This window comes from Saimiri boliviensis, chromosome 6, assembly GCF_048565385.1.
Source record: "Saimiri boliviensis isolate mSaiBol1 chromosome 6, mSaiBol1.pri, whole genome shotgun sequence".
Taxonomy (NCBI): Eukaryota; Metazoa; Chordata; class Mammalia; order Primates; family Cebidae; genus Saimiri; species Saimiri boliviensis.
This window is the reverse complement of record NC_133454.1, coordinates 126,916,441-126,977,388: the sequence shown is the minus strand read 5'-3', so window position 1 is coordinate 126,977,388 and position 60,948 is coordinate 126,916,441. Positions and strand designations below refer to the sequence as shown.

Below are 60,948 nucleotides of genomic sequence, written 5' to 3'. Positions count from 1 at the left end.
CATGGTGACATACACAGCTACACGGGAGGTTGAGGTTGAAGAATTGCTTGAACTCAAGAGGTGGAGGTTGCAACGAGTCGGGATCATGCCACTGCACTTCAGCTTGAGCAACAAAGCCAGACTCTGTCTCAAAAAACAAAAACAGGAGTCGCCAGGCGCGGTGGCTCAAGCCTGTAATCCCAGCACTTTGGGAGGCCGAGGCGGGTGGATCACGAGGTCAAGAGATCAAGACCATCCCGGTCAACATGGTGAAACCCCGTCTCTACTGAAAAAATACAAAAAATTAGCTGGGCATGGTGGTGCGTGCCTGTAATCCCAGCCACTCAGGAGGCTGAGGCAGGAGAATTGCCTGAACCCAGGAGGCGGAGGTTGTGGTGAGCCGAGATCGCGCCATTGCACTCCGGCCTGGGTAACAAGAGCGAAACTCCGTCTCAAAAAAAAAAAAAAAAAAAAATAGGAGTCAGCAAAGTATAGTCCACAGAATGCACAGAATGGTTTTTATATTTTGTAATGGTTGGGGAAAAGTCAAAGAATAATCAGATTTTATGATATAAAATTACATAAAATTCAAATTTTCATGTCAATAAATGAAGTCTTACTATTATTTATTAAATTTCGGACATAGCTACACTCATTTGTTGATAACTCGACTTTGCTTTGCGCCACAAACTTCAACAACAGAGTTGCGCGAGCAGCTGCAACAGACAGAAGCGTCAAAGCCTAAAATAATTACTGTCCAGCCCTTTACAGAAAGTGTCCCGATTCTAATCTACATGAACACTTTGACAGAACACCATGAGTCTGACTTTTCTCTCTAGTTATTTATCAGATTTCCTTTTTGTATTCTGCAGTTTCAGCAGGATGTATCCAGATACACATTTATTTTTATTTGCCCTACTCTGACTTCGGTTTGTTCCCCTCAATCTGGGGACTTGAAGTCTGTGGAAGTCTTTATGGAAAATCTTCAGCCACTGTCTCTTTGATTATTGCTTCTTGCCTATTCTCTAAATATTTCCTCCTCTGAGACTCCCAAGGACTTCCCTTTCTTTTTCTTTGAAACAGGTCTCGCTCTGTCACCAAGGCTGGAGTGCAGTGGCACAATCACAGCTCACTGCAGCCTCCAACTCCTGGGCTCAGGTGATCCTCCCACCTCAGCCTCCTGAATAGCTAGGACTACAAGCATGAGCCACCACACCCAGCTTTTAAAATTATTTATTTATTTATTTATTTATTTATTTTTTATTTATTTTTTTTTTTTTTGAGGCAGAGTTTCACTCGTTACCCAGGCTGGAGTGCAATGGCGCGATCTCGGCTCACCGCAACCTCCGCCTCCTGGGTTCAGGCAATTCTCCTGCCTCAGCCTCCTGAGTGGCTGGGATTACAGGCACACGCCACCATGCCCAGCTAATTTTTTGTATTTTTTTAGTAGAGACGGGGTTTCACCATGTTGACCAGGCTGGTCTCGATCTCTTGACCTCGTGATCCACCCGCCTCGGCCTCCCAAAGTGCTGGGATTACAGGCTTGAGCCACCGCGCCTGGCCCTATTTATTTATTTTTTAAGACAGGGTTTCACCATGTTGGCCAGGGTGGTCTCGAACTCCAGACCTCAGGTGATCCGCCCACCTTGGCCTCCCAAAGTGATGGAATTACAGGCGCGAGCCACCTTGCCCAGCCTATTTATTTATTTAAATTTTTTTTTTTTGTAGAGGCAAGGTCTTGCTGTGTTAGCCCGGCTGGTCTCCTGGCCTCAAGTGATCTTCCTGCCTCAACCTCCCAAAATGCTGGGATTACAGGCATGAGCCACCACACACAGTCTTCCGATGACTTTTAGTTACCTTTTATTGTTTCCATCTTTTTGTTTTTCAGTGTTACATTATAAGTGATTTCTCAGATATAGCTTCCAGTTCATTAATCTTCTTTAAATTGTGTTTAATCTGCTCTTTAGCTTATCCATGAATTTTTTCATTCCAGTGGCTATATATTTTTTTTTAACAGAAGCCATGGCACTCTTTTTTTTTTTTTTTTTTTTAATTTTTTTTTTTTTTTTTTTGAGATGGAGTTTCGCTCTTGTTACCCAGGCTGGAGTGCAATGGCGCGATCTCGGCTCACCGCAACCTCCGCCTCCTGGGTTCAGGCAATTCTCCTGCCTCAGCCTCCTGAGTAGCTGGGATTACAGGCACGCGCCACCATGCCCAGCTAATTTTTTGTGTTTTTAGTAGAGACGGGGTTTCACCATGTTGACCAGGCTGGTCTCGATCTCTTGACCTCGTGATCCACCCGCCTCGGCCTCCCAAAGTGCTGGGATTACAGGCTTGAGCCACCGCGCCCGGCCTTTTTTTTTTTTTTTTGAGACGGATTCTCGCTCTGTTACCCAGGCTGGAGTACAGTGGTGCCATCTCTGCTCACTGCAACCTCTGCCTCCTGGGCGCAAGCGATCCTCCCACCTCAACCTGCAGAGAAGCTGGGACTACAGATGCAGGCACCATCATGCCTGGCCAATTTTTGAATTTTTAGTAGAAACAGGGTTTCACCATGTCACCCAGGCCAGTCTCGAACTCCTGAACTCAAGTAATCCACCCACCTGGGCCTCCCAAAGTGCTGGGATTACAGGCATGAGCCACACGCCTGGCCCGTTGGGTTGCTTTTTAAATCTTCTGGTTCTCTCTTCATACCATCCTGTTGGCCTCTCTTCCGCTCTTACCCCTCTTTTCTCTGCATGTGTCCTGTGGTCTCTCAGGCAGCTGTATGATGTACACTGAGACGCCAGGTCTCTTGTTTTCGTCTCTGCCTCACCACCCTCATGGTGGTTCTTTACTTTTATAATCTGTAGGTTTGTTTTGTTTTGTTTTTGAGACAGTCTCTCTCTGTCACTCAGGCTGGGGTGCAATGACACGATCTCAGCTCTCTGCAGCCTCCGCCTCCCAGGTTCAAGCGATTCTCCTGACTCAGCCTCCGGAATAGCTGGGATTATAGGTGCACGCCACCACGCCCAGCTAATTTTTGTATTTTTAGTAGAGACGGCGTTTCACCCCATCTCACCTGGGTTGGCCAGGCTGGTCTCCAGGAGGGTCACCCGCCTTGGCCTCCCAAAGTACTGGGATTACAGGCGTGAGCCACCACTTCTGGCCCAGTAATCTGTAGTTTTTATCACGAGTTCACCTTTGGGAACAGCAGGGTTTTTTGGGTTTGCTTTTGTTTTTAGAAGTTCCACGTGCCCAAGTGGGTTGAAAGCGTACCTCTGCTCAGCAGGGGTTTTTTCTAGTTGTTTTCAGCTTTTCACACCCTAGAGATAGACGACACCCCTGCTTGAAGGGCAGACCCTGGAGTTCCGGGCTCTCTAGAGCAGCTGTTTCCACTCCCGACCCTGAACGTTTGTATCCTCACCACTTTCTCCGACTGGTGGGAGATAGCGCAGATAGATTCATATCTTAGCCTTTCGAGACCGTGGAATGTTTGTTTCTTGCTCCTCAGACTATACAGTTCTTCTGTCACTTACAGGTGTAGGAGCCCAGGTGCCGAAGCCCCTCTCTGCATCTGAAACCCCCGCGGGATCAGCCCGCTCCCACAATCCCAGCTTCGTTTCTCTCTTTGTCTTTGATACATTGGGCCATCCCTTTCTTTCAAGTTCACTTGTTTTCACTTTTTTTTTCTTTTTTTGTTGAGAATGGGGTCTCGCTATATTGTCCAGGTAGGTCTCAAACTTCTGGGCTCAAGGTATCCTCTCACCTCTGCCCCTTAGTAACAGCTGGGATTACAAGTGTCAGCCACCACACCTGGCTCAAGTTCACATAAAAAAAAAAATTTTTATAGGCTGGGCATGGTGGCTCACACCTGTAATCCCAGCACTTTGGGAGGCTGAGGCGGGAAGATCACGAGGTCAGGAGTTCAAGACCAGACTGGCCAACATGGTGAAACCCCGTCTCTACTAAAAAATACCAAAATTAGCTGGGCATGGTGGCTCGTGCCTGTAATCCCAGCTACCTGGGAGAAGGAGGTAGGAGAATTGCTTGAACCGGGCCCAGGAGGCATAGGTTTCAGTGAGCTGAGATTGTGCCACTGCACTCCAGCCATGGCTACAGATCAAGACTCCATCTCAAAAAAAAAAAAAAAAAAAAAGTTTATAAACATAAGTAGCAGGAGAGGTCCAGCCACCCTCTCAATTCATCATGCCACTCGAGGTGCGGTGGGGGGGGCACTGAATGCTGCCAGTGCCAGGGAACTCCCTACCTTCCAGGGCTCTGGAGAGACCCAAATCTTGCTCATGCTGAGGAACGGTGGGCAGCTGAGAGCAGGTCTTCTCCAGGCAGCTTGAGTGGGGGGAGGTGAGGATGAGGGTGGGCGGGTGACGTAACAAGCAGACCTTGAGGCCAGGTGTTTTCAGGGATAGAAGTCTGGGGGCTGCTGGGACCCCTCCATCTCCATCCTGGCGCCTCCTGGGGAAGGGGCGCAGCCTGGGTCCTGCTGGCATCTGGGGCCCGGGGGCAACAGATACTCCCTCCTGGAGCCTCAGTGGCGGGAGAGCATCATCACAAACTCTGCGGGAGAGCAGGGCAGGGCTTGGGCCGGTCCACGTCAGGGATCCCAGGGGGTGCTGGGCTCAGCCTGGGCCCTGGGAGGATGGGAGGGTTTTCCAGGAAGGATACTCACCATCAAAGTCTACGGTGCCATCCCCATTGAGGTCCACTTCTCGGAGCATCTCGTCCAGCTCAGGACCCGCCAGTGGCTCCCCGAGAAGAGCCGGCACTGCCTCCCGCAGCTCTGGTACGGTAATTCGTCCATCCCTGTCCCTGTCAAACTAGGGTCCCGGCAAGGCTCAGCCCCTCCCACCCAAAGCTGCCTCAGCCTGCAGCCAGCTCCACTCTTACCCCTGCCTGTACCTAGATGCCCCCCTGCCCACCATCTCCACCCACGCACACCTTCCCCAACCTCCCACGACAAGGTGGTTTGCCTCCTGGTCCAGGAAGTCCCCCTGGATGGATCCCCTAGCTGGGAGTGAGCTGGACCCTCTCTGACCCATTGCTGGGCCTCACTCCCACCACCTGCAGGGCTCTGGGCCTTCCTGAGGCTGAGACCTGAGTGAGAGGCCAGCAAGGATGCCACCCAGCCCTGCCCCCCTCTGCCCACCGCACCGCGCTCCCACCTCTCGGAAGGCGATGCGCAGCTCCCGAACCCCCAGCATGTGCGCCGTCTCCTCCCTCAGCTTTGGGCCTATCAGTTCCACAAACTCCTCAAAGTCCACGCGGCCACCCACTGCGGACCCAGGCAGAGTATCACAATGGTGAGGGCATGAGGGCTGAAGCCCAAGGAGGGACACCCCACAGGCCAGGCACCCCCACCCCCAGGCTCTGCACCTAGGAAAAAACAAGCATGTTGATGCAGCAGAGAGGAGGCTGGAACCCCCATCCTCGGCTGCTGGGGTGCCGGGGCTGCTTCTGCTCTTAGCGAAGAACCTGAGTGTGCGAGGAAGAGACCAGGCTTTGGACCAGATAGTCCCGGGTTCAAATCTTGACCCCGCTGCTGTGTCTGGCACTGGCTGACTTACCCTCCCTTCCTCATCCTAGGGACAGGGTGAGAAGCCTACTTCATGGTGGTGCTGCTGGGGTTCAGGTTCACAGCCATGAGGTGCTGGAGCCCCGTGGGCAGCAATCAGTGCCACTTCCCGACACACCCATGTAGTCTATGCCTCCGTTCTAAGATGCCGTCAGTCACACAAACACCCATAGTCATGCAACAGCTTTGCCACGACACCAGATGTCCACATCAGCTATAAATCACATCCCCATTTTGGAAATTGTATGGAGAAAATGCAGGAGTCCTGGAATGAAGTGAATCTGAGCTTTGCCTGAGGACAAACCAGCGAAAGGTAACCGCACCGTGCCTGCCATCAGACACCTAGTCGCCAGGCGCGGCTGGGGTCCTCTCCCGCCAGGGTGACCCCGATTCAGTTATCTGCCGCCGGGGCACAGGAATGGGGCAGAGTCACAGAAAGAGAGCGAAAGAGAGAGGGTGCCACGTGACTAGTGTCAGCAGAGAGCACTTTATCACTGAGTCGGGGCCCCTGGACCAGCGAGGCAGGAAGGGCTCAGGTGGAAGGAGTGAATGTGTGCACCGGCCACGGCAACAGGTATCCCCAGTGGGATCCTCAACCTGAGCCCCAAGGGGCCCTCCTGCATCTCTAGGGCCGCCTTCCTGGCCGGCCTTCCCACACACAGAGGCAGGAGCTTGGACCCTAGTGCTCCCACCTGGAAACCATCACCCTCCCTCACTCCCACCGCCACCCTGATGGCCTCTCAAGGGCCACCTCCTGCCAGCCCCTCGTGATCCCTCTGAACCATGCAGCCCAGAGAAGCCCAGGCTGCCGGGTGGGCGGGGCCCAGCACTGACTTCGCATCTTGATGTGCTGGGAGACCGCCAGGAGCTCCATCTCAGTGGGCATGTAGCCCAGGGTCCGCATGCAGTCGCCCAGCTCCCGGTGGCTGATGTAGCCGTCACGGTCGGTGTCAAACTCCTCGAAGGCGGCCTGAAGCTCTGTGGGGGAGGGAGGTCAGGCCCAGGTGGCCAGGCTCAGGGACAGCCCCTGCCCCCGCCAGTAGCAAGAGCCACTCACCATCTAGCTCCTCCGGGCCCAGCTCTCGATCCTGCACGGGGAGAGTCTGCCATGTCCCCAGGGCCAGCCATGGCTCTGTCACCCTTCCTCCTCCATCCCCTGCTCATGCGGGCCTGGGCAGGGCCAGCCACAGCGGGGCAGGGAAAGGACGCTGCAGCCTCGTGTGTCCCAGGAGGAGCAAGCTTGCTTTCATGCTTCTGGGGCCTGGAGCCCCCACAGAGCCCTGGTGCGAGCTCTGGCTCTGCCCACGCCCACACCGGCCAGAGACCCACCCTTTCCCAAACCACAGCAACACAATCCCACAGCCCAGGTTCAGTCTGGGGCAGAAGAGACAGAGGGCCTCTCAGGGGCAGGGTGGGCTGAACCCCAGGGGTGTGTCTCCAGCCCCACCCCCAGGCCCCCGAGGCCCACCCAGGTCCCACCTAACCTTCCCGAAGACTCGATTGAGCAGGGGCCCGTATGTCCTCTGAGCAGCATCGTGCCGGGAGTCAGGACGATGTCGGTGGGACTGGCGCGAAGAGGCCGGCCCAGGGGATGCAGGGGGTACCCCTGCCGGCCCCTCTCCAGTCCTGGGAAGGTTCTTGCTGCTCCCCAGGGCCTCGGGGCCTGCCTGGTCCCCAGAGCTGCCAGCGCGCTTCCGGGACCCTCGGAGCCCCCTCTCCTTCTTGCTCCTCTTCCTGGTCATTGGGGGCTCCTCTGCATCACTCTTGGGAGTCACAGGGGTCTTCTGAGGGCCAGTGGCTGGGTCTGGGCCATGCTGCCCGCTCACCTGCTCTGTGGCCATGGGGGAGGGAGGGCAGGGCTCAGACACAGCACTCCTGGGCACCCTTGGCTCTCAGGACTCATGAAGCTGCTTATGCACCCCCACTCTTAGAGCTGGGAGCCTAGGATCGGGCTCTGAGGGGGATTAGGGTAAGTGAGGTAGGCAGCCCCGGCCCTAATCCCAGTGCTTTGCTCCAGAGCTGGCCAGGGCAGAGCCAGATGGGTCCAGAGAACTGTCCTCAGTCAGAAGCAAAGGGCACCAGGACATGGTGGCTGCCATGAGCCTCAGATGTCAGACCTGCTACTTATTAGTCGGGAGATCCAGCAGAGTCCCCTCCCAATCTCGGTTTCCCCATCTATAAAATGTGGGGAATAGAGCCAGGGTGCAGAGGACTCAGCCCAGCTGTGTGACATGGGTGGAGGCCTTTGTTAGAGGACCAGGGTAGGCATCTTAGGCAGGAGGAGGCATTTGGACGACAGCTGGGAGGTGGGAAAGGACGAGCAAGTGGCCCACTGGGGCCCCCCATGGGTGACATCCTGCGCGGCGCAGAGGGCATGTGAAACGGAGGAAGAGGCCAGATCACAGACACCTCGAATGCTGGGTGGAGGGGCACAGGGGGTGATGTGGGAGGAGGTGGGTCGCAGAGGTCTGGGGGAGGAGGGTCTGACTGTCCAGGCCCGTTAAGGGCTGGGGGAGGGGGCCTGGCTGGTCACTTGGCCCTACTGGGCCAGGGTTAGGGTTTCCCAGCAAGCAGCCCTATGAATGATTGATGTCCTCTCAGCTTGGGTTTCCTGCCCAGCCGCCTTAGCGCCGCCAGGCGCCACACAGCAGGCCCCGGTGAGGGCCGGGGAGACAGCTGGAGCTGTCTCACTCCCAGGTAAGCCAGGCCTCACTGGTCAGGGCCGGGGGCTGGGGGTGCCTGGGGCTCTGATCCAATAGGGAATAGAGACAGCAGAGGGGGGCAAGAAGGAGGAGGAACCCTGCGGGTACAGAGGCCACCAGACTAAAGACCAAGTGGCTGGAGCCATGGGCCTGGGGGCAGCCGTTCCCTCCCCGGACTGTACCACCACGTGGGCTCTCAGGGCCCTCTGCCAGCAGGGAGGGCGAGGTGGGGCTGCAGGCCTCTTGCATCCCAGGTCTGGGTGCCCCCCAACCGCCCTTGCCCTCACTGCCATCCCACTGCAGAGCCCTCCCCTTCTCTGTTTAGCAGCTCCAGGAGACAAACGGGGCTCACCTCCTGCCTGAGCTGTGGGGAGCAGGAGAGAGCCATGGGGGGCAGGAGACACTGGAGAGGTACCGGGGCTCCCAGGATGGCCCTCCTGGCCCCAGGCTGTCGGGGTCCTGAGATCCGGACTTCATCCTGAGACCCATGAGTGACACTCACTGGAGGGGAGGGGGTTCCCACTGCCGCAGACTCCCTACCTTTGGGTCCCCTGGGACTGTGGGAGTGAGAGCCCGCCCTTCTTGGAACCCTAAACACTCAAACCCCAGGAGAGCAGGCATAAAGGGGCCTTGTGATGAGCAGACCAAGTGGTCTTCAAACTGTGCTTCCTGGAACCCTAGGGGGGTACTCTTTTCCCCCCTTAATTTGAGCACCCCCTTTTAGTTCATATAGGAGTTCTACTAAAATACTTTTTAAAGACAAAATTTCGTACCTTTAACAATCTTTGGAAGCCTCTGGGTTAGTCTACCCAGACACAGTGGGATTCCACATGGCAGGAGATTAAGTCTAGCTGGGCACGATGGCTCAAGCCTGTAATCTCAACACTTTAGGAGGCCGAGGTAGAAGGATTGCTTGCGCTCATGAGTTTAAAACCAGCCTGGGCAACACAGCAAGAACTTGTCTCTGCTGAAAATTTTAAAAGCTGGCTGGCCGGGCGCGGTGGCTCATGCCTGTAATCCAAGCACTTTGGAGGCCAAGGCGGGTGGATCACCTGAGGTCGGGAGTTCAAGACCAGCCTTACCAACATGGTGAAACCCTGTCTTTATGGGAAAAAAAAAAAAAAAAAAAAAAAAATTTGGCTGGGTGCAATGGTTCACACCTGTAATCCCAGAACTTTGGGAGGCCAAAGCAAGCAGATCATGAGGTCAAGAGATCGAGACCATCATAGCCAATATGATGTAAGTCCATCTCTACTAAAAATACAAAAATTTGCTGGGTGTGGTGGCACGTGCCTATAGTCCCAACTACTTGGGAGGCTGAGGCATAGGAATCACTTGAACCCAGCACATGGCGGTTATAGTGAGCCAAGATCACTGTACTCTAGCCTGGGCAACAGAATAAGACTCCATCTAAAAGAAAAAAAAAAATAGTAATGGGTGCTATTTTTTTTTTTTTTTTGAGACGGAGTTTCGCTCTTGTTACCCAGGCTGGAGTGCAATGGCACGATCTCGGCTCACCGCAACCTCCGCCTCCTGGGTTCAAGCAATTCTCCTGCCTCAACCTCCTGAGTAGCAGGGATTACAGGCACGTGCCACCATGCCCAGCTAATTTTTTGTATTTTTAGTAGAGATGGAGTTTCACCATGTTGACCAGGCTGGTCTTGATCTTTTGACTTCATGATCCACCCGCCTGGGCCTCCCAAAGTGCTGGGATTACAGGCTTGAGCCACCGCGCCCGGCTGCTGTTTTTTTTGAGACAAGAGTCTTGCTTTGTTACCCAGGCTGGAGTGCAGTGGCATGATCCCGGCTCACCACAACCTCTGCCTCCTGGGCTCAAGTGATTCTCCTTCTGCTGCCTCCCGCGTAGCTGGGATTACAGGCATCTGCCACCACACCTGGCTTATTTTTGTACATTTAGTAGAGATGGGGTTTCACCATGTTGGCCAGGCTGGTCTTGAACTCCTGACCTCGTGATCCACCCACCTCGGCCTCCCAAAGTGCTGAGATTACAGGCGTGAGCCACCACGCCCAGCCGTGGGTGCTGTTTTTTTTTTTTTTTTTTTTTTTTTTGAGACGGAGTTTCGCTCTTGTTACCCAGGCTGGAGTGCAATGGCGCGATCTCGGCTCACCGCAACCTCCGCCTCCTGGGTTCAGGCAATTCTCCTGCCTCAGCCTCCTGAGTAGCTGGGATTACAGGCACGCACCACCATGCCCAGCTATTTTTTTTTGTATTTTTGGTAGAGACGGGGTTTCACCATGTTGACCAGGATGGTCTCGATCTCTTGACCTTGTGATCCACCCTCCTCGGCCTCCCAAAGTGCTGGGATTACAGGCTTGAGCCACCGCGCCCGGCCTGGGTGCTGTTTTTAAAAGTAGTGGCTGCACGTCTGTAGTCCCAGCTACTAGAGAGGCTGAGGTGGGAGGGTCACTGGAGCCCAGGAGGTGGAGGCTGCAGGGATAGTGCCACTGCACTCTATCCCGGGCAATAGAGTAAGGCCCTGTCTCAAAAAAAAAAAAAAGTCTGGGTTGAGCCCTGCCTTCTCTTTTCCTACCTTCACTGATTCTCTGAACCTCCCTCTCCTTGCCTGTAACGTAGATGGTATAAGGACTCCCTGAGATCATCCATTTCAAGCCCTTGGCACAGGCTGACTACCCAAAAGGCAATGACAACGGCACAGGGAGGGCTGTGACTTGCCTGGAGATGCCCCGCACCATCTCTCTCGTTCTCGGTCATTCACGCTGTTATTGATTCACCAGGCACCCACTCCGTGTCCAGCAGGGCTCTGGGGACCCCAGATGGACACTGCTATGGAAACCGACCTGGGTGCCACCACCGGCCACAGGCCCCGCACGGAGCTGGACGACGAGGACTCCTACCCCCAGGGTGGCTGGGACACAGTCTTCCTGGTGGCTCTGCTGCTCCTTGGGCTGCCAGCCAATGGGCTGATGGCGTGGCTGGCCGGCTCCCAGGCCCGGCATGGAGCAGGCACGCGTCTGGCGCTGCTCCTGCTCAGCCTGGCCCTCTCTGACTTCTTGTTCCTGGCGGCAGCGGCCTTCCAGATCCTGGAGATCCAGCATGGAGGGCACTGGCCGCTGGGGACAGCTGCCTGCCGCTTCTACTACTTCCTGTGGGGTGTATCGTACACCTCTGGCCTCTTCCTGCTGGCTGCCCTCAGCCTGGACCGCTGCCTGCTGGCGCTGTGCCCACATTGGTACCCTAGGCACCGCCCTGCCCGCTTGCCCCTCTGGGTCTGCGCTGGGGTCTGGGTGCTGGCCACGCTCTTCAGCGTGCCCTGGCTGGTCTTCCCCGAGGCCACGGTCTGGTGGTACGACCTGGTCATTTGTCTGGACTTCTGGGACAGCGAGGAGCTGCCGCTGCGGATGCTGGAGGTCCTGGGGGGCTTCCTGCCTTTCCTCCTGCTGCTGGTCTGTCACGTGCTCACCCAGGCCTCGGCTTGTCACACCTGCCGCCGCCAACCGCAGCCCACAGCCTGCCGGGGCTTTGCCCGTGTGGCCAGGACCATTCTGTCGGCCTACGTGGTCCTGCGGCTGCCATACCAGCTGGCCCAGCTGCTCTATCTGGCTTTCCTATGGGACATCTACCCCGGCTACCTGCTCTGGGAGGCCCTGGTTTACTCCGATTACCTGATCCTGCTCAACAGCTGCCTCAGCCCCTTCCTCTGCCTCATGGCCAGCGCCGACCTCCGGGCCCTGCTGCGCTCCGTGCTCTCGTCCTTCGCGGCAGCTCTCTGCGAGGAACGGCCGGGCAGCTTCACACCTGCTGAGCCACAGACCCAGCTGGACTCTGAGGGCCCAGCTCTGCCAGGGCCGACAGTGGAGGCCCAGCCACAGATGGATCCTGTGGCCCAGCCTCAGGTGAACCCCACAGCCCAGCCACCATCAGCTCCCACAGCCCAGCCACAGCTGAACCCCACGGCCCAGCCACAGTCAGCTTCTGTGGCCCAGGCACAGTCAGGCACTGAGGCCCAGACGCCTGGACCCGCTGCCAGTTCTGTGCCCAGTCCCTGTGACGAAGCCTCCCGGGCCCCATCCTCCCATCCCACACCAGGGGCCCCGGAGAACCCAGCCCCTCCTCCTGCCTCTGAAGGAGCAATCCCCAGCGGCACTCCTCCCGAGGAGGCCCCAGGCACAGGCCCCACGTGAGGGTCCAGGAATGCCCAGGCCTGCCAGAGCAGCGAAAGAGTCCGGGGGAGACAGAAGAACCAGCCAGGCAGACAGGCGGGAAGCCACGGACAGCGCTGTCCTTGAAAACCCTGCCGAATCCCTCGGGCCTGGAGGGAGGACTTGAGGGAGGGGAAACGAACCAGCCAAAAGTCTCTGGCAGTTCCATGTCGCGTCCCTGTTCCCAGCCACCAGCCTCTTCCGTGGTTGCCCCCAACACACACACAGTTGCCCGACAGCCCCCGAACCACAGCTAATGGCATCTTGCGGGGTTCACTGCTGACAGTTCACCGGGCCTCAGTCGTGCTGGAGGAAGACAGCAGGGGGCACTTTCCTGGGCTTGACTTGACTTCCCTTTCATCCTTCCCTCCCTCTCCTCCTCCGGTCCCATCCTCCAGCCTGGACACAAGGACACAAAACAAAAAAGTCCCTGCAGAGAAGGGGGTCTCCTGGGAGCCGCCAGCCCCAAGCAGGAGCCCGAGGCCCTGGTGACCCACACGCTGCCCGGCATGGCCAAGCCTGATCCAGCAGTCCCCTGCCCCCAACAGTCACTGAGGCTGGGGCAGGGTCTCCCTCAGCAAGGCGCCAGGAGAAGAGGCCGGAGCTGCCTAGCCTGGATTCACATCCAGCTCTGCCATGTTCCAGCTGCGCGACTCTGGAGGAGCCACTTCACCTTCCAAGCTCCCGTGTCATTGGCCATCGTGAGGATGAAATGAGGAAGTGTGTAAGGCACCCGAGGGCCTGGCACACGGAGGGGCTGGGTGAACTGGTGGTGTTTTCCTTCAGCCACATACAGGGATGTCCCTTTAGCGGCTGGGGATGGATGGAGGTGGCAGCAGGGAGAGACGTCACCTGGCCCAAGCATGTGAGATCTTGTGATCCACTGGGGCCGCAGACACCAGGATGGCCTGTGATCAGGGGGCCACCTCTGGACCTTACGGGGCCGCAGAGGACTTCAAAGTCTGACTCGATTTAAAAGTTCAATTAGCATCCACCTGCTCCCACCCATGGGGAGGGCGGTATGGGATTCTCCATGGGGCTGCGGGTGCGGAGGCCCCGAACCTGCCTGAACAGCATCCTCCTTCTGTCAGCCCAAGTACACAAATGAGAAGTTGTAAAGCACACAGAGCTCAGGCACCAGTGGTTCTACAAAGGGCAAAGGCTGGCCGGGCACAGTGGCTCACACCTGTAATCCCAGCACTTTGGGAGGCCGAGGCAGGTGGATCACAAGTTCAGGAGTTCAAGACCAGCCTGACCAACATGATGAAACCCTAAAAATACAAAAGTTAGCTGGGCATCGTGGCGCAAGCCTATAATCCCAGCTGCTTGGGAGGCTGAGGCAGGAGAATTGCTTGAACTGGGACCTGAGAGGCGGAGGTTACAGTGAGCTGAGATTGTGCCACTGCACTCCCGCGTGGGCTATAGAGTGAGACTCTGCCTCGAAAAAAGAAAGAAAGAAAGAAAGAGAGAGAGAGGGAGGGAGGGAGGAAGGAAGGAAGAAAGGAAGGAAAGAAAGAAAGAAAAAGAAAAGGTAGGCCGGGCGCGGTGGCTCACGCCTGTAATCCCAGCACTTTGGGAGGCCGAGGCGGGTGGATCACGGGGTCAAGAGATCGAGACCATCCTGGTCAACATGGTGAAACCCCGTCTCTACTGAAAATACAAAAAAGGTAGCTTGGCATGGTGGCGCGTGGCTGTAATCCCAGCTACTCAGGAGGCTGAGGCAGGAGAATTGCCTGAACCCAGGAGGCGGAGGTTGCGGTGAGCCGAGATCGCGCCATTGCACTCCAGCCTGGGTAACAAGAGCAAAACTCCGTCTCAAAAAAAAAAAAAAAAAAAAAATTAGCTGGGCATGGTGGCGCACACCTGTAGTCCCAGCTACTCGGGAGGCTGAGGCAGGAGAATTGCTTGAACCCAGGAGGCGGAGGTTGCAGTGAGCTGAGATTGTGCCATTGCACTCCAGCCTGGGTAACAAGAGCGAAACTCCATCTCAAAAAAAAAAAAAAAGAAGAAGAAGAAATGAAAAAGCCAAGGCTCCCAGAGGTCACACAGCCTCTCTAGGGCAGAACCAGCTCTTCCCTCTCAAGCTGCAGATGCTGCAGAAAAAAACTAGAAGTGCTGACAGTCTATCTTCCAACCCCCACCCCACTTCCCTTTTCCCATGCATCGTTCCCTCCTGGCACCCACCCCACCCAGCATTCTCCTGATCCCCAGTGTTCCAATCATGTCCCCTTATCCCATTAGCTCAGTATTGTGACCTTCAGCAACTGAGGTGCCCTTCCCAGCAGGTGTAAATGAAATGATGTCTGATGTGCGCCCTTCCCAGACTTGCCTGCATTTTCCAAACGTGCGGCAGCCTAGTGATAGTCAGGTCTGGGTTCTAGTTATCGACTTCCTCTCAGCCTGTTTTCTCCTCTGTAAAATGGGGTGATCACGTTCCCCTTGCAGGCTTGGCAGTTCTGATCACTGACTGAGTCCAGAGCTGGGAAGTGCTGTGGGCAGGGGGTGGCACCAGGAGCATAGTTGTGGCGATGGAATTGTGGGCACTGAGGCCTGTGGGAGAGAGATTTCTGGCCAGGCGTGAATTTATTGAATTCATTCATCCAGCATTCCTTGGGCACTAGCTAGATGCCTTTCTGGCCAGCCTTCCATTCTGGAGACGCCTGGGTGGGGCTAAGGGTGCACTCTCCGGTGACCCTCAAGCTGTTGAATTCCGGCTCCACCACTCATAGGCTATGTGACCTTCCGCAAAGCTCTTGGCCTCTGTGGGACTCAGTTTCCTTATCTGTAAAATGAGGATGATAATAATGATACCCATCTCCCAGGAGTATGAATCCCTATGAAGCGATGTGACTGTTAGCCATCAATTTGATTACAGCAGTGGGCAACCCCCAGTCTCACTCAGCCCCGGGACCAATATGGAGTCACAGGCCAGAGCCTGAGTGGCAGGTCGTCTGTCCCCCAAGCCTCCCCACCACGGCACTGCTCCTGTTCCACAGGTAAGCTCTCCTACTCCGCGTCCGATTGAAGGGCACACTCTGAGAGCAGGGCCTGGCTTCAGTCCCCCCGGGGCACTCCACGGTGCCCATCTCCCTTTTTCTGGGCAGGGCTCCCAGAGCCTTTTCAGCATGGCAGGCAGATCGGGGAATAAAACCTTAGCACCAGCTGCTTGCCTGCAGCTCTGGTCCACACTCCAAACCCCACCTCTTGGGGAGTGGGCCAGCCCCACTTCCAAGGATCCAAATGGGAATCCCACCCATAATGGGTGATTTCTTTCCAGGAGAAAGACCATCACCCCTTGGCCAGCCAGGACAGCGGATACTCAAGAAGGGAACAAGAAAGGTAGCTGGCGTTGTGCCTGAGCGAGCACAGAAAGTCAACATCAAGACAAAAGTATGCCAAATTGCAGGGTCTGCATTGCCGGCAGCCACGGAGGACTCACGTCTCTCCAACCCGTGGCCCCAAAAGGAGGGTGTCAAGACCTTTTATACCCATAAACCACCTCGGGGGTGAGGGTGAGGGGCGGGGGAGGGTGGGCATTCCGTAAATCACCTCCTGGGCAGAGATGAGGGTGAGGGGCTTCAGACATTCTGAGTGTTACTTAAGTGGTTCACAGAGGTCAAGATAAGCGTTAATTTACTCGTTGCCTGGGTAGGGTGGAAATTACAGACCTTAGTTACTTATTACAAGTTGGAGGGGCCAAGATGGCGTGGGTTTGGACTGCTCGCCTGTCACATCAGGGTTCCAGAGAGCAGTTTCAACAGAAAGCCGAGGGATGGTTGAGGCATGCAGTTTTATGGGGTTTTTACCATGTCACAGCTGGTGCCCCAGAGCCTCCAGCCTGAGGGACAGACAGTCTGCCTGAGGGCAGACTCCACCTTTGGGACAGGATGGGGTGGAATGCCTGAAGGGTTTTGCAGGATAAAGAGGAGTTCTCAGGCCAGGCATGGTGGCTCACGCCTATGATCCCAGCACTTTCGGAGGCCAAGGCAAGCAGATCAACTGAGGTCAGGAGTTTGAGATCAGCCTGGCCAACATGGTGAAACCTCATCTCTACCAATACAAAAATTAGCCAGGCATGGTGGCACATGCCTGTAATCCCAGCTAGTTGGGAGGCTGAGGCAGGAGAATTGCTTGAACCCAGGAGGTGCAGATTGTGTAAGCCCCAGGAGGTTCACCCTGCCTGCTGCCTAGAAGAGCTGATTCACTGAGACAGGGAAATTGCAATAGAGAAAGAGTAATTCACGCAGACTCGGCTGTGCAGGAGACTGGAGTTTATTATTACTCAAATCAGTCTCCCTGAGCATTCTCAGGGAGCAGAGTTTTTAAGGATAACTTGGTGGGTCGGGGAAAGCCAGTGAGCCAGGAGTGCTGATTGGTCAAGGATGAAATCGTAGGGAGTCAAAGCCGGCTTCATGCAAGCTGTCAGTTCCTGGGTGGGGGCCCAAGAGCAGAAGAGCCAGTTTATTGATGTGGGTGGGGCCAGCTGATCCATCAAGTGCAGGGTCTGCAAAACATCTCAAGGGCTGATCTTAGGAGCAGTTTAGGGAGGGGAAGAATCTTGTCACCTCCAGCTACGTGACTCCTGAACCATCATTTCTAATCTTGTGGCTAATGTGAGTCCTCAGAGGTAGTCAGGTCCCCAGTCAACAAGGAAGTCTGCTTTGGGAAAGGGCTGTCACCGTCTTTGTTTGAATCGTAAACTAAGTTTCTTCCAAAGTGAGTTCAGTCTACGCCCAGAAGTGAACAAGGACAGCTTAGAGGTTAGAAGCAAGATGGAGTCATTAAGTCAGATCTCTTTCACTCTCAGTCATAGTTTCGCAAAGGCGGTTTCAGTTGCAGTGAGCCGAAATCGTGCCACTGCACTCCCGCCTGGGCAACAGAGCGAGATGCCATCTCCAAAAAAAAAAAAAAAGAGGAGTTCTCCTAGTGGCCCACAGAGGAGGGTTTTTGTGTTGGAGAAAATGGGCATGAAGGTGGGCTTACCTCCAAGACATTGCCCAGCCATGACCTCCTGCCTGCCACATCCCATGGGGGCCAGGCTCCTGCTGCCATCTGGGAGACTCACTCCTTCTCCAGGTGAGAGATGCCCTTCTTTCCTTCTCCTTCATGGGCACCAGACATTGATTCTGAGAGTTGTGATTACGAATATTGTTCAATTCTATATTCAGGGTTGCTGCTCATTCATTTCATTCCTCATACATTACTTGATCCCATACTGCGTGTTGGGTCTTTTTTTTTTTTTTTTTTTTTGAGATGGAGTTTTGCTCTTGTTACCCAGGCTGGAGTGCAATGGCGCGATCGCGGCTCACCGAAACCTCTGCCTCCAGGGTTCAGGCAATTCTCCTGCCTCAGCCTCCGGAGTAGCTGGGATTACAGGCACGCGCCACCATGCCCAGCTAATTTTTTGTATTTTTAGTAGAGACGGGGTTTCACCATGTAGACCAGGACGGTCTCGATCTCTTGACCTCGTGATCCACCCGCCTCAGCCTCCCAAAGTGCTGGGATTACAGGCTTGAGCCACCGCGCCCGGCGTGTTGGGTCTTGTTCTGGGTGCTGGGAATACTGCAGGAAAATAGGCAAAGTCCTTACCTTCAATTTGCTGACATCCTGGTGGAAGCTGACACACAACAAATACACCAATAAGCACTTGATAGGACATCAGGGATGCTGAAGAACACAGGCAGATGCTGACTCACACCTGTAATCCCAGAGTGCTGGGAGGCTGAGGCAGGACTGCTTGAGGCCAGGAGTGTGGGACCAGCCTGAGCAACATAGGAGACCCCCGTATCTACAAAAATAAAAAGTAGCTAGGCATGGTAATGCATGCCTGTAGTCCCAGCTACTTGGGAGCCTGAGGTGGGAGGACTGAGCCCCAGAGAGTGAGGCTATAGTGAGCTAGGACCGCACCACTGCGCTCCAGCCTGAGCAACAGAGCGAGACCCTGTCTCCAAAAAAAAGAACAACGCAGTCAGGACAAGTAAGGGCCAGAGAGTGGCTGTGTAAGGAGTGGGCAGGGAAAGCCCTAGGAGGGAGTGATGTGTGACCAGAGGCCTGGAGCGAGTGGGGAAGGGAGCCTCTTTGGGATCGGAGGGAAGTGCTTCCAGACGGAGAGAACAGGATGTGGCCAGGCCTTGGGGTGGGATCATCTATATGATCCTTCCAGCCCCAGGGTTTATAGAGCAGTAGGCAAAGCAAGGACTTTGGACCCAAGCCGAAGGGGATTGCATCAGGCTGGGTGACCTCAGGCAAGCACCGCACCTCTCTGTGCCTGTTTCCTCAACCGGGTGTGGCAATGGGAGTGAGATGGGGTACAAGCCCCAGGTCACCCTCAGACACACAGCGGGGGCTTGTTGTAGCCACAGACAAGGCTCCTGTGGTCTCTGCTCTCCCCGCCTTCCTCTCCCACCCCTCTCTTTCTGGGAAAGGGACAGTGCCATTGGTCAGCCAGGGCAGTCGATGCTCAAGGAAGGAATAAGGAAAGTGGCCGCTGGCCTAAGGGAGGGGGCGCACTCCACCTGTGGAACAGGATGGGGTGGATCTGGAGAGGCCAGTCTGGGCTCCTTGTCACAGGACCTGGCTAGAGGAAGAGAGAGGCCTCTGGACGGATCTCCAGGGGAGATGGTGGAGGAAGGAAGGCAAGGTGCAAGGGACTCGCCAGCCGTGGCCCCCTTTGGAATTGTAATAAGAAGGTTCGGCAGAATGCACAAGTGCTCACCCAGAAGAATGAGACTCCTGGGTCTTCCACTCCATAAAGCTCTGCTGTTTGCTGGATGGGTGCAATGGCTCACACCAGGAATCCCAGCACTTTGGGAGGCTGAGGTGGGTGGATCACCCGAGGTCAGGAGTTTGAGACCAGCCTGGCCAACATGGTGAAACCCTGTGTCGACTAAAAATACAAAAAATTAGCAGGACATAGCAGTGGGAGCCTATAATCCCAGCTACTCCAGAGGCTAAGGCAGAATTGCTTGAATGTGGGAGGCGGAGATTGCAATAAGCAGAGATCCCACCACTGTACGCCAGCCTGGGTGACAGAGCAATACACGGTCTCTGGGGAAAAAAAAGAAAAAAGTTAGCTGGGCGTGGTGGCGGGTGCCTGTAATCCCAGCTACTCAGGAGGCTGGGGCAGGAGACTCACTTGAACCTGGGAGGCAGAGGTTGCAGTGAGCCAAAATCGTGCTATTGCACTCCAGCTTGGGTGACAAGAGTAAACCTCCGTCACACACACACACACACACACACGAAAAAAAGCCTGGGTGACAGAGACCCCGTCTCTACAAAAAGTAAAGAAAAATTAGCCAGGCGTGGTGGTGAGGGTCTGTAGGCCCAGCTACTTGGAAGGCTGAGGCAGGAGGAGCCCTTGAGCCTACGAAGTCGAGGCTGCAGTGAGCTATGATCGTTCCACTAAATTCTAGCCCGTCTAGACCTTGTCTCAAAAAAAAAAAAAATCCCAACACCTGCTGTTTTGTTTACATTGTTAGCCAAGACCATGAACTTTTATAACTTAAAAGGAGGCACGTGAACACATCCACTGTCCGTGTAGATTCTACATTTGTTGGGGGCCGCAATGGGTCGCCTTGGAGGTGTGCGTTCCGGGGGGTGGGGCCAGGAAGGCGGGACCTCACCCAATCCTGGAGACTCCTGCGGATGCCACTGTGAGGAGCAGGACGGCGAAGGAGCCCGGGTCTGCGGCCAGGCTGCATCCGCACCTGCGACGCCTCCGCGGTGGACGCCGTCGGCTCCGCCCCGTCCCTTCTTCCCAAGGGGCTGCAGAGGGAGGCTCCCCATCGGGTCCTGGGGGCGGGGCTCTCCCTGGCTCCGCCCCCTGCGGCCCCGCTCCCAGCGCCCCCGCGCGTCTCAGCCTCACGCCCCGCCCCTCCGCGCGTGACCTCGGCGCCCCCCCCATCGCGAGCCCCTGCCCCGCCCCCGCCCCCGCCCCCGCCCCGGGGCCCTCTGTCACTTCCTGAATCCCGCTTCCTGCTTCCCAGAGGCCGGGATCCGGAGCCGCCCGAAGTCAGTGCCGCAGCCCCTGGCGCCCCCGGTGAGCGCGGCAGGGCCGGGGCTGGGGGCGAGGGCAGGGCTGCAGGGGCGGGGCTGAGGGGGGATTGCGGGTCCCAGGAACCCTTCCCCTACCCTACGCCCCACTTAGTCCCACTCCCCGTGGCCGCCCAGCCTCTCCTCTCCTAGGCGAGTTTCCCTGGAAGTTGGGCTCCTAGTTCACCCTGCATTCCTGATCCAAGGTCGCTCTGGTTTGCTTCGCGGCCGGCAGCTGCGTCCCGACCCCGGTTTCTTCCTGGGGGCCCTGCCGGGGCTCCCTGCGCACTCCCTGGGACTCAGAACCGGGGCCTCACTCGGCCCCACAGTAAAGAGACCTTTCCTGCCTCCTCTCTTTTTCCCATTACCCAGCCTCCAAATCTCTGGGCAGGAGGGAGGCCGCTCCCGACTGGCTGGGACCTACAGCAGAACTGAGTGCTCTCCAGCCCCGCCACCTCCCACCTCCCGCCCCGCACACACACCAGAGCCAGGGAGGGGCCCTGCATCCTTTGAAGCCCCTCAGGACTCAGCGGCGGTCAGAGCCGGGCGGTGCATTTACCCCTCAGAGCATTGCTAGGCTCTGCACCTGTGACCCCATTCTGTAATTGGGGAAACTGTGACCCAGGAGGATGATGGTGGCCCGGCCCCTGGTGGGCGCTGGCGTTGGGATGGGCTGCGCTGACCCAGGCCCCCCTGTCCCGCAGACATGTCCTTCCGCAAAGTGGTCCGGCAGAGCAAATTCCGCCATGTGTTCGGGCAGCCGGTTAAGAACGACCAGTGCTATGAGGACATTCGCGTGTCCCGTGTTACCTGGGACAGCACCTTTTGCGCCGTCAACCCCAAGTTCCTGGCGGTGATTGTGGAAGCCAGTGGTGGGGGTGCCTTTCTGGTGCTCCCCCTAAGCAAGGTGGGTCCTGTCAGGGTTGGGGAAGAGGAGGCACCTCAGCCACCCCTGCTGGGCCTTTCTGCACACTTGGAACCCCTTATCTTGCTCTTTCTCACACTGCTGGGCAGGCGTTATAAGCCAGATTTATTGTCTCAAGTGTTAGCACAGACAGAGAGTGGCCTGTTGCCACAGAGTCAGGGTTAGAGGCAACAGACATTTCCTGCTTACCTGGCGAATGGGGCACAGTCACATCAGGGCCACCTGTGAGCCAGGACTTGCACGCCATTCCCACTCCATGGAGGGAAAACCAAGGCTCTGGGAGGAGTGGAACCCGCTGACCACCTCCTTGTGCCCACAGACGGGCCGAATTGACAAGGCCTACCCGACGGTGTGCGGGCACACGGGGCCTGTCCTGGACATCGACTGGTGTCCCCACAATGACGAAGTCATCGCCAGTGGCTCAGAGGACTGTACGGTCATGGTGAGGCACCAGACTGGCTGGGCCAGGGTCACAGGTGTGGTTCAAGGGGACCAGCAGTAGGGCCAGCAGAGGACTGAGCCTGGTGGCCCTGTCTTTACCACAGGTGTGGCAGATCCCAGAGAACGGGCTGACCTCCCCGCTGACGGAGCCGGTGGTGGTATTAGAGGGGCACACCAAGCGGGTGGGCATCATTGCCTGGCACCCAACAGCCCGCAATGTGCTGCTCAGTGCAGGTCTGCACCGCACTCCATTTGGTCCCCCCCCCAGATCCCTCCACACATCCCAGCAGCCCCTCCAGAGCCTACCTGACAGAGGGGAAAGCTGAGGCCCTCAGAGTTGGAGAGACCCAGGGTGGTGGGCGGAGTGGGCCTGGGGAGCTAATAGCCCCCTGCCGCCCGCCCGGCCCGAGCTGACGGCCCTCACCTGCCAGGCTGCGACAACGTGGTACTCATCTGGAACGTGGGCACGGCGGAGGAGCTGTACCGCCTGGACAGCCTGCACCCTGACCTCATCTACAACGTCAGCTGGAACCGCAACGGCAGCCTGTTCTGCTCAGCATGCAAGGACAAGAGCGTGCGCATCATCGACCCCCGCCGGGGCACCCTGGTGGCAGTACGTGGCCCCCAAGGGCACGGATGGCTGTGGACAGGCCCAGGGCCTCACGTGGGACACTGCACTGACCAGCCTGTCCCCCCCAACAGGAGCGGGAGAAGGCTCACGAGGGTGCCCGGCCCATGCGGGCCATCTTCCTGGCCGACGGCAAGGTGTTCACCACAGGCTTCAGCCGAATGAGTGAGCGGCAGCTGGCACTCTGGGACCCCGTGAGTGGCCAGCCTGAGGGGCAAGCTGGAGATGTGGGGCCGACCCTGGGGAGCTCCGCCCTGGGCTGGGCAAGCAGGGTTCACCCTGGAGAGGCCTGGGATTCCTAGGTTCTCTGCCTGACACTCGAGGGGTCAGCCTCTCCTCTCCTGCCCCCTGCTCGCCCAACTGCCCTACCACTCCCCCATAGCCTCCCACTGCCCGTGTCTTCGCCCATGTCGTTCATGCCAATGGAAGGCCCCTCCTCTCCCTTGCTTGCCTGTACCACCCAGCTGCCAGTGCCAGCCTCCCCACTCCTCCAGAAAGCCTCCCAGCCCTGCATGAGAAGCGCCCTGACCCCTAGCCCTCTCTGCTTCTGCATAGTGACCTCTAGGGCCCCTTAAGCAGGGAGCAGGTGCTGCTGGCACCCTGGGTCCCCCGTAGCAGGGTATGTCTCAGCACTGCTCCGTGGCCTGGGCATAGTCTTAAGGCCTGGAGGAGGCTGGGAAAGAGGCCCTGGGAATGAAGTGGGTCCAGGAGGGCCAGGTGGGGGGTCTTCGTGTGGGCAAAAGCATAGAGGTGGGAGAGAGCCCACCTGCATTTAGGGGACAGGCTGGCTGGCCTCAGTGAGGCCTGTCCTGGTGCAGTCTGGGATCAGGGGGCGAGGGGGTTCTGCTTGGCCTGACTACCTGCAATGTGCCAGGAAAACCTCGAGGAGCCCATGGCCCTGCAGGAACTGGACTCAAGCAATGGGGCCCTGCTGCCCTTCTACGACCCTGACACCAGCGTGGTCTACGTCTGTGGCAAGGTGGGGCCGGGCAGGGCTGGCAAGGGGCAGGGCACAGGCCTGCCCGGTGCTGAGCCCCCTCCCCACACAGGGTGACTCCAGCATCCGGTACTTTGAGATCACCGAGGAGCCCCCCTACATCCACTTCCTGAACACATTCACCAGCAAGGAGCCCCAGCGGGGCATGGGCAGCATGCCCAAGCGGGGCCTGGAGGTCAGCAAGTGCGAGATCGCCCGGTAAGAGGGCCACCAAGGCCACTCCGGGACAGGGCCAGGCCAGGGGTCTCCAGGGTGAGAGGTCAGGCCACGGAGGCTGCTCGGGAGCAGAATCCGCCACAGGGGCCTTGCAGCAGGGTGGGCTACAGGAACTGTCATGAGGCAGCTTGGGTGGGGAGTCTAGCTGCCTTAGGGGTCAGCCTGTGGAGGTCTGGGGGCGAGGACTGAAAGTGGAGGATGCCGGGAGCCAGGAGAGCAGGGGGCGGAGGGGTTCCACTGATGGCTCCTCCTCGCATCCCCAGGTTCTACAAACTGCATGAGCGCAAGTGTGAGCCCATTGTCATGACTGTGCCAAGAAAGGTGAGGCCACCCATCCCTCTGCTCACTTGCCCCTTTCTCTAGCAGGCAGGCCATGCCGTTGTGACCAGGGCAGTGGAACACGACCTAGTATGGTTTGTGGGCAGTGAGCTGGACAGATGCCAGCTTGCCCTTGTACCAGCCAGCTGTGGGGCTGTGCCAGGCAGGGGGCAAGTGGGGATGAGACACAGGGGGAGCAGGGGCCCTGCCCTGAACAAGCCACAGGAGGACACCAGACAGTCAGGGAGGGAGTGGCAGCCACAGAGATCTTCCTGAAGGAGGCAGGAAGCACAGCTGGGGTGGCGCCTTCCACTGGGACAGGCCAGGCGAAGGGCATGGTGGTGGGAATGGGGAGAGGAACAGGGAGTCTAGCTGCAGTGGGGAATCTCATGAAGCGGAGACTGGGCCACATGTGGCTTGGCCTCAGATGCCCCCTCAGAGCCTTGAACACGCTTCCATGATTCTCTGGCCAGCATCGGCCGAGTGCTCTTTCAGCGTGCCAGGCACATTTCGGGGAGCGGAGCTGAGCTGATGGGGCCTGCTCCGGGAGCTCACAGTCCATGGGCCCAGAATCCCACAAAGCCACATAGTGGCCCCTGTGGCTTGCAGGGGAAGGGAGTGACAGGGGCCTTGCCCAGGAAGGGTGGGAAAGCTTTAGAGTGAGCTGTTGACAGTGTCCAGAAGGGAAGTGAAAGGCCAGATTTGAGCTTTAGAAAGGTCCCTCGGGGCCAGGCTGTGAGAGAGTGGGTTGACAGAGTGTAAGCCTGGGTCCAGGGAGTGATGAGGGACCCTGATGGGGCCTCCCAACTGATCCTGACCTCCCTGGCCCCCTGCCCAGTCGGACCTCTTCCAGGATGATCTGTACCCGGACACAGCCGGGCCTGAGGCAGCCCTGGAGGCTGAGGAGTGGGTGAGCGGGCGGGACGCTGACCCCATCCTCATCTCTCTGCGGGAGGCGTACGTGCCCAGCAAGCAGCGGGACCTGAAGATCAGCCGGCGCAATGTGCTGTCAGATGGACGGCCCGCTGTGGCCCCAGGCGCCTCCCGCCTGGGGGCCCCTGCATCTGCCACCACTGCTGCTGATGCCACCCCCAGTGGCAGCCTGGCCAGAGCCGGGGTATGCACCCCCAGGCACGGGTGGTGTTGGGAGCCCCACATGTGGCCCTGAGCCATTTGCTGTCCCTCTCTGGGGTGGTGGTGGGCTTGGGAGGGCAGTGGCTTAGCAGCCCCTGACCAGCGCGCCCTCTCCCCACCCACTCACGTCCCCACAGGAGGCTGGGAAGCTGGAGGAGGTGATGCAGGAGCTTCGGGCCCTGAGGGCACTGGTCAAGGAGCAGGGGGAGCGCATCTGCCGCCTAGAGGAGCAGCTGGGCCGCATGGAGAACGGGGATGCCTAGGGGCACAGCCATGTGCCCCCTTCCCACTCAGCTTCTGCTGGCTGGTGGCACCGGGCTGGCTGGCTGGCTGCCAGGGCCTCTGAGGCAGCAGGGGTCAGTTCCCACCCCAACCCATCCCAGGCCCAGGCCGAAGCCACCACCCAGCTTTCCTCATTGTTGCTGTGGAGGATTTCTACGCCCAAGCGAGCTCCTCGACCTCTGAGGGACCATCTCCCTCACCACGGCCCAGACCTCCCTCCCCAGAGGAAGCAGGAGGGTGGGCTCTATATTTTCATTCCAAAATAAAATTCTCTTTCTAAAAGCCAGGCTGACCTGCGGCTGGAGGGTGGGGCTGGGAAGTCTGGAAACCTGGAGACAGATGGTGTCACATGAGTCATACATGTGCAGAAGGTCTGGGGGCAGTGGGCAGCCCGACAGATATGGCTCCCCTGGGTTGTCAGGCAGGGAAACTGAGGCAGAGGACCTGAGCACACATGCTGCATTCCGCTTCAAGCTGGTGCTGCTTCTCCCTCGGAGGACAGGCCCTGAAGCCCAGCCGCCCCTGGAGAGACCCGGGAGGGTCTGGTGTGGACCAGGGGTCCTGTAGCAGGGAGGGGCAAGTGGGGTGCTGTGGGCAGGAAGCGGAAACACGGGCCACCCTTCGCTGCAGGCAAGCACTGAGCTCACTTCTCGCTCGACACAGACAGAGCTGGAGGTGGGTGCCTGGTGCAGAGGGGCCTGTGGACCAATGGTGAGCCTTGGAGCCCCCACGTTCTTGGGATGGGGGCCGCAGGAGGTCGGGGCTGGAACATCTGGGTAGCAGGAGCTGAGAAGGGCCCCACACTGGCCCTGGGTCAGAGGTGAAACCTAAAAGTAGTGTGGCAGAGGCTAGGCCTTTCTCTCACCTAAGCTGGGCTCCCTGGGACTCCGGGTATGGCCCCCAGCACCCCACACGGGGCCAGACCCCCCTCAGGAACCCTGGGAAGGTCCTCACCTGGTCTTCCGGTGAGCAGGAACTTGCATTCCAGGAGCCTGGGCAGACAGCCTGGGGTGGTGGGGGTGGGCTGGCTGTACCTCGGCACCCCTCCCCCGACACCCCCCATCTAGCCTGTTCCGACCGCAGACTTCCTCTGGCAGCTGCGCCAGCCCCCGGCCCTTCTCGCCTGGGGCCCCCAGGGACTGGGAGTGGAACGGAAACCCTGCAGCTGGGGCAGCCCCGTGGTGGGAGGGAGGAAGAGGGGCCTCACGGACCCCTGGCTGGGGACCTGGCCAAGCAGAGGATGAGCAGTTGCCTCCAGGTGGGTTTAGGCCCCTCCATCCCCCATCCCAGGCCTGACACCAGCTAGCAGCCTCCTTCCCTCCCGCCCTCTCCTCCCCGACCCACCCAGGCAGCCTAGACACATTGAACCCATACTTACTGAGCACCTACTAACATGCTTGACCCAAAAAGCCCCGGTCGCCTAGCAGCTTATTGTGGGAGGTAGATAAAGACGATAGACATACAAAATTAGTACAATTATCTCCTGCATTAGGTGGCATGGGAAAAGAAAGGCAGTGTGAGCGCTGGGGGTGCTGGGGTGGGCTGCAGGGATCAACATCAGCGGAGAGATGAAGGTCAGGTTCAGCCTCATGGAGTGGGGGGGGGGCGGAGGGGGGGCGAAGTTTGAACCTGGTGAACAGCCGTACAGCCGTGGGGAGGGGAGGGTGGGGGAAGGTGGAGCCTTCCGGGCAGAGGGAACAGCCAGTGCAAAGTACCCAGGCGGGCGGCTCGGTGCAGCCGTGGGGGGAGGTGCAGTGGTAGGGAGGAGGTTGGAGGGATGGGGGCTGATCTCATAGGGCCAGAGCTTGGTTGACCAAATAAGGCCTTGGGCTTTTCTGCTTGGCTGTCCCAAGAGGATCCAGAAGACAAAAAAGGCAAGTGGTCTTGGTCACCCAGCCTGCCCCACACGGGGCCCCCACCCCCGTTGCTGAGCCCTCTGAGCCCCTGCTGTCTCCCACAGGCTCTGCCCTGGGCCCTAGGGCTCGGGATGCTGCTGGCCCTACCAGGGGCCTTGGGCTCAGGTGGCGCCGAGGAGGACAGCGTGGGCTCCAGCTCTGTCACCGTTGTTCTGCTGGTGTTGCTGCTCCTGCTGCTGGCCACTGGCCTGGCACTGGCCTGGCGCCGCCTCAGCCGTGACTCGGGGGGCTACTACCACCCAGCCCGCCTGGGTGCTGCGCTGTGGGGCCGCACGCAGCGCCTGCTCTGGGCCAGCCCCCCGGGCCGCTGGCTGCAGGCCCGAGCTGAGCTGGGGTCCCCAGACAATGACCCTGAGCGGCAGGAGGATGAGCAGGACGCAGACTATGACGACGTCGCCGATGGTGGCCTGCAGGCTGACCCCGGGGAAGGCAAGCAGCGGTGTGGAGAGGAGCCCAGCCCGGAGCAGGTCCCTGTGCAGGCTGAGGAAGCCAGAGACAGTGACGCAGAGGGGGACCCGGTCCTCAGCTCCCCAGGGCCGGCGAGTGCAGGGGGCAGTGCTGAGGCCCTGCTGAGTGACCTGCACGCCTTTGCTGGCAGCGCAGCCTGGGACGACAGTGCTAGGGCAGTGGGGGCCCACGGCCTCCATGTCACCGCACTGTAGAGGCCGGTCTTGGTGTCCCGTCCCTGTCACGGCCGCTCAAGCCCTGTGCCTCTGCTTCCCAAGATGCCATGGCTGGACTGGACCCCCACCCCACATGGCCACACCTCAGACTGCTGCCCCGATCATTTTCCAAGTCCATGTGTCCCCTACTCACCACGGGAAGGCCTCCACCCCCAATCCCAGAGGCATCAGGCAACCATTTGAAATAAAACTCCTCCAGCCTGTGGCCCTGTGGTCCTACAGAGACCTCTCCCTCGATCCAACCCACCCCTGCCCCCAGGAGTGCAGGGGAAAGAGCCAGGTCAGCGCCATGATTCAGCCCTTTAATCTTCCACGGGAACGGCTGAGTGCGGGGGCGGGGGGCGGCAGGGCCCTGGCCCCAGCGGTCCCAGCCTGGAGCCCTCCGTGCTCACGATTCAGGGGCCCAGCTGCCCCAGCAGACACACACTCACAGGCACTCACACCCACCCCCAGCTCTCTGGAACTGGCCCAGGATCCTGCTGCCCTCACAGCCCCAGGGACAGGGCTGAAGGGTGTCCCTCCCCGCCCCAGCCTCTTAGTGCCCTGGACGCCCACGGCCCCTCTTGGACTTCTTGGTCCCTGAGGGGGGACGGATGGGGAGAGGGGCGGTGATCGAGGGCGGTGGTGGTGGTGGTGGCGGCGGTGGCAGGAGTGGAGGCAGAGGTGGCTCCATGGGCTCTGGCAGGCTGGGGCTAGGCCGAAACCCCTCAAAGGGGGAGAACTTGAGGGGGCTGCAGGGGAAACCAAGGCAGAGTAAGAGCCTCCTAGGCCCTGCCAGGGCCTGCCAGCACTTGATCAGGGAAGGCAGCCTTTCACCTGCTGGGGCACACTGGCTCCCATCTAGGTAGCCTGGCTGCAAGGGGTACAGGGACTGGGGTCTTCATGGTAGACACAGCCACCGAGGCCAACACTGGCTGACAGGCATGGCCAAGGCACATAAGGCTCGAGCCGGCGTCCTGCTGTTAGCGCCCCTGCCCCAGCCACACACCCCCTGTCCCTCAGTACCTGATGGGGGCCCGGGGGCTGCTGTTGAGGCGCCTGGGTGAGCGCAGCTTGGGCTGGAAGGAGAAGCCCTCCTTGATGCTGTCCAGGACAGACGGCGCCACGTACGTGAAGCCCTGGGGGCAGAGGCAGGGCCACGAGACACTCAGCGCCCGCCATCCTCAGCCACCATCCTGCCCTCATCCCACAGGCCCCAGGCCCCAGCCCTCACCAGGAAGGCCTGGTTGGCACTCTCGCTGAGGGCCGTGTCATCCGGACTGTCCACCGGCGTCTGTCGCGTGAAGCGGGTGTCAAACTGGCTCACATCCTCCTCTGACTGCTACGGGCCGACCAGAGTGGGAAGAGGTCAGAAGGCACCACAGTGCGGTCCTCCATCAGCCACCCGCCACCAGGCCGGCTGCTCACCAGACAGGGCCTGAAAGGGGGGTCCACGTGGCGGGCCAGAAGGTCATCCCAATTCATGTGCCGGAAAAAGGGGTGCTTCTGTGGGTAGAGAATGCCCCAAACCCACTAACGGCTCGCCCCACTTGCCCCTTGTTCACTCACTCTGCTCCAGGACCCTGTTCCCATTCCCCGCACCCTTGGAGACTCAGCCCCACCCTGATGGCAGCCCCAAACCCACCTGCACATCAGCAGCATCCCCTGGGCCACCCCCAATCCGCTGGTTGGGATTCCGTTTCAGAAACTGTGGGACGGGGACAGAGGGTGAGGGTCTGGCAGGTACTGCCCATGTGTCCCCACGTCCCCGGGCCAGCTAGGTCAGATGACATGAGAGAGAATGCCTGTGGGTGTGGCTCCCACCTATGGATACCCTCAAGGTTTGGTCAAGGACGCCACCTTCTCCACAAAGGCTATGCACAGCCTCCCAGGCCCCGGCACTGCCCCAGGGTGCTTCGGTGAGGCGCCAACTCCCTATGTGGCTGCCCAGCCTCCCCCAACACCTCTGATGCTCGCATTTGATGGAAGAGTGGCCAGCCCATCATGAGCGTGTCACTGGTTAGCACTCAACCTAGGGACTGGGCCAGGACAACAGCTGGTGTGTGTCAGGGCTGCGACCGGGGTTCAATCTCAGACTTCAAGGTAGGGGCTCCTTTTACTCCCAGAGGCAAACCGCACAGGCCAGGGTGGCCCTGGCTTCCCCACAGCCCAGAGACTCAGGAATCCCTGCAGAGTGGCTGGCAGGGCCCAGGAGAAGAGAGGAGGGAGCTCTACCTTTTTGACAAGGTCCCGGGCATCTGGGGTGAGGTAGGGGGGCAGCACCAGCTTGCCCTTGATGATCTTATCCATGGTTTTCTTCCGGTTCTCTGCGGTGAAGGGTGGCTGGAGGAGGAGGAAGGTGAGAGGAGCCTTGTGGGCCTCCCGCCTGGCCCTGCCCCAGGAGGGGGCTCCTCCCGCCCCTGCCCCTCCCCCTCCCAGAGGGCTGGACTTGCCGATCCAGTGAGCATGTCGTACATCAGGGCCCCCAGGCTCCACCAGTCCACAGCCCGGTTGTGGCCACTGCGCACCAAAATCTCAGGGGCCCTGGGGTCCAGGTGGAACTGTCAGTCAGGCCAGGCCCCTTTGGGCTGTCCTCCCGAGCCCTGGGCCAGCCAGGTGCCACTTACATGTACTCAATGGTGCCGCAGAAGGTGTGAGTGATGGCGCCCTCATGGATCGACTCCTTGCAGAGTCCAAAGTCGGTCAGTTTGATGTGGCCTGAGGAAGAATGCCGGAGAGGAGTGACCGGGATCGCACCCCACCCACAGGCTCCTCGACCCTCCCCACAGATGGCAGACCCCGCATGCAGCTGACGTGCACGCATGCGCACCCTGGCTGTTGAGCATGATGTTCTCAGGTTTGAGGTCCCGGTAGATGATGCCCAGGGAGTGGAGATGGCCCAGGGCCAGAGTGATCTCGGCCAGGTAGAAGCTGCAGAAACAACACAGGGTAAAGGGGGGAGCAGGGCAGGGACCCGGCGGCCTCGGGAGGGCGGAGGAGTAACACCCACCAGGCCGTATCTTCCAGGAAGATGCCCTCTCGCTCCAGATGCGTGAAGAGCTCGCCACCTGCCACACAAACACATCAGCAGCCAGGTGCTGGGTCCAAGCCCTTTGCGCTTTCTGAGTCTTGATTTCTTCTTGGGGAAAGTGGGACTTGTAATTCCCGCCCTACCTGCCTCACACAGCTGCCGTGGGAATTCAATTCAATTCAGCAAACATCTACTGACGCCTACTCGGAGCCTGGCCCTGTGCTGGGTGAAGCTGGGGACAGGATGAAGAGACCCAGCCACTGCCCTCAGGACGCTCAGTCTACTGGGGAGACAGACATGTACACGATGGCTCTCATATGCCAGGCCCAGGCCACAGCTCCAGGAGCTTAGCTCAAAGATCTCACAGAAGAGACAGGGAAGGCAGAGTGGATGCACAGCAGAACAGAGAAAATGAGGTTTGCTGGGACTTGAGGGGGATGCTGAGACAGACGGGCGCGAATGCAGAGCATGGAGGCAGAGGCTCACAGGGTTCATCTGGCCCAACCGAGGGAAAAGCAGGCCAAGACTGCTCACAGCCAGCAGGGGACAGTGGGCCCAGGGGTGAGGCTTGATCTGGGCAGCAAGCCACGAGACTCTGAATAGAAGGACCGGGAGCAGCCCCAGGCTCAGTGCAGGAGACACTAGAAAGCAGGTGAGCGAGACACCTACGCCCAGTTAGAAAAGTGCTCTGACCAGCCAGGCGCGGTGGCTCAAGCCTGTAATCCCAGCACTTTGGGAGGCTGAGGCGGGCGGATCACGAGGTCAAGAGATCGAGACCATCCTGGTCAACATGGTGAAACCCCGTCTCTACTAAAATTACAAAAAAAAATTAGCTGGGCATGGTGGCGCGTGCCTGTAATCCCAGCTACTCAGGAGGCTGAGGCAGGAGAATTGCCTGAACCCGGGAGGCGGAGGTTGCGGTGAGCCGAGACCGCGCCATTGCACTCCAGCCTGGGTAGCAAGAGCGAAACCCTGTCTCAAAAAAAAAAAAAAAAAAAAAAAAAAAAAAAAAAAAAAGAAAAGTGCTCTGACCACCCCACCAGGCCCCTGAGAGTGGATGGATGGAGGAGGACGCTGCAGAGAATGAACCAGCTGGACTGGGGACCTGACTGGATGCAGGGCACACAGGAGAGAACAAGACAGGGAAGGGAGCAGAAAGAGACAAAACCAGCCTCTGGCCTTCTACCCAAATTCCCCCCATGCCACCCACCCCCAACACAGGTGAGGGACACAGTAGGTGCTGGACAGACATTTGCTGAATGAATGAATGAATGAATGATGGGATGCATGAACGATGGATGGGTGGATGGGTAGGATGGATTGGGGGCCCCCTAGCCAACCCCCACAGACTCATTTCTCAGAGCTTCCCCCTAGAGCTCCCAGAGCTTCCTGTGCTGGCTCCCTGCCCCCACCCCGACCCCCACCTGGGCCCACACTCATACCACTGAGACACTCGAGGATGAGGTAGAGTTTGCCACAAGTCTGGAAGGCATAGGCCAGTTCCACGATAAAGGGGTGCTTCACTGACTCCAGAATATTCCGCTCAGCCCGAGTGTGTGCTGTGTCCTTGGCGTTGCGCACAATTTTGGCCTGGAGATAGAAGAATTGGTTAGAAACTGGGGCATCCAGGCCGGGCACGGTGGCTCACACCTATAATCCCAGCTCTTTGGGAGGCCAACGCAGGTGGATCACCTGAGGTCAGGAGTTTGAGACCAGCCTGGCCAACATGGCGAAACCCTGTCTCTACCAAAAATACAAAAATTAGCTGGGTATGGTGGTGCACGCCTGTAATCCCAGCTACTCAGGAGGCTGAGGCAGGAGAATTGCTTGAACCCAGGGGCAGAGGCTGCAGTGAGCTGACGTCACGCCACTGCACTCCAGCCTGGGCAGCAGAGTGAGTCTCTGCCTCAGAAAACACCACCACCACCACCACCACCACCAACAACAACAACTGGGGGCATCCAGAGCTCCTCAGACCGTCCAGCCATTACCCGCGGCCATCCTCGGTCACTCCATTGTATTTCTCCACAATTCTGCTGCTGTCAGCAATCATCACTTTCAGAGATGTTTATCCCCTAACACAGGATTTCTCAGCCTCGGCACTACTGCCACCTGGGACCAGGCCATTCTCCGTTGTGGGAGGCTGTCCTGTGCACTATGGGATGTTCAGCAGCATCCCTGGCCTCCGCCCACCGGGAGCCAGTAACACTCCCCTCTCGCCTTGACAATCAAAAATGTGTCCATGCCGGGCACGGTGGCTCACACCCGTAATCCTAGCACTTTGGGAGGCGGAGACGCGTGGATCACCTGAGGTCAGGAGTTTGAGACCAGCCTGGCCAACACGGCAAAACCCCATCTGTACTAAAAATACCCAAAAAATTAGCCAGGCGGGGTAGTTCACACCTGTAATCCCAGCTACTCAGGAGGCTGAGCCAGGAGAGTGACTTCAACCTGGGAGGTGAAAGTTGCAGTTAGCCAAGATCACGCCACTGCACTCCAACCTGGGTAACAGAGTGAGACTGCGTCTCAAAGTAAATGAATAAAAATACAAAAATTAGCCAGGTGTGGTGGCACACGCCTGTAGTCCCAGCTGTACTCAGGCGGCTGAGGCAAGAGAATTGCTTGAACCTGGGAGGCAGAGATTACAGTGAGCGGAGAGTGCCCTACTGCACTCCAGCCTGGGCCACAGAGAGAGACTGCAGCTCAAAAAAACAAAAACAAAAACAAAAAGCTAGGCACAGTGGCTCCTGCCTGTAATCCCAGCTCTCAGCACTTTGGGAGGCCGAGGGGGGCGGATCACCTGAGATTAGGAGTTCTAGACCATCCTGGTGAAACTCCACCTACACAAAAAATATAAAAATTAGCTGGGTGTGGTGGCAGGCACCTGTAATCCCAATTAAACAGGAGGCTAAGGCACGAAAATTGCTTGAATCTGGGAGGCGGAGGTGGCAGTGAGACAAGATCGAGCCAGCGCCCTCCAGCCTCGGCAACAGAGTGAGACTCTGTTTTCAGAAAATGAGAAAAGAAAAAAAGTATCCAGACATTGTCAAATGTCCACTGAGAGTCAAAATTGCCCCCACTGAGAATTACTACATCACACAACAGACAATAAACCAGCAAATGCCAAAGACAGGGACCCTCCTCCACTGTGTTCACTGCTGTCTTCCAAAGCCTGGCACAGACGTTGGGAATGGCAGCCATACAGCATTCACTGGTTTAACCAGTAACTCACCTTCCTTAGGACTTTCATGGCGTATATTTTGCCCAAGTTGGTGCCTTGCACCTTTCGAACCTGGAACACCTGGAGGGCAGGGGAGAAGGATCAACTTCTCTCTCCACATCCTATCTTCAGGAAGCCCCACCCTGAAGCTCTGGCTTTGGGACCAGGAGGCCTAGGCCCTGCCAAGGGTGGGGCAGTGAAGATTTCAAGTCTGATTGGAGAGGATTTGGCCTTCCCTCCTTTGTTTCTGGCTCTGAATCCCATTAGAGGATCTGCTGATTCACAAGTCTAATTTGTTTTGAGAACTCTTTGCTGCCTCCAGATGGGCGCTGTGAGGCCGAGAGAAGGGCGCGCCGGCCCTACCTTGCCATAGCCTCCCTTGCCCAGCACACGCAGCAGCTCAAAACAGTGGGGCCCGATGCGCTCCGGGCCGAGGTTCACGCTGCTCTCAGTCAGCTCCACCTCTTCATAGTGCCCCACAGGCCTACGGACACAACGAGTTAATGAGGACGAGGCTCCAGTGCTCCCCAGTTCCCCTCCCCACTCTATTCCCCCTCCCCCAACACGACCCTCACTCACTCCAGGCCAGCTGCCCTCAACTCGGCAAGGGGACACACGTCCTGTTAGAAACCGAGGAGTAAGAGCCAAGAAAGGTGCCAGGATACCTCCCTGCTCCCGCTCAGGCTAGACTGCTTGGCCCAGGAGAGAAGGGTGGCAGCTGGCAGGGATGTGCAAGAACTGGGAAGAAGAAGATAAGGGCAGGAAAGGGAGAATCTGGGAAAAGGCTGGGGTCTGGAAGAGAGGTCGGGATGAGGGTGGGATCAGAGCTTAGTAGAGGCCGGGATCTGAGCACGATCTGGGTCGGGAACGGGTCGGAGCCGGCTCCGGGTCTGGGCGTGCGGAGCCGCGGCTCCGGCCTCGGCTGGGTGACAGGATCGGCTCCGGGATCCAGTCGCGCCAGGGTGGAGGACTCACCGCGGGGCTGAGCTCTGGCTCTCCCTCGCAGTCGCTGCCTTCCTCGGTCTCCAAATCCAGATCAAACACGGCCGCCATAGCGGCGCCGGCCCCGCGGGCCCCTCGGCCAGTACCTGGCCGAGATCTGAGTGACAGTCCCGAACCGAAACGTCATCTCTCCGCGACGGCGGCCGCGCGCGCCGATGAAGCAAAAAAGCCCTACTCCCCTTCCGGAAAATCGCTTCGCCTGGTGGGGAACCAAGATGGCGTCCGTCGCAAGGCCTCTCGGGAATTGTAGTCCTAGAGTGTCGAGGCGGCCAACGTTCATCCTGCAAAACCCCTTCGGCAGGACCCTCAGTCTTGTTAGAACGGCTCTCCGGGAGCCCGTTTTGGTTCTAGGGAGAGTTTTGACTTTGGATGGGGCAGGTTCGGAAGTGTATGCAGGTGTGAATCAAATGCAATCCCTACCCCTGTTGGAGCAAGGTACTGCCAGCCGGCTGGGTGATGAAAGGCGTCGCCTTACTTTCGATTCGCTCCTGAAAAGGAGGTGGCTGCATCAGGGTCTCCTCAAAGTGCCTCTGGTTCGAGGACCCTGCAGATCCGAGCATTTACAGTGTAGCCAGCTCGCTGCCAGGCTCTGTTGCCAGGTTCCCGCCCTAAAGGGTTTGGGGGGGGGGGGGTCAGTGATACACCTGTAAATATGGGACTTTGCTGGAGTTTACTCCCTTGTCACTTTAAGCACATTTAGGCACCTGGTACAGAATAGACAATTCAAAAAACTTTGGGTTGGGCGCAGTGGCTCACGCCTGTAATCCCAGCACTTTGGGAGGCCAAGGTGGGTGGATCACGAGGTCAGGAGTTCAAGACCAGCCTGGCCAAGATGATGAAATCCCGTCTCTACTAAAAATATCAAAATTTAGCTGGGTGTGGTGGCGGGCGCCTGTAATCCCAGCTACTCAGGAGGCTGAGGCAGGGAATTGCTTGAACCCGGGAGAAAGAGGTTGCAGTGAGCCGAGATCTCACTGCTGCACCGCAGCCTGAGCAAAAGAGCAGGACTCCATGTTTTTGTTGTTGTTGTTGTTGTTTTGTTTTGTTTTTGAGACAGTCTCACTGCGCCACCCAGGCTGGAGTGCAGTAGCGTGATCTAGGCTCACTGCAACCTCTGCCTCCCGGGTTCAAGCAATTCTACAGTCTCAGCCTCCTGAGTAGCTGGGACCACAGGCGTCTGCAACCACGCCAACTAATTTTTGCATTTTTAGTAGAGACAGGGTTTCACCATATTGGCCAAGCTGGTCTCGAACTCCTGACCTCATGATCCGCCCGCCTCAGCCTCCCAAAGTGCTGGGATTACAGGCATGAGCCACCGTGCCCCGCCAAGACTCCATCTAAAAAGAAAAAAGAAAAAACTGTTGAGGCCGGACAAGATGCCTTGCACCTGTAATCCTAGCACTTTGGGAAGCCAGGTTGGGAGGATCACTTGAGGCCAGGAGTTCAAGGTTACAGTGAGCTATCATGATGCCACTGCACTCCAGGCTGGGCGACAGAGTGAGATCCTATCTTAAAAAAAACCAACAGACCAGGCGAGGTGGCTCGCGCCTGCACTTTGGGATGCCAAAGTGGGTGGATCACTTCAGGCCAGGAGCTGGAGAACAGCCTGGCCAACATGAAGAATCTCTGCCTCTACTACAAATACAAAAATTAGCTGGGCATAGTGGCACACACCTGTACTCCCAGCTACTCAGGAGGTTGAGGCAGGAGAATAGCTCGAACCCAGGCAGTGGTGGTTGCAGTGAGCCAAGATCGCACCACTGCACTCCAGCCTAGGCAACAGAGTGAGAGCATGTCTCAAAACAAACAAACAAATAAGGGCTGGACATGGCAGCTCATGCCTGTAATTCCAACACTTTGAAAGGCCAAGGTGGGCAAATCACGAGGTCAGGAGTTCGAGACCAGCCTGGCCAACATGGTGAAACCTCATCTCTACTAAAAATGCAAAATATTAGCTGGGCATGGTGGGAGGTGCCTGTAATCTCAGTTACTCAGGAGGCTGAGGCAAGAGAATCACCTGAACCCAGGAGGCAGAGGTTGCAGTGGGCTGAGATCATGCTGTTGCACTCCAGCCTGGGCAACAAGAGTGAAACTCCATCTCAAAAAAAAAAAAAAAATTATTTTTTTTTCTTTGTTTTGTTTTTCAGACAGAATCTTACTCTGTCACCCAGACTGGAGTGCAGTGGCAAGATCATGGCTCACTGCAGCTTTGACTTTTCAGGCTCCAGTGATTCTCAAGTCCCAAGTAGCTGGGATGACAGACACATGCCACCACACCTGCACAACCAGCTAATCTTTTTTTTTTTTCTTATTTTTTTTTTGGAGACGAGGTCTTGTTTTGTTGCCCAGGAGGCTAGTCTCAAACTCCTGGACTCAAGTGATCCTCCTGCCTTGGCCTTCCGAAGAGCTGTGATTATAAGCATAAGCCACTGCACCCAGCAAAAAACAAAAACTCTGTTGACAGAATGAACACAGGCTGAGCAGGGTCACTCATGCACTCATGTCTGCAATTCCAGCACTTTGGAAGGCCAAGGTGGACACATCACTCGAGGTCAGAAGTTCGAGAACAGCCTGGCCAAAATGTCAAAACCTGTCTCTACTAAAAATACAAAAATTAGCTGGGTGTGGTGGTGCACACCTGTAGTCCCAGCTACTTGGGAGACTGAGGCAGGAGAGTCACTTGAATCTGGGAGGTGAAGGTTGCAGTGAGCCAAGATCATGCCACTGCACTCCAGCCTGGGCAACAAAGTGAGACTCCATCTCCAAAAAAAAAAAAAAAAGAAAAGAAAAGAAAAGAAAGAAAAGAATTAACCAGCAAATCTGGTCTGTGACTTTAGATTGGTTATGGATTTGGTGGGACACAGTGGCTCACACCTGTAATCTCAGCACTTTGGGAGGCAGAGGCAGGTGGGTCACTTGAGGTCAGGAGTTCAAGACCAGCCTGGCTAATATGATGAAACCCCGTCTCTACAAAAAATACAAAAATTAATTGGGCATGGTGGCAGTTGCCTGTAATCCCAGCTACTTGGGAAGCTGAGGCAGGAGAATCGCTTGAACCCAGAGGTCATGCAGTGAGCCATGACCTCACCATTGCACTCCGGCCTGGGCAACAAGCCTGAAACTGTGTCTCAAAAAAAAAAAAAAAAAAAAAAAAAAAGATTGAAAGATTGAGTATGGGGATGGGGATGTGTGGGTGTGAATTTGGGCCATACCAGGCCTTGGGTGTGAGTTCTGATCGTTGGAGGCTGTCTAGGTGTGCGTTCTGGTTGCATAGGGGATGTCGGGTATGAACTGAGATGGACGGAATGCAGGGGTCTCCAGGCATGCAGAGGGTGACTGATTGGATATGGCCCTCTGGTTGTCATTCCACCAAAGGAGATCCTCAGGTTCCGGTCTTGACATGGGTGTAGGGCAGGCCCCTGCCAACCCAGATCAACCCAGACACCAGGCCAGTGGGGTGGTTTTCCCTTAGCTCCAGATGCTACAAGTATCCCCTACCCATCTCTACTCCCTCTTCCCCACCCCCTATCTATCTGATCCTGGGAGGAGTTGTCCAGTCAAGAGAACCTATCTAGACACTTCACTAGTTCATAAGCCTTTATTTGGGGAGGGATGCTTGGGGAGCTGTCTACAGCTCCTGTGCTGCACAAAGGCAGGAGTTGTTAGAGCATCTTCCCTGAATGGAAGAGAGTAGACTCTCCTCTGCCAATGCTAGTTAGGTGTGCCAGAGGCCAAAGCACCAAAGCGTGGTGGAGAAGGTTTGTGATGCGTGGGAGGCAGGTGTTCACATGGCTCAGGGCCACTTGTGAATGAGGGCAGGGAGGCGAGGGGGCCGTAGAAGCTGAATGGGCGTGTAAGACTTGATCGAAACAGGAAGCTGGCCCCTGCCTCCCGTCCTGTGACCCTCCCTCCACTGTGGTGTGACCGTAGAGCACTCATTTGCTTCTCTCAGGCTGTTTCCTCTCATCTGGAGAACATGGGCAGTAGTGTCTTTCGGGGATGTGCGGGAAGATGATGACCTCTGTGCACAGGTCTCCTGCTTCTACCGCTCAGGCCGAATGAGGCCGGTTGGATGCTGTTATGTTTTTAGCAGGCTCTAAAGCTATCCTAGAATTTGGGTGCGAGGAAGACAAGGGCTCTAGTCTCAGGTTTTCCTCGGATTTGTCCAAAGCTTGGGGCTCACCCCAAGCCATCTCCTCCTGTAGGTGGCAGGAAGAGAATGAGACCTAGAGGGGTGAGCAGGAGGGGCTGGGTTTGGGCCTGCTCCCACCTGGGGAGGTGGCGACAGAGGTGTGTGTGTGTGCGGCCATTGTCACATCTTTCAAGGCTAGAATGCTGGGGAAGCTGTGGGCTAGACTGGGGCCTTTGGGAGGGCAAGAGGCACTTGAGTGCAGGATGCCTTGGTGACAAAGTTGCCCTGCTGCTCTGGAACAGACCTAGCTGTTGGAGTGGGCCAGGCTGGGGCTGGGGCACAGCGATGGGGAGAGAGGCAGAAAGAGCTCCAGGGAGCAGAGGGCACCGCAGTCCCTCCTCCCGGCACTGCTTCCCTGCCCCCTGGCCCCACTGCTATTTGAAGTGAGACAGGAAGTGGGCAACAGGGTAGTTGGGCCCATCGATGCCTAGGCCCTGGCAGAGGCCCAGCAGGCGGAGGCGGGCTTCGGTGGGGCTGGGCCCGGCACAGGCCACGCTGCAGTAGGGCTCCTCGTACTCGCCAGGCACCAGGGCCTCCTCTAGCAGATTGAGTCGTAGCAGGCCACGGTCATGCAGGGCCTGCAGGGTCTCACGGCTGGCAGTGGAACTCAGGGCCTGCAGGTGCTGGGACACCAGACACATCACGCCCACTAGGTGGCCACGAGCACGTGGATGGGTGGGCAGGGCGGGACGCAGGCCGCAAGCCACCATAGCAGCAGCCAGCAGCAGGTCCACGCCATAGAGCTCCAGGATCCAATCACGCAGGTAGAAGCCGCCCATGCGGGGGTTGATCTCGATGAGCCGAGGCCCAGCCCCAGTCAGCTTGAGCTCCACATTGAAGACCCCATCGAGCAGCCCGCAGCCCAGGCAACAGCGGAAGGCTGCCTGCACCATCTGCGCCTCCTGCTCCGGTGCCAGCCCAGTGGGCATGCAGGCCGCCGTCTCAGTGAAGCCAGGCAGCCTCGTGGGGCCATTGTCAGAGACAAAGGCAGCCAGCAGCCGCCCACCAAACAACACCAGGTCCACGTCGTGCTCGGTGCCCTCCACAAACTCCATCAGCAGCATGGCATTGCCCCAGCCCAGCCCAATGCCTGGGTGGTCAGCCTCGCCCTGCAAGTCTCGGGTAATCCGGGAGAAGTGCTCATGGCACTGTGGCGCATCCTTTACCAGCCGCGTACCCACAGCACCTGCCCCGAACTCCAGCTTCATGACACCTGGCAGGGGTACCTGGTGCACAGCCCTCTCCACATCAGCCTCACTCTCTAGTGGGCAGCAGGGCACAGCATGGAGGGAGGGCGCAGGCCAGGGTGGGCCGTGGTGGCACAACAGATGCAGCTGGGTGCGGCTCTTGTGCTTGGCCAGGCGCATGGCAGCTGGGGGGCAGCAGGGCAGACCCAGCTCCTGGCAGAGCAGGGCTGTGAGCACCAGGCAGTCGTCCCAGTAGGAAAAGCAGCCGTCTAGCTTCAGGCCACGAGCCCGCACCAGCTCTGCCAGCAGCCGAGCGTTCTCCTCGTCCCTCTGGTGCTCGGTCGTGTCAAAGTGGATGAAGGTCTGCACCAACTGGGACGCAAAGTGGTTGGGGTCTGACTCCACAAGGTGCAGCTGCAGAAACCACAGAGCAGGGCACAGCCCGGTCAGCCAGTGCTGGGTGCTAGGAGGATAGGATAGGGCCTGGGATGGCCCAGGCCTACGGGGGATACCAGCGTACAAACACTAGGTGCTCAATCCATGTGTGTTGAGGACTAGTTGAATACATGGAAGGGGCAGAGGTGGGACGCCGAGTACGGGCTGGAGGGGAGGGGAGGCATCCTAGAGGGGCAAAGCCTAAGTGGGGAGCTAAAGAGTAAGAGACAGCCGGGTGGCTGCAGGAGGAGGCCTGAGCTGGGGGTGGGAGGAGGGGCTGCAGCACAGAGGGGAGCGTGGCAGAGAGCTGGGTGGCCTCCTTCTCTAGCAGCCTCACTGGCCAGGGCTGGCAGAGAAACTACCAGGGTTGGGGCTTGGGACAAATGGTTTGGTCATCATTCAACCCATGTGTTCTGACACTGGGAGGTGCCCACAGAGGAATCCAGTGGGGCCCTGTGCTCCTAAAGCTGACTGCCTGCTGGGGCCAAGGCAGGGCCGAGGCAGCCACTGAAGAGGGAGGGAGGATGGCTCTCTGCAAAGTCAGACAGACTCAGCAGTGGAGTGACATTCCAAGTGGAGAACACACTCACACGAAGCCAGGCAGGGAGCAAAGAGGTGGTGTCCCCAGGGGTGCTGCACTGTGGGAGAGGGGAGAGGAGGCCACTGTACTAGATTAGAGCCAGCTTGAGAAGGCCTCGGTTTTCTTATCTGTTCAATGGGGATAAGAATGTCTACCCGGGGGCCAGGTGCAGTGGCTCACGCCTGTAATCCCAACACTTTGGGAGGCCGAGGCAGGCGGATCACGAGATCAGGAGTTTGAGATCAGCCTGGCCAACATGGTGAAATCCCGTCTCTACTAAAAATACAAAAATTAGCCGGGCATGGTGGTGGGCACCTGTAATCCCAGCTAGTTAAAAGACTGAGGCAGGAGAATCGCTTGAACCCTGGAGGCAGTGGTTGTGGTAAGCCGAGATGGCACCATTGCACTGCAGCCTGGGCAACAAAAGCAAAACTCTGTCTCAAAAAAAAAGGACCGTCTACCCAGCTGGGCGTGGTGGCTCACACCTGTAATCCCATCACTTTGGGAGGCCGAAGCAGGAGGATCATTTGAGCTCAGGAGTTCAAGACCAGCCTGGGCAACAGAATGAGATCCCATCTCTACTAAAAATTTTAAAAATTAGCCAGGCAGGCTGAACACAGTGGCTCACGCCCATGATCCCAGCAGTTTGGGAGGCCAAGGCAGGCATATCACTTGAGGTCAGGAGTTCAAGATCAGTCTGACTAACATGGTGAAACCCTGTCTCTACTAAAAATACAAAAATTAGCCGGGCATGGTGGCACACGCCTGTAATCACAGTTACTCGGGAGGCTGAGGCATGAGAATCACTTGAACCCAGGAGGCAAAGGTTGCAGTGAGCCGAGATTGTGCCACTCCACTCCAGCCTGGGAGACAGAGCGAGACTCCATATCCAAATAAAAAATTAGCCAGGCATGGTGGGAGGATCGCTTGAGCCCGGGAAGTCGAGGCTGCAGTGAGCTGTGATCGCACCACTGCACTCCAATGTGAGCAACAGAGTGAGACCCTGTCTCAAAAAAAAAAGTCTTAAGTGCCTGGCTCGCTGCAGATTCTGTAATGTGAGGCCCTGCTATGAACTTGATTCAGAATCTGTATGCGGCTCCCCAGCACCCACCCTCTGTGGGTGCCACATGTCAGGAATTCAACCTCAAAGCGCCCTCCTTTTCTCCAGGACAGAGTCAGGCTTCTTAGCCTGGCATTCAAGCCCCCCTGGCATTGAAGGCCCCGGTTCTGGTGCTAACTCTGTCCCTTGCCCAGCCCATCTACTCGGTCTCCTTTCCTCTTTCTGCGGAGGACTCCGTGCCCTCCCCAGGGCCTCTCACTCCAGGCGGGGACAGAACTAGCGGAGTCCCCACACGGCTTTGGTGCCCCCGCCCCCAGCGCGGCTGGCCCCGCCCCTAGGGCGGCCCTTTGCTTCAGGCCCCGCCCCAGATCCCCGCCTCCACCACTCAGGCCAGGACCGGGGGCCCGGCCCCGCCCTGCGCCCCGCCCTGCGCCCCGCCTACTTGGAGCCCGTAGTCGCGCGCCGCTTCCCACACAAACTTCTTGCTGGCGCCGCCGGCGCCGACCACCAGCAGGTGCTTTCCCTCCATGAGGCAGCGCGCCGACCGCCGGAGCATGGTCTCCACCAGCGGCGCGGCCGCCGCGTCTTCGGCCGCCGGCCCCAGCCGCGGCGCGGCCCACAGCCCCTCGAGCGCGCCGCACGCCTCCAGGCACAGGCCGCAGTTCAGCTCCAGGGCTACTGGGGTCAGCGCGCCGCCAGCCGCGGTCAGCGCGAAGTCCACGCCTGCTCCGGGCAGGGGAAGCGGGCTCAGCGCGGACAGCCCCCGCCCCCCGGCCCCGGCCCTCGCTCCCATTCCCCGACCCCCGAGCCTCGACCCCAGCCCCGGCCGCCCGCACTCACCCAGGAAGTCCGTGTGCGCCCGGCGCCCGCCGCGCTGCTCCGCGCTCAGGCCGGCCTCCAGGGCCAGCACGGCACCCAGCGCGGCCTCGGCCGCCGCCTTGATGCGCTGCCGCACGGCCGCCACCTGCGCCGCCTCGCCCAGGCCGCACTGGGCCAGCGCCACCTCCAGCGTCCTCGGTAGGGAGTTGTGGTGCCGCACAGGCCGCTCCCCGCGGCCCACGCCGCACGCCACCTGGGCAGGGGGCTGCTCAGGGGGAGGCCCGCACACTCCTGCCCCCGACACACACCCCCACCCGCTTGTGCCCAGATTCAGACCAGACCCCACAATGGACGTTCGAGAAGCCCCGTCCTCCAGCGTGTCTTAAATCGCACACGTAGCTCGTGCCACTGCCCGTCTGGGGATGGCCTATCTGGAGATGGGCAGAGGGCAGCTCCCTGCCACTACCCATCTGGTCCCCAGACCCTTCCAGGGATTCTACCCAGGCTTCCAGACCTAGCTGGGGTACCGCTCGAGGACGGCTCCCGCAGCCCTGGGGGCCTGGGCCACCCTGGTGTGCCCTACCCTAGCATCTTCCTGGGGCACGCCTCTCTTCTACCCCACTGGAGCTCCTTGAGGGCAGGGTTGAATCTCCCTTTCAGTGTAGCCCAGAGCTGGGTACCCAGAAGGGTCCCTAAGCCTTCCTGAACTCCCCAACTGAGAGGCCCCTCCAAGCACTAGAGATTTATCAGGAAGCCCTGGGTCAGCCTCTATGTGGGCAAGCACTCTCTGGGAAGACGATTCAGTCCCCTGTGCCCTGGTGCTCAGCATGGGGCTGAGCACAGAGGCTCTTGGTGTGGGGGCGGTTCTGGAAAGGTTGAAGGAGAGGGAAGACGAAGTAGTTCCCCCAGAGGCAATTATAATTCCCGGATTCCTCTCAGGATATTGTGGGGTGTGGCGGGCAGGTCATGACCTGGGCCTGGGGCATGCTCACCTTGCTCAGCAGTGGCCTGTCACCCTGTGTCCGACAGACCACAGCACAGATTCGCACGGCCAGCCCAGGGCCAAGTGAAGGACCATCTGGGGGAAGACAGAGAGGTCTAAGGCCAGCACGGAGTGGCCAGAAGGCCACACTAAGCTCCCACCCCTGGCCAGCCCAGGTGGCTCTCCCCTGAGCAGGGCAGCTGGACAGGGGTCTCTCACCTGAGCAGGGCAGCCGGACAGGTGGGTACACAGCCTCCACTAAGACACTCTCCTCCTCCTCCAGCTTCTCTAGCAGTGCCAGCACCGTGTCCACCACTGAGCCCAGCTCTGCCCTAGGGTACAGACGAAATGCCTGCCGCCCCCGCCAGCGCCAGCCACTGAGCTTCACAGCCACCTGCAGCAAGGAGGGAAAAGGGCCTCCTGGACACCACCCCGGGTGCTTCAGGGTGGGATGCTCCTAGCACAGAAGCCAATGAGTAAACTGAGGCACAAGGGCGGGGGATTGCCCTAGAGATGGGGCAGCAGCAGGGCTGTGAGGTAGGGACACCTTCCCAGCCAGACTGGGTAATCATGCCTACATCCCATCCTGCCGGCATCTGTACAGACCTCAGGGTGGGCAGGAGCCTGTTACCTGCAGGACATCACTCAGGGCCTCGGAGCGCAGAAAAGTCTCCACTTCCTCTTTGACCAGCGTCTCCTGGCCCTCTTTGCCACTCAGCTCCACCAGCCGTAGTCCTGGGCTGGCATCCCCTCCCCGAAGCAGCCCCAGCGGCTTGTAGGTGAAAGCCAGGGTCTCTGGCACAGCCACACACCCCTGCTGGGCCAGCAACTGCCTCGTCAGCAGCCGGTCCTCCAGCAGCCGGGCCAGCTCAGCTGAAGCTCCTGTGGGGCAGGTCAGGTCACGGGCAAGTTCTGCTGCCTCTCGGCCCCGGCCAGGCCCCAGCCCCAGGCCGGCCAGAAAGTAGGTGGCACGGCGCGGGGGTACAAAGTCATCCAGGAATGTCAGGCCCCCCGGGTGGAAGCTCACAGCCTTGGAGACCAGCAGGACAGCCTCTCCCGGCTGCCCGGGTGCTGGCACCTTCATCAGCCAAGCAGGAGACAGGCAAAGGAGCATGTTTCCTGTGGGCAGAGAAGGCAAGTGGCTGGCCAGGAAAGGCTTGATGCCCCGTGCCCTCCCCCTGCAGCCCGGGCCCCTGGGTAGCAGAGTACGGGCAGCTGATCACAGAACCCATCCCCACTCAGCATGGCAGCTGCTCCAGTGGAATGCGGGCAGTTGCCAGGGTTGGTGGGTATTTTGGGATGTGGCTGGGCCAGGGCAGGGCTGCCCTTTCTGTAGAAGTGGGGGGGAAACTTGAGCACACACTCACCCGGGCTCTGGACCCCACCTTCCAGCAGCACAGGCAGAAAGGTGCTGGGGGAGCCCAGAACGCACAAGGTCACCTCCGCCCCAGGACAGCCTCGGGAAAGAGAACATGGCCTAGCTCAGCAGGGGTTCCCTTGCCGTCTCTCTGCCCACCTTCCACCACCTCCACACCCATGGCCTCACCCTGGGGCCCCAGATTTTCCCAGGAATCAGACTAGAGACGGGACAGACAGGGAGTGGGCTGGGGAAGGGGTGCCTGCCCGACCCCCCCCTCCATGAGGCTGGCTCCCCTCTTTCTGCAGCTGCTCCAGAGGTGCTGCAGGCTGGGTGACTGGAGACCCGGGTTCTAGCCTGAGCTCTGACTTTCTGTGTGACCTTGGAGGAGTCAGTGTTCCTCCTGGTCTCAGTTTCCCAGTCTGTACAATGAGACCGAGTCTGTGATTCTCAGGCAATCTACCTGTGAACTCTCTATCCACACAAAATCTGACATATACAACAGGCTTGGAGGTGCACAAGGGGAGGAGTCTGGGGGTCTCAGCTGCTGAGCTGCTTCTGCCACAGCTCCCAAGGCCTTCTCTAGAAGCTTCAGGGCCACACAACATGGCTTGCCAATCCCAGGGCTGGATCTTTGTGGGGAGGGGGTGAGGGCAGAGAGCCCAATCCTTGACTTCACTGGTGCCAGATGCCCTTGGAAACAATGCCTGCCTACCCTGGGCCAACCGGCTGTGCCCTCCCTGCCTTCAAACTGAACCAGAGCCTGGGGAAGGGACCAACCTGGACAGGGATGAGGAGGCAGACTAGGCTAAGGGCCCCTCCCTGCCCCCAGGGGTGCCCCCCTCCGGGGAGCCCTCGGGCACCTGTGCGGGGCACCTGGCTGCGATCCTGGGTCTCCGGAAGGCCAGCTTGCTGCAGACAGCTCTGCAGGAGGCTGTAGTAGTAGACAGTCCAGGCCCGGGCCTCGGCCCCCTCAGGGGAGCCCTTGCAGTCTAGGCCCACATCCTGGCTCCAGGAGCCAGGGAAGCAGCCTGTGGGTGGCAGGCCAGAGCCCCCTCCCCAGGGGCCCTCTTCCTCCAGGTCCTTGGAGCCCAGTGGGCAATCCCACTCAGGACCCGATGGATCCAGGGAGAGCTGAGAGGGCAGAAGTGGTGGGTCTTGGGCAGAGTGGGCCATCGGGCACATTAAGTCACCCAAGGGTGTAAGCCTCCCACTTTCCCAGACTGGCCTGCGTTCAGGGCTGTCACTGTCCCAGGGACTAGGAGAGGAAAGACTTGTATTGGGGGTGAAGGCTTGTCAATGGGAACCGGTAGGTGGGAGTGCTTTGGAAACTGTTCTGTGTGGTGCCCTGGGGAGGTGGCAGGAAGCAGTGTCCTGCTGGCCAGCCCCACCCCATGCTGGAGTCTGCCTTAGCTTGGTTCACAGCAGTAGAGTTTTTTGCTTGTTTTGTTCATGGAGGCAACCCTAGCACCTAAACCGTGCCTGGCACAGAGTCACTGCTCAGTAAGTGTTTGTTGACTGAAGATTAGATGAACCAACGAACCCAGCAATCACTCTGGGGTGGCTCATCTCTCTCTCATGACCCAGCAACATAATGCCCTTCCCCTCGCTCCCCTCTCTGAGGCTGGCGCCCCATCCCATTATGGGGCTGCCGAGAGGCTCAGTATGAATGGAATTCTTGTTCTTTGCAGTCCCCAGGCCTGGCAGCCGGGTGTGTCCTCCAGGGGACAGGCTCAGCCACCTTGAGAAGCTGTGAGATCTCTCTGGGTCTTGTTGCCTGGTGCCAGCCCTGTCCCATCCCCTGGGGGCTGATGAGGCTGGGGCCAAGAATCTTGGTTGCTGGGAGGTGGTGGGCTGTCGCCTAGGCGGCAGAGGCCTGGGCCTCACACCTGGGCTCCAATCCCAGTTTGCCAGGGCCAGAGCCGCCATGCCCTCTCCTAGAAGGTGAGCTCCCTGAGGGGCCATGGAATGAATGAATGTCACAGGGCACTAAGAGTGCCCACCTCCCAGGATGCACCAGGCGGGGTTGTGGGGAGGGGTCGGGGAGCTGGCCATGAGTCTAAGCTGTCTGCACAGGGCAGCCCCCAGGCTTACGTCCTGAGTGCTGCCTGCTATCCTCTGGGCCCACTCTCTGCCCAGGGACTTGGGCCTTTTGGGGGAGGGGCAACAGGAGACTCACCATCTCGGTGGTGGAGCGGCTGAAGGACTGATGGCCGAGACAGAGGGACAGAGAGACAAAGGAGTCAGGGCAGCCAGGTCCCTGCCTGGCCTTCCAGCCCCTAGACTTTGGGAGTGCAGAGGTGGCCACCATTGCTCCTCTGTCCTGTCCCTGCAGAGAGGGGCCAAGGCTGCCCCACCCCACCCCATAGCAGAAGAGCGATTTCTGCTCCCAGACCGAGTGGCTCCTGCCCCAGTGCTCACAGGTCCTCACTGCCCTAGGGTCCTGGCTCTGCTCCGCCCCTGGCGGGGGGGCGCTTCCGGGTGTGGGGGGCGAGCCGGGTCCCGGGGATGGGGGACGTAGTGTCAAGTGTCCCGCTGTGGGACTCAGGCCCCCGGGGGTCCTCATCCCGGCGACTCCTGCCCTGGCCGCCCCCCCTCCCTGGCTCTCCCCGGGGCGGGCGGTGGAGCCGGGGTACCTGGTGGGCGGCAGCGGCTCGGCTAGTGTGGCGGGCGGACTCGGACCGTGCGGGAAGCAGTGGCGGCGGTGGCGGTGGCACAGGCCCAGGCCCAGGCAGCGCTGCCTTATATAGAAGCGCCTGGGGCATGCCCAGTGCCTGGCGGGGCGACGACGTGGGGCGGACGGACCGACAGGGACCCGCCTGGGACGCACCCGCCCCCAAAACGTCTGGGACCTGGGGGCGTGGAGCGGACTCGGACCTGGCAGGAGGAGGGCATGGAGCGGGCAGGAAGAGACGGGGATCTTCAGAGACACAGAGGAAGTCCCGACAGAGGGCCAGGTGCAGATGGACAAGGACTGTCGCCGAGGGTCACAGACTTAGGGCTGCCGTGAAGAAAGAAAGGGAGGCCCACCATGGAGAAGAGATGGAGAGGCGGGGCGGGGAAAGGCGGAGCAAGCAGAGACTGGTACTAGGGCTTGCCCTTAGGGGTGGGGTGCCCAGGAGAGCAGCCTGGGGCACACAGCCCTGAGCCCTACCTTTGGATGGAGTCTGGAGCTCCCAGCCCTGCAGCTGTCTGTCCCAGCCGCCAGCGCTCCACCCTGCTGCACATTCTCCCAGAGGCCCTCCTGGGCCAGGGTCTCCGCACATCCGTGCAGCCCCTCCTCACTCCTCCTGGCCCCAGTAGACTTGCACACAGGGGCGGGATGTCCATAAGATCCAGCCTCTCCTGGTGCGGTGGCTGCCTGGAATCCCAGCACTTTGGGAGGCTGAGGCAGGAGGATTGCTTGAACCCAGGAGTCTGCTACCAGCTTGGGCAACAGAGCAAGTGCCTGCCTCTACAAAAACTGTTTTAAAACCAGTTGGTTGAGGTGGTGTGGGCCTGTCATCCCAGCTACTTGGGAGGCTGAGGCGGGAAGATCACCTGAGCCCTGGGATCGAGGCTGCGGCTAGTCCTGGTTGTGCCATTGCTCTCCAGCCTGGGCAATACAGTGAGACCCTGAGACCCTATCTCTCTCTCTTCTTCTTTTTTTTTCCCCTCAGGCTAGAGTGCAGTGGCACCATCTCAGCCCACTGCAATCTCCATCTCCCAGGCTCAAGTGATTCTCCTGCCTCAGCCTCCCGAGTAGCTGGGATTACAGGCGTGCGCCACCACGCCCAGCTAATTTTGTTATTTTTAGTAGAAAAAGGGTTTTGCGGCCGGGCGCGGTGGCTCAAGCTTGTAATCCCAGCACTTTGGGAGGCCGAGGCGGGTGGATCACGAGGTCGAGAGATCGAGACCATCCTGGTCAACATGGTGAAACCTCGTCTCTACTAAAAATACAAAATATTAGCTGGGCACGGTGGCACGTGCCTGTAATCCCAGCTACTCAGGAGGCTGAGGCAGGAGAATTGCCTGAACCCAGGAGATGGAGGTTGCGGTGAGCCGAGATCGAGCCATTGCACTCCAGCCTGGGTTAACAAGAGCGAAACTCCGTCTCAAAAAAAAAAAAAAAAAAAAAGAAAAAGGGTTTTGCCAGGTTGGTGAGGCTGATCTTGAACTCCTGACCTCGTGATCCGCCCACCTTCACCTCCCAAAGTGTTGGGATTATAGGTGTGAGCCACCGTGCCTGGCCAGACTCTATGTCTTGTCTTTTTTTTTTTAATTTCAAGACAGGGTCTTGCTCTGTTTTCCAGGCTGGAGTGCAATGGCGTGATCTCCGCTCACCACAACCTCTGCCTCCTGGGTTCCAGCAATTCTCCTGCCTCAGCCTCCCAAGTAGCTGGGACTAAAAGTGTGCACCACCACGCCCAGCTAATTTTTGTATTTTTCATAGAGATAGGGTTTCACCATGTTGGCCAGCATGGTCAAGCTCTTGACCTTGTGATCTGCCTTCCTTGGCCCCACAAAGTACTGGGATTACAGGTGTGAGCCACTGTGCCCACCCCCACTATCTCTTTAAAAAAAAAATCTGCAGGCCGGACGACGTGGCTCACGCCTGTAATCCCAGCACTTTGGGAGGCCGAGGCGGGTGGATCACGAGGTCAAGAGATCGAGACCATCCTGGTCAACATGGTGAAACCCCGTCTCTACTAAAAATACAAAAAATTAGCTGGGCATGGTGGCACGGTCTGTAATCCCAGCTACTCGGGAGGCTGAGGCAGGAGAATTGCCTGAACCCAGGAGGCGGAGGTTGCGGTGAGCCGAGATCGTGCCATTGTGCTCCAGCCTGGGTAACAAGAGCGAAACTCCGTCTCAAAAAAAAAAAAAAAAATCTGCTCTACTCATCAACACAACACCCTCAGTTGAAGCTACAGTCTCTCCAAGATACACATATTCACACCCAAGCACACCCACCCAAATAGCCACAGAAAGGTACCCCAAGAGACCTGGATTACAGCCACAATTTCCCCCCAGAAGCACACCCAGAGATTCATACCCTCTCCTAGAGTGTGTCCCACCAGCAGGTTCCAGTCCTAGCTCTGGCAGTGGGGCCTGGGCCCCTCCACTTTGTGATCCGAAACTCACTCTCCCCAGCCTGGAATGGGGCTGGTTCCCCTCTCCTAAGCCGGGCAGCCTATGGCTCTAATTCCTGCCCGTCACGGCTCCCACTCAGCCCCTCTCCCTGCCTGTCTCAGAGCTCGACACACATTGAGCTCCAGCTGTCCTTGGGAGCCCCTTGGCCTTGGGGAGAGTACTGAGGGGCCCAAACACTGTGGGGACAGAGATGGCAGCTGTCGGACCCTTTCTGCAACTATATACAGGGCAGTCTGTGCAGCCATCCTGTCTACCACCAGAAGGGGCGGCAGGGAGGTGAAGGGTCTTCTCCAGAGTGCCCTGCCCAGCCCACATTCCGCACACAGCTTCCAGGTCCACCTGCAGGCCTCCCTGCACCCGGCCCAGGCTCCAGGAATGAGATGCAGCCACCCCAGGAGACCCACTCCCTTGCTGCATGGATGGCCTGAGCTCCCATGGGATCCCACTGCGGGGCCTGGGTGTCATCCAAAGAGCATGAGTTTTGACATTTAACAAGCTCTGCAGGCCGGGTGCGGTGGCTCACACCTGTAATCCCAGTACTTTGGGAGGCCAAGGCAGGCGGATCACCTGAGGTCAGGAGATTGAGACCAGCCTGACTAACTTGGTGAAACCCTGTCTCTACTAAAAATACAAAAAAATTAGGCTGTAATCTCAGCATTTTGGGAGGCCAAGACTGGCGGATCTCCTGAGGTCAGGAGTTCGAGACCAGCCTGGCCAGCATGGTGAAATCCCATCTCTACCAAAAATACAAAAATTAGCCAGGTGTGGTGGCAGGCACCTATAATCCCAGCTACTCGGGAGGCTGAGGCAGGAAAATCATTTGAACCCGGGAGGCAGAGGTTGCAATGAGCTGATATCTCACCACTGCACTCCAGCCTGGGGAACAGAGCGAGATTCCATCTCAAAACAAACAAACCGACAAGCTCTGCAGCCCTGGGGACTCAGTTTTCTCATCGTCAAGTGGGGATACAGTGCACGCTGAGCCCAGGCTTAACACTTCACAGGCAAGGGGGCAATTATGAGACTCAGAGAGGTGGTGTGACTTGCCCAAGGTCACATAGCTGGTGATTGGCAGAGCTGGGATCTTCTGCCAGAATGTGTGCATGCATGCACAGAGAGCTGTGTGGTTCTGTGCCCACTTTCCGGCCACCCTGGCTGGTCTGCACTGGATACAGGGAGGATACAGGGAGGAAAATCAGAGTTGGGCAGCTGCAGCCCCAGTTCAGGACCCCGGGACTTGGGGCAGGCAGGTGGGCAGGGTGGTTCGGCTCTACCCTTGCCAGGAAAGCCTGGACATCACCTGAGGCAGAGCTGAGCAGGTAGGGGTGGGGTGAGGAGAGGCAGTGCTTTGGCTGCTGCCCACCTGGACTAACAGTCATCACCATCATTATCATCATCATCATCATCGTCATCATGCACTGGTAGAGCGGTCTTGAGGCTGGGGTGGGGGCTATTATTATCCCATTATCCACAGGAGAAACTGAGGCTCAGAGAAGGAGAAGGGGCCTTTCCCATGCAGGGGAGTCCCAATCTGATCCCTCTGGGAGCCTGGAATGCTGCAGGAATTCAGGGAACCTCGAGTGGGTGGCAGAGAAAGATGGAGACCGTGGGTCCACCCGCCATCCATGGCGGGCAGCCATTTGCCCCTCACTCCTTTGCATGCCCCCACTCATGTCCATGCTGCATGCCCCACTCTGAGGCTGACAGACATGCCAGGGGCCCTCCCAGCACCAGTCGCACACGCTGAGTGCTCTCAGATGCATCGCTTCCCTTCTCTGAGCCCCTTTCCAGACAGGTCTCAAGGGCGTTTCTGGGTTCCCTGAGTATGGTTGTGTAGGTTGCTCACTGCACAAAGGCACCTGGGTGAGAGATCCCTCCCCACTCTGCTACGCCGTGCACTGTGATGAGGCTGCATGTTGCCTGGAGGAGAGACAGATTTTCCCAGCCAGCAAAAAGGTGCTGCGGGGGCCGGTGCAGCCCTGCGGAGGAGGGCCTGTGGGAATGCATTCTTTCGAGGGGTCACACCAGGAGGGCACCGGTTCTCTTCTGTCCGACCCGTGAGTCAGGGCTCTTGTGCAGAGGACTGATAAGGAAACCTACGGCTGGGCTGCCCAGAAAACAGCCTCCTGAGTAGGAAAGGCAGTGACAGAGCCCCAGCTAGAGCGACCCTGCCGGAGACCACCTGCTCCTAGGGTCAGTGTCCAGAGAGAGCCACTGCCACCATGCCCCCACAGGTTCATGACAGACCCTTGACCCAGGGCTGAGGCTGCTGCACATTGCTCCCCTATTCTCCCAGGAGAAGAGCTGAACCTGTGGAGGGTGGGGAGCTCCCAAGTGGACTTCAGGGATAAGTGCTCCCGACCCTGGCCACCCTGCCTGCTACAGTGCCTGAGATTCCACCAAGAGACTCCCTGTCTAAGAGTAAGGCATAGTCTACACAGCGCAGAGCCTTGCCTCTACACTTCAGCCAGCTCTGCCTTTCCCTGCGGGGCTGCATGAGGTCCCTGGCCCCACTGATCCTGTGTGTCTCTAACAGGGATATCAGGGGCTACGTGCAGAGAGAGGGCTTGGTGGAGTGGGAGAGGTTCTGGGAAAGGGTTTTGTAAATTATAGGTAAGGGGGTTATTAATAAGTTGCAGGCACCCCAATGGGGTGAGGAGGAGTGGGCGGAGGAAGGCTCTGGAGAGCTAACTCACAGGAGTCCTGCTGTTGCCTCGTCTACACCCTGGAAGGCTGGTGCAGCATTGGGGGTCGGGGGGAAGGAGCAGGAGAAAGCACCCCTCCCCAGGAGCTGCCCAGCAGGGAGCTGCCAGTGGTCAGGGCAGGGGTAAACCTTGGGACTGCCATGGACAGTAAGGCTGTCTTGCAAGTTCCTGCTCCTCCTGAGCCTCAGTTTCCCCCAGAGAAATGACAAATAAGGGTCTAGGCCACCATGATTCCCTCTTCCAGGGATCCATGGCCTGGCACTTGCCACACAGACATAGCCTGTGGCCCTGTCGCAAGAACATTCCAAACCCAGAGTCTGACAGGTGACGCCACTGACACCCCACCCGATGGCCAGCCTTGGAGCCTGGGCCGGCAGACGCCTCCTGTCCACATGGAGTCCTGCTGTGTTCCCCACAGAGCGGAGGGCACTTGGGAACCAGCCCCGTTGCCCCGGCGATGGCTCAGGCCCTGGGCACCCACGGGGGCCATTAGCGAGTGTAGGAGGGGGTTTCCATGGTGGCGGTCCCGAGGGGGCAGACACAGGGCTCTGGGAGGGGTGAGGGCCGGCGGGACCTTTCTCCTTTGTCTGAGGCACACTGGGCCTTTGTTCTGCCTGGGTCCCTTTGACAGATGTGACCAGGACCATGGGTGCGGGGAGGACTCGGGTTAGAGTCCCCCGTCCCAGAGAGTCCTGAACCACCCTGGAGGGAGGGAACGGAGGGCAAAAGAGGGGGTAGAGCCCCTGGGCTCGCCATCCATGGGGCGCCCTCCTTCTACAGGTGCAAAAGCCATTCCTGTCCCCAGAGGCTGGGGGAGGGCAACTTTCAATTGGCTCTTACTACTGTAAACACCTTCCCAGCAGCCAGTGGGCAGCCTCGGTATGTCCCCAGGGTGGGACCAGGGGTAGGACCAGGAGAGGGCGAAGCTGGGAGGGGGCAAGTGAGGGAGGAGGGGAAGGGGCTGCCTGTTGGAGTCGGGAGGAGGGCATTTTCTCCAGCACCATCTGAGGCATCTGTTCAAGATTTTATTCCTGGAGCTCTCTGGGGGTCCCTTGGCCCAGCCAACCCCTTTCCCGCCTTGTTCAGTGCTGGCTGTGGTACTTGTGAGGGCCTGGGCACCAGGATGGCTCCATCAGTCCTCACGTGCCCCACTCTGGGACCCCCCCCTCCATGCTAGTGCCTCACCCGGGATGTACCACAGAGGACCCCCTCCTCCTCCTCCACCTGGTCCTTGCCGGGAAGGAAACTGAGTCCCCAGGTCCCAAGAGTAAAGTGCAGGGCTGGGCATCAGCCACCAGGTGATCGAGGCTGGGGGACACCGAGTCCATGGTCCTCTCAGAAGCGGGTGTCCAGGAAGGAGGTGGAGCTTCGTTGGGGCCTGGGGGGTCCCTCGAGGGGGGGGCCCCGGGCCCGAGTCAGGAGCCCATGGAAAGTCTTGCCTCGGGTCTGGGGTTTCCGCCGTGGTGGTCTGGGCTCCTCTGGGGGCTGCACCACAATCCGAGGCACCTCAGGCTTGGCACCTCGTTGCGCCCCTGCCAGTTGCTGGGCCTCGAAGATGGCTTGGGCCCCCGCGAGGCGGGCCTGTGGCCGGGGCAGGGGCCCCGGTGCAGAATCAGGCAGCTGGGCCAGCTGGGCCTTGATTTCCCGATGCAGGTCCCGCTCCGACAGCACCACGCTGTGCACCTGTGGGGAACTATTGGCGCTGAGTTTGGCCGGCCTCGGGGCAGAAACAGGAAACTGTGAGGTTCCCAGCCCCGGAAGTGGCTGAGGGCTGAGGGGCTGACAGGCAGCCTCGTCGGGGAGCCATAGAAAGCCACTGGAGGCCTGGGGTTTGCATGTTGTCGGCCGCTCAGGGGACAGGAACTGAGCCCCCATTCTGACTTTGGCTTCCTGCCCTGGGACTCAGTACCCCCGTGCAGCAGGGGCTGGGCCAGTTCTCGGAGAGGCGGGGGCACCCACCTGAGACATGAAGACCTCCTCCTGCAGCTGCGTGGGGGAGATGGCTCGAAGGGCTCCCAGGGTCTCCAGGAGGCCAGGGCAGGCCCTGCGCTGCTCTGCAGTGCCCAGCGCCAGGCGCACCAGCGTCAGCCCCACACGGAACAGCACTTTGGCACCTGCGGGCCAGGGGCTGGCTCACTCCACAGTTCTGCACCCAAACCTGTTCTCAGCCATACCTCTGCCACTCCCCTGCAGCTCTGCGCTCTCCGGTTCAGGAGCAGAAACAGAAGGTGGGGTTACATTCAGGTGACACAGGCCGCTGCACTGGCCAAGTTAGCCTCAAGAGACACAGATGCTTCAGGGCAGGGTTAATATCTTTCGAATTTGGTTACCGGCACCTCCCGTCCCCGCTGCCACCAGAATGAATGTCTCGATCACTTGATTCTTAGATGCCAGATCCACGCCTGGAGCCAGTGAGCACCCGGCAGGTGCCTGTGAGCTCCGGAGAGAAGCGCCTCCTCCTCTCCTTAAGCTGGTGGGGCTTCCATGTGCTGTGATCACCCAGCTCCTGCCCCAGGCTGCATCCGGGTGACAGGTGATGTGCCACCAGGCACAGGACCATCACCTTCAGCACACCTGGGCCTATGACTTGAGGCTCCAAAAGGGAACCCCAGAGCTGGTGAGCTAGTTCCCCACCCACATCTCAATGCTCCCACCCCCACCAAGCCACCAGCTTCCTGCCAGGAGCCGGGGGCTACTGGTAAGTTCACACCAAGCCCTCCCTGGGCCCCAGCTTGCTCATCTCCACAAGGAACAAGGAAAGGTGCCCTTTAAGACCTTTCCAGCTTGAATCTGCGACCCTCTGATTCTAGAAAGACCTAGGTAGAACTGCTCTCCCCTAAGCCAGGAGCATAGCGCTCTCCACACATGTGACCTTGGGCTAGTCCTGAAGCCTCAAAATCCCTTCCTGGCGGCCTCTGATCTGAGAAGAGCCACCAGGGCACCAGCCAGGCTGAGTGAGGATGGTGACTGTCGAGGAACAATCACTACTCATGCCATCGTCCTTCTGATAAGGGAGCCTATGCAGTGTTTGCCTGTAGGTAGACGGGTCATGCCCTGCCCAGCTCTGCCCAGCCCTGTTCGGGGAGTGACCACAAGGATAGCGACTTGGACGTCTGTTGCCAGAACTCTAAGCCAGCCAATGATCCTCCCACTGGGTGGAGGGCAGGAAGCCAGCTGAACACACGACAGACACTTAGTATGCATGCTGACTGATTTCTACCACGTTTTTTTTAAGGTGCAACCTCCAGACCTCACATATAGAACAGAATGCAGGGGCCGAGCACGGTGACTTACGCCTGTAATCCCAGCACTTTGGGAGACTGAGGCGGGCAGTTCATGAGGCCAAGAGATCGAGACCATCCTGGCCAACATGGTGAAACCCCGTCTCTACTAAAAATACAAAAAAATTAGCTGGGCGTGGTGGCATGCGCTTGTAGTCCCAGCTACTCAGGAGGCTGAGGCAGGAGAATCTCTTGAACCCAGGAGGCAGAGGATGCAGTGAACTGAGATCACACCACTGCACTCCAGCCTGGTGACAGAGCAAGACTCCATCGCAAAAAAAAAAAAAAAATGAACAGATTGCAGGGGGGTTACTGACAGCGGTATTAAGGCGGAGTCCAAAAGACACGGGTAGTCCAGCTTGGCTCTGCCCTGACTCTCCTCCCGCTCTTGGCCTGGCCCCCAGCATCACCCTCTCTGGCTTTACAGCTCCAAGCTCTCTCTCCTGCATTGACTGTAGCCTGGCCCCTGGGGACAGTGGCTTTCCTGGCCCCAGGCCTCCACAGAGACCCCTATGAGTCCTCCCCCTGCACAGAGCAGCCAGAAGCAGCTGAAATGCAGCCGTCACCCCTGCACTCCCCTGACACTCCCTGTCATATCCGTCATTTTATTTTCTTCATGGCACTTCTGACGATCTATAAATAACTTGTGAATTTGGTTACTGTCGCCACCCACCCCCACCCCCGCCAGAATGAAGGTCTCGATCACTTGATTCCCAGCTGCAGATCCACGTCTGGAGCCAGTAAGCGCCAAGGAGGTGCCTGTCCCTGAGCTGCTGCGGCCTCCACTGGCTGTGATCACCCACTTCCTGCTTCATCTGCCTCCCTGGAAGCCTCCCTGGGCCAGCTCAGCACCAGGCGGTGCCCGGGTGATGGGTGATGGCTGATGTATCTCCAGGCACCAGGTCATCACCTTCAGTACACCCAATCCCGTGATTCAAGTCCCCAAAAGGGAACCCTGGGGCTGGTGAGCTACCTCCGCATCCACACCCCAAGGCTCCTGCCCCAGCCCCTTGCTGCCCCACTCACCTTCACTGAGGAAGGCATCCCAGACACGCAGCACTGTGGGGAAGGGCAGGGAGCGGGCGAAGAGGCACAGGAACCACTCCGGCAGGTAGAGCAGGGGCCCGACGCCCACCTGCTGCAGGTGCTTGTGCACGTGCGGGAGCAGCCGCCGCAGCAGAGCCATGAACACCTCGGCGTCCAGCCGCACAGCCTCCTGTGGCATGTCCATCAGCTGGCCAGCACTGCCACTCCCAGAGCCCAGGCTCTGCCTCCCTCAGTCCCCCAACCCCACCCACTCACCAGGCCCCTGCCCCTCCTTCCTCCAGCCCCCATGCCAGTCTCTCACCATGTGGGGCCCATAGTAGCCAGGGAGGTAGACCTCACAGATTTGCACCAGGCACCAGAAGGCCTCCTGGGAAAGGGGCAGGGCACAGGCCTATAAGTGCCCACCAAGGAAGGCACCGCTGAGAGGAAGGCAGGATGGGGGAAAGACTGAAGGGGAAGGCCTGGGCACCACAGCGGGTTCAGGGCCACTCCTAACCTGCTTAGCTCCGGGGAAGCCCCCTCCTCTGCCCAGGGCTTGCCAATGGGTTTAGGGTGTTGGAAGTCACAGATTTGAGGATGAGAGTTGGGGTTCACTGGCCAAGGTTTGGGAGTATCCCAAAGTTCAAGTCGTGGGTTTCTGGGGTCATTGGGGTTGGGGTCACACTCCCTAAGTTCAGAATCAGGAGTCGTGGGGTCAAGGTGATGACATCCAGACTCCTAGATGACCAGGGTCAACGCTGAGGTCAAGGTTCCTGGAGTCAAGGTCATTAGGCTTGAAGGTCACTGAGGTTGGCAGTCATGAGGCCCTGGTCACTAGGACAGGGTCTAGGGATCAAGGATCCCAGGTTTCTGAGGCCACAGTTCCTGGGGTTGGGGCTCCTTGGGCCTAGATCACTAGGGTTCCCAGAGCAAGGTCAAGTTCACTCACCTCCGGGGGCAGGTGCATGAGCAGCACAGCAGCCACGGGCCCCTGGGCCTGGCAGTAGCCCTGCTCCGGTCGATACAGGGTGTAGGCCTTGAGCACCTGCAGGAGCCCCTGCTGCCTGTGCCAGAAGACCCCATAAGGGGCCAGTCCTGCAGGAACCCCTTCTCCACCCTCTGGTGGCCTCTGCCCAGGCCTCAGCCTCCCTGGGCCTTGCTGGGTCCCCTGAGATGCAAAACTGTAGAGATGGGCTGGGGAAAGTGGGCCAGAGCACTTGGGGCTCGTGGGGCTGGGGGTCCCTGGGCATCACCAGCCTCGTACCCGTAGCCCTGGGGTGACACAAACATCTCATGCAGGGGGAACTGGCGGTGCAGGTCCCTGCCAATGGTCTCCATCCACTGTGGGTCTCCAGGGGCCTCTGCCAGCTCCTGTGGGTAGCCGGGAAAGTGGGTGTGAGGCTTCGGTGTGGGGCATGCTCTGGGTAAGGGAGCTGGAGCCCCTGCCCACTCCCTCACCTGATAGGTGCCAGGGTTGTTCTTTTGGCATACGTGGGCCCCGCACAACAGGGGCCAGCACCGGGCACGCAGGGCAGATGGGATACCTTTCCGGCACTGCATCTTCACCTGTGGGCGAGGCCGAGGGCTTTGCTGGGCAACCTCCCTAGTTCCCACAGCTCATCAGCAGGCAGGGGCCCACTTTGGGTGGCAGGATGTGCTGGGACCCAGGGTGGGTACATTTTGCCAAGATGTGGGCCGAGGCAGAGAGGAATGAGCCATGGAGGCCAGGGTGGGGCCCCTGCCCTCTCACCTTTTTGTACCTCCGGGACATGGTTTTCTCCCAGTGAGAGGTCATCTCCACCCACTTCATCTCCCGTTGGCGGATGAGGTCTGCAGTGGGGTGGCCCGGCCTGGGGGTGTGTGGCACAGATATCCAGGAGCTCGGCAGCTGTTACCCAGGGCCCACGCTGCCACCCTTCAGGCTACCCAGGTGAGCCCAGCTCCTGGCCCCAGGGATCTCTGGGAGCCCTGTGGGATGACCTGTGACCCGGCAGCTGCTAATGCTTGTTACGGAGACAGGAAAGGATGTGGATCTGATGTGGGCAGAAGCAGAAGACTGAAGAGGTGAGTGGGTGTGTGTTGGGGGAGGGGCGGGCTGGCTGTCACCCAGGACAGGGGCACAGACAATTCACAGGGGAAGCTGGCTGCAGAGAGCCCTGGACTGGAAGCCCGGAGTCCTGAGTTTGAGTCTGGGTCTGTCTCTGATCCCCTGTGTGACCTGGGACAAGTTTCTGTAGATCTGAACTTGTGTTTCTGTCTGCAGCTTAGGGAAAGGGGGAAGGAGGATGTGTGGCTTCTGGGATTTGGATCCGGGATTCCTGGGCCAGAGGTTCAAAGGGGAAGGATGTTCTGCCCCAGCGGTGAGTGAAACCCTCAGAGGTTGGGGCAGGTGTCCCCAAACTACGGCCCACAGCCGCATGTGGCCCCCTGAGGCCATTTATCTGGCCCCCCGCCGCCCTTCAGGAAGGGGCACCTCTTGCATTGGTGGTCAGTGAGAGGAGCATAGTAGGTGGCGGCCCTCCAATGGTCTGAGGGACAGTGAACTGGCCCCCTGTGTAAAAGGTTTGGGGACACCTGGGTTGGGGTAAGAGATGTACAGAGGCCTCCCCCCAACCCTTTCCATCTTAGGGTCCACCTGGAGCCTGCAGAGGGGTGACGCTGGCTGAGTCCCCCTCCCAGTCCCTACCACCAGACCCTCCCAACCTCCCTGAGTTAGGCCTCACTCCAGAATTCAGCCCTCCCCTGGCATCCTCTGTCCCAGTATCCCACCATCCCTCACCCTGCCCCCTTACCCTGGCTCTGCTGAGCTGCCCCCAATGAATCCATAGCGGTCGGCCTGGCGATATGGGCCAGGTCCGCTGAGTTCTGAGTCCGACCCTAAAGAGCTGGAGTCATCCTGCAGCTCCGGCGACGGCGCCAGACCCTCCCCCAGGGCCTGGGCCATGGCGCCCCG

General features: G+C 58.7%; 7 protein-coding genes and 1 long non-coding RNA gene across 19 annotated transcripts in view; 3 read left to right on the top strand and 5 right to left on the bottom strand.

Annotated features, from left to right (window-relative positions):
* Nucleotides 1-1,719: 1,719 nt before the first annotated feature.
* CABP4 (calcium binding protein 4) lies at nt 1,720-12,738 on the bottom strand. The gene is made up of 8 exons (XM_003941200.4): nt 12,579-12,738; nt 11,131-12,031; nt 7,036-11,036; nt 6,609-6,639; nt 6,386-6,529; nt 5,142-5,251; nt 4,649-4,796; nt 1,720-4,536 (listed from the first exon to the last, which is right to left on the bottom strand). Exons 3-8 carry the CDS (start codon nt 7,390-7,392, stop codon nt 4,508-4,510), a joined length of 819 nt encoding a protein of 272 aa, XP_003941249.1. The 5' UTR covers nt 7,393-11,036; nt 11,131-12,031; nt 12,579-12,738; the 3' UTR covers nt 1,720-4,507.
* Nucleotides 11,050-12,417, top strand: GPR152 (G protein-coupled receptor 152). The gene has a single exon (XM_003941201.4). The coding sequence runs from the start codon at nt 11,050-11,052 to the stop codon at nt 12,415-12,417; it is 1,368 nt and encodes a 455-aa protein (XP_003941250.1).
* A 3,868-nt stretch (nt 12,739-16,606) lies between the features above and the next one.
* Nucleotides 16,607-20,328, bottom strand: LOC120364597 (uncharacterized). Of its 4 annotated transcripts, none has more exons than XR_012518217.1 (3): nt 18,025-20,328; nt 17,419-17,561; nt 16,607-17,328 (listed from the first exon to the last, which is right to left on the bottom strand). It is a non-coding gene; the product is annotated as an uncharacterized LOC120364597 (long non-coding RNA). The 4 variants fall into 4 exon arrangements; XR_012518215.1 differs by having other exon boundaries at nt 17,419-18,223; nt 19,151-20,328; XR_012518216.1 differs by having other exon boundaries at nt 17,419-18,102; nt 19,151-20,328.
* A 61-nt stretch (nt 20,329-20,389) lies between these two features.
* On the top strand, nt 20,390-25,689 carry CORO1B (coronin 1B). Of its 2 annotated transcripts, none has more exons than XM_010351955.3 (11): nt 20,390-20,473; nt 21,171-21,373; nt 21,711-21,833; nt 21,937-22,066; nt 22,264-22,445; nt 22,535-22,654; nt 23,335-23,439; nt 23,510-23,655; nt 23,937-23,994; nt 24,830-25,108; nt 25,263-25,689. In XM_010351955.3, the coding sequence occupies exons 2-11, from the start codon at nt 21,173-21,175 to the stop codon at nt 25,386-25,388; spliced, it is 1,470 nt and encodes a 489-aa protein (XP_010350257.1). In that variant the 5' UTR covers nt 20,390-20,473; nt 21,171-21,172; the 3' UTR covers nt 25,389-25,689. The 2 variants fall into 2 exon arrangements, with proteins under 2 accessions (XP_010350257.1, XP_074257872.1); XM_074401771.1 differs by lacking the exon at nt 20,390-20,473 and adding an exon at nt 20,609-21,067.
* An 88-nt stretch (nt 25,690-25,777) lies between these two features.
* Nucleotides 25,778-28,215, top strand: PTPRCAP (protein tyrosine phosphatase receptor type C associated protein). 2 transcript variants are annotated; one of them, XM_074401772.1, is made up of 2 exons: nt 25,778-26,082; nt 27,368-28,215. In XM_074401772.1, exon 2 carries the CDS (start codon nt 27,395-27,397, stop codon nt 27,983-27,985), a length of 591 nt encoding a protein of 196 aa, XP_074257873.1. In that variant the 5' UTR covers nt 25,778-26,082; nt 27,368-27,394; the 3' UTR covers nt 27,986-28,215. The 2 variants fall into 2 exon arrangements, with proteins under 2 accessions (XP_074257873.1, XP_003941251.1); XM_003941202.4 differs by having other exon boundaries at nt 25,778-26,118.
* Nucleotides 28,216-28,287: 72 nt separating this feature from the next.
* Nucleotides 28,288-35,378, bottom strand: RPS6KB2 (ribosomal protein S6 kinase B2). Its single transcript, XM_003941205.3, has 15 exons — nt 35,212-35,378; nt 34,816-34,856; nt 34,600-34,720; nt 34,249-34,317; nt 32,459-32,606; nt 30,996-31,053; nt 30,816-30,916; nt 30,613-30,703; nt 30,439-30,529; nt 30,221-30,328; nt 29,631-29,693; nt 29,414-29,491; nt 29,220-29,327; nt 29,012-29,124; nt 28,288-28,737 (listed from the first exon to the last, which is right to left on the bottom strand). Exons 1-15 carry the CDS (start codon nt 35,287-35,289, stop codon nt 28,542-28,544), a joined length of 1,464 nt encoding a protein of 487 aa, XP_003941254.1. The 5' UTR covers nt 35,290-35,378; the 3' UTR covers nt 28,288-28,541.
* Nucleotides 35,379-38,817: 3,439 nt separating this feature from the next.
* Nucleotides 38,818-48,746, bottom strand: CARNS1 (carnosine synthase 1). Of its 2 annotated transcripts, XM_039471470.2 has the most exons (10): nt 48,487-48,746; nt 48,030-48,056; nt 46,714-46,984; nt 45,861-45,950; nt 45,125-45,612; nt 44,713-44,887; nt 44,504-44,589; nt 43,533-43,764; nt 43,135-43,415; nt 38,818-41,031 (listed from the first exon to the last, which is right to left on the bottom strand). In XM_039471470.2, the coding sequence occupies exons 1-10, from the start codon at nt 48,613-48,615 to the stop codon at nt 39,805-39,807; spliced, it is 3,006 nt and encodes a 1,001-aa protein (XP_039327404.1). In that variant the 5' UTR covers nt 48,616-48,746; the 3' UTR covers nt 38,818-39,804. The 2 variants fall into 2 exon arrangements, with proteins under 2 accessions (XP_039327404.1, XP_074257865.1); XM_074401764.1 differs by lacking the exon at nt 46,714-46,984 and having other exon boundaries at nt 48,487-48,569.
* A 5,947-nt stretch (nt 48,747-54,693) lies between these two features.
* Nucleotides 54,694-60,948, bottom strand: part of TBC1D10C (TBC1 domain family member 10C) — a 6,530-nt gene continuing 275 nt past the window's right edge. For 2 of the 6 annotated variants that reach the window (XM_010351959.3, XM_074401765.1), the window contains exons 2-10: nt 60,788-60,948; nt 59,746-59,845; nt 59,454-59,561; nt 59,260-59,366; nt 58,945-59,059; nt 58,318-58,383; nt 57,996-58,185; nt 55,648-55,802; nt 54,694-55,371 (exon numbers count right to left, since the gene is read on the bottom strand). The exon at nt 60,788-60,948 is cut by the window's right edge and continues 24 nt beyond it. In XM_010351959.3, coding sequence (XP_010350261.1) covers nt 55,024-55,371; nt 55,648-55,802; nt 57,996-58,185; nt 58,318-58,383; nt 58,945-59,059; nt 59,260-59,366; nt 59,454-59,561; nt 59,746-59,845; nt 60,788-60,939 — 1,341 coding nt within the window. In that variant the 5' untranslated portion in view covers nt 60,940-60,948 and the 3' untranslated portion in view covers nt 54,694-55,023. Of the gene's footprint in view, nt 55,382-55,647; nt 58,186-58,317; nt 58,684-58,944; nt 59,060-59,259; nt 59,367-59,453; nt 59,562-59,745; nt 59,846-60,787 lie in introns of those variants that run through there. The other 4 variants (XM_074401768.1, XM_010351961.3, XM_074401767.1 and 1 more) reach the window with 4 other exon arrangements.

Coding starts and splice junctions, on each gene's coding strand:
- CABP4 (XM_003941200.4), bottom strand. CDS start 7,392: ATGGCCACAGAGCAGGTGAGCGGGCAGCATGGCCCAGACCCAGCCACT. Junction 6,530..6,608: donor GGGCCCGGAGGAGCTAGATG/GTGAGTGGCTCT, acceptor CCTCCCCCACAG/AGCTTCAGGCCGCCTTCGAG. Junction 4,537..4,648: donor TGGCACCGTAGACTTTGATG/GTGAGTATCCTT, acceptor GCTCTCCCGCAG/AGTTTGTGATGATGCTCTCC.
- RPS6KB2 (XM_003941205.3), bottom strand. CDS start 35,289: ATGGCGGCCGTGTTTGATCTGGATTTGGAGACCGAGGAAGGCAGCGAC. Junction 29,125..29,219: donor GTGCCAACCAGGCCTTCCTG/GTGAGGGCTGGG, acceptor CTCTGCCCCCAG/GGCTTCACGTACGTGGCGCC. Junction 28,738..29,011: donor AGCCCCCGGGCCCCCATCAG/GTACTGAGGGAC, acceptor TTTCCCCTGCAG/CCCCCTCAAGTTCTCCCCCT.
- CORO1B (XM_010351955.3), top strand. CDS start 21,173: ATGTCCTTCCGCAAAGTGGTCCGGCAGAGCAAATTCCGCCATGTGTTC. Junction 22,655..23,334: donor AGCTGGCACTCTGGGACCCC/GTGAGTGGCCAG, acceptor GCAATGTGCCAG/GAAAACCTCGAGGAGCCCAT. Junction 25,109..25,262: donor GCAGCCTGGCCAGAGCCGGG/GTATGCACCCCC, acceptor ACGTCCCCACAG/GAGGCTGGGAAGCTGGAGGA.
- GPR152 (XM_003941201.4), top strand. CDS start 11,050: ATGGACACTGCTATGGAAACCGACCTGGGTGCCACCACCGGCCACAGG.
- CARNS1 (XM_039471470.2), bottom strand. CDS start 48,615: ATGCCCCAGGCGCTTCTATATAAGGCAGCGCTGCCTGGGCCTGGGCCT. Junction 48,057..48,486: donor GAGCCGCTGCCGCCCACCAG/GTACCCCGGCTC, acceptor CTCGGCCATCAG/TCCTTCAGCCGCTCCACCAC. Junction 43,765..44,503: donor ACAGGCCACTGCTGAGCAAG/GTGAGCATGCCC, acceptor CCCCCTGCCCAG/GTGGCGTGCGGCGTGGGCCG.